Source organism: Cynocephalus volans, chromosome 15 (assembly GCF_027409185.1).
Source record: "Cynocephalus volans isolate mCynVol1 chromosome 15, mCynVol1.pri, whole genome shotgun sequence".
Taxonomy (NCBI): domain Eukaryota; kingdom Metazoa; phylum Chordata; class Mammalia; order Dermoptera; family Cynocephalidae; genus Cynocephalus; species Cynocephalus volans.
The window spans coordinates 37,976,137-38,048,225 of NC_084474.1; the positions used below are offsets into that span (position 1 = coordinate 37,976,137).

The window sequence follows — 72,089 nt, forward strand, 5'->3', positions numbered from 1 at the left end:
TCATGTGTCTGTTGGCCATTCGTATATCTTCCTTTGAGAAATGCCTATTTAGTTCTTTTGCCCATTTTTTAATTGGGTTGCTTGTTTTTTTGTTTTAAAGTTGTTTGAGTTCCTTATATATTCTAGATATTAATCCTTTGTCAGATGTATATTTTGCAAATATTTTCTCCCACTCTGTTGGTTGTCTTTTGCTAGGAATACAAACATGTTCTAAAATAATCCCAAAACTACTATATTCATGTAAGTAATAAGATCCACTTCAAAAGCAGATGAATTAATTTTAGACTTAAGGCCACTGTTCCCTTCTAATATCACAGACAGTCGAACAGACTACATAGATGATTCATCTGAGGAACATGGTTTTCTAAATAAATGTTACTTTAAATGGCTCTCAGTGTAGTAGACCGAAAAAATACATTTTAAAATGGTAAGTTTTATGGTTATACTACCTATACACGAACTTAATTTTTAAAAGGTTATCTTAAAAGACTATCCACAAAAATGCTTTCTGTTACTCATTTTATTTTTTATTATTAATATTGGTTATATTTGAAATGCATTGCACCTATTCACAATGACTTTTAAAAAATAATCAGTAATATAAAGTGTAAACTTAAAAAAAATTACAGACTCATTCCACATCTGTGAAATGCGGCACTTAAATATCATTCAATTTACAATAATCATAGGGGATAGGGAGAACATAGAAAGTAGAGTGGGAAAATGGTATTCAACATCTGAACAACACAGCTATTACTGTACTAAAAAAATAATTTATTAATTGAATATAATACTTGGAATAAAATGCATTTTATATATATACACATATATATATATAAAGTAAATTCTAAATATAAATAATAGTGGTTTACCTAATTTTTTTTTTTAACCCACCCAGAACTTTAAATACAATCTTCTGAAAAGTCACATTTTAAAAGTGTGTGGTTCATTTTAAAAAGACATGCAGCACTATAATATCTGAAATTTGGCAAAGACTATATCTTGTTTCATTAGAATCAAATGGTATTGATTAATTTAAATGATTGTTGTTTTGTAAAGTGAAATAATAATTTTAAAATAAATTAGCTTACCTGTTTGTTTATTATATTAATTTCTGTCTCTAAGAATAGTAAACACATTTCTAATATACTTTGTGGAAAGTGTGCATTCTGACAAATACTTAAAATTTTTTGGTACTTTGGTAAAAAGTAGTCTCCTTTTTGGATCACAGGTTAGCAACAGCCATTGGATATGATGATCTATGTCAGTAAAATTTTAAACAACCACATCTTAATATGTACATCTAGATACAGATAAACTTTTAGATAGTAAAGAAAAAAAATGGAGATTGTTATGCTATTTCCCCAGTAAGTTTCCCTCAGTTTTTAGAAAGCATATGCAGTTCAATATGGCAACTGGGATTTCCAAATGCTAGAATGATTACAATGCATATTAACAGCAATATGCAAAGCAGTAGAAATAGAAAATAAATAACTTCATACTATAAAAATGAAACAAGGCACTTTCAACAACTGTACACAAAGCTGAAATAAGCATGAACATTTTTTTTTCATAAAGCTGACTCATAGGCCCTAGGAGACTTTTGTAAAAAGTGAAATAGTAAAGGCACTACATAATTCTTTCTCCTCACTCCACTTACTAAAGAAATTCACCAATTAAACTTGGCACAAAAGAGTTTAATTATCATAAAGTGCATCACTTGGCTAAATATATTAACAGGAAAATCAACCATAATACAGTAAAACAACATCTTCACATATACAGAAATAAAAATGCGATTCCAGGAGTCAAACTAGTTAGGAATGTTGCAGTATATATGGCTTTTTATTTGTTTTCTTTTTTTGTATAACTCCCTATTTGCTTAGAATCTGTAGTATATTCAAAAGAATATGCCTTGACTAGCAAAAAAGGTAGTGTTTTGAAAGAGGCAAACTTACTGAATTCCCAGGTAGAGATTTAAGATAAAGATTATGTGAAAAATAAACAAGTATAACGTATTTAATAAACTGGAACACTAATACTATCTTGATATTAACGAATCAGCTTTTAGAATCAAGGCTATTTTCTCACTTTAGCTATAAGACTACGGCTTTTTCAAATAGTTTTCCTTTGGTTCTAGGAAGTCTTCTTTTAAACAGCATTAACATTTCAAATAAGCATTTTTTATTTAGAGATGGTAAACATGTCAACATTTAAAACTTAACTCATCTTTATCTTTACTATGATGTTCATTGATTTAAACCATCAATGAAAATATGTCATGACAGAGATACAAAGAAGTATACATATCACCCAGATAGTAACATGCAAATAATTTCCATTTAATATAACTGGTGATTTAAAATACACACACACGTGCGCGCGCGCACACGCACACACACACACACTCTACACACATGTCTGGAGCAATATATAGGCAAAACATCAATAATTTATGCACAGTATTTAAGAATACAGGCCTTGATAACAGAATTCTAACTAAATTTTTTTAGTGTAATAAATACAAGTTTGTATAAAAGACAAAAAGCAGCAGTGAATATATTTCCTATTCCAATAACTTAAAAAAGCTTTATGTAAACTTTATATATGTGCACTCTTGCTCTTTTCTGTAAATGATTCCCAGTCCTTTTCTCTTATCCTTTTTAAAGAATTAGTATTCTTCAGCATTATATGCTACTTCTGCTACTTCTATCTCTGATACAGCATTTTCAGGTTCACTAAAACTTAAGCATGGCTTATTATCAGCTCTGCAAAAAGAGAGAAACATTTCTGTCAATGAAGGGATTGGATGCATGCTATTTTGCTTCACTGTTACTTTTATAAATATTTTACCTTATGGAAAGAATATATAAATATTTGATCAGAAATTTAATATTTTTAAGTTGTCATTGCCAGGTAACACATCTTTGGGGATATATTTTTTAACTCAGCTCTCCAAATTACCATTTACCAAGAAAAATCTAGTTTGTAACAACCTCTACCCCAACATAAAATTTGTTCTCACATTTATAGCTCAACCCCATTACCACTCCAGTATTAACAATTACCTTTGGATTTATATGAAATAAAAATTGTACATGCTTTCAAATACATTATCTTTTCCTTGTTCCCATTAGGTAGGCAGAGTTGTTACACTGTCCCATTTTTTGAATGGAAAAAGAGTGATATGAGGGAGATGAAAATAATTTGTCAAGATTTACAAAATTAATGAGTTAACTGAATCAGAGCCCAGTTAATTCATACATAGCTTCAAAGTAAGTAATGAGAAAACTTACAGCCAGATGCCAAAGACACATTTTTTGGGAGACCCTAGAATATTTATAGTCCTTCTCTTGTTAGCTCAGTAGATTCATGATACAATAGCACTGAGTTCATAAAAAAATAATGACCTCTACAGCATATTGGAACCACTTCCCTCCAATATTCAAATGATTAGGCTATAATAAACAAAACATTACATACCGAGATTCTTCATCCAAGACATCTTGATCAGTCTCAAGTGCAGAGGACTCCACCTTTAGGATCTGTCCACCTTCTGTTCCTGACACAGACAGTGATTCTTCATGTTCTAAAGACAATGTTCTAAAAGTATGTTACAGCAACAAGTTACTTTCTTTAAACAGGTATGTTTATTGTTGTGAATACATGTAGCTTTAGTAGTCTTCATCTGTTAAGTCTTAATGTAGTCACATGGCTAACAGCTCACTCTGGGTGTTAGCAAAGAAGTGTGTCTAGTTTAAAATGGGTTTTTAGCATTAATTCAATATATGCTGAGGAGAAGGCAAACTAGAGCTTTTATATGTGAAGTCAGCATAAATGCCTTGATTTTGTTAAGATGTGAACAGACATGATGATGTGGGGAGAGGAAGGAAAAGGAGGAATTGTTAAAGGGACATGAAAATTAACTATTGTAGATAAATTAAAATTAAAAAAAGCTGACATTTAAATAGGTGAAACTGAATAATGTTTATCTTGTTGAAGAGCTAGAGGCTTTTATATTCCTCAAGTTTCCCATCTGTCAAATTTTTAGCCTCCTAAATAATCAAAAGACAATTTTCTCAATCTATAAGAATCTACAACTTTCAGAATCAGAAATTTCCTAAATCATATTAAAACATAAAGGGCATTTAACCTAGAATATTAAAAAAGTTAAGTTAGTCAGACTAAAAATCCAAGTATTACAACAAACCTGATTCTGTTCTCTAAAATGTCTATATGAAGTTGCTTCTCATTAAGCAGTTTCTTCAGTGATTCCACCTCTTTTTGTTTTTCAAGTAGTTCTTTCTGTAAATTGTAGTTAGTCTCTTCTAAAGTCTCACAGAAAGCCTTGAATAAACAAAACACATGCAAATAAATAAATAAATAAATAAAATGAATTACTTATGCATTATCTTTCCTAAGAGCATTACTGAAGAGTTAAGCAATACAGACAATCAAAATAATGTATGTAGGGCCGACCCTGTGGCGCACTCGGGAGAGTGCAGCGCTGGGAGCGCAGCGAGGCTCCCGCCGCGGGTTCGGATCCTATATAGGAATGGCCGGTGCGCTCACTGGCTGAGTGCCGGTCATGAAAAAGACAAAAAAAAAAAAAAAGTATGTAAACCAAATGATTGTTCTCTACCCTCATGATTTAGTTCACTGTTATTTTGACTTTTTTGGTCCTGATCCACCAGGGGGACTTATAAGTACAAGTTCCTTTTCTTAATAATTACAGGAGTAAACTAGCATTCTTGAAGTGAGTATGCGATATCCCTCTAGTGCAGAATTTGGAAAAATAACCTGTATCTTCTGCTTTAGTTTTTATTCTCCTTAATCTATTTTTGCCTAGTCCTACATAATTACACCTAAAAAGAAAAACCCCAAACAAACTGGCTATTGATTCCATTTGTTAAACTCAGTAGAGATACTGCTGTAATACAGTATGGACAGCATCTGCAACACTGCTTGCCTCTTGCTTCTTTCACCATATTCACTCAAAACTGACATTCTGTACATTATACCCAGTATGCTAAACACTGCTGAAATAAAGATTAAAACAAATAAACAAAATCATACTACCACAAAGAGTGATGCCATGAAAATATTTTGGTCATTTACCTTGATGAGGCTTTCAGTGTTGCTCATCAAATTCTTTTAATTGCTCCTAGTTATCTGTCTAGTGGTAGTTATCTATCACTCTCTCTGTGACTATTTTAAACCAAACCCTCCTGAAAATCTTCCACACTATGTTACTATTGCTGTTCCCAAGCCGAGCATATGATTTTGATTCCTACACGAGGGGGAAAAAAAATCACTGACTCCCATTATCCTAATTACATTTTCATCCTGTCCTTGTCCTCAAGAACATGTGGCTGTGAAGTTAAGCCCTACCTCCTTTGGAAACTTGCTGTATCACTTATACTCTCTGTCAAGTTTTTAACCTTTCTCCCTTCTTTTGGCCCCAGTACTTATTAAAGTTGGTTAAAGTTTATGAAGTAAACCATAAAAATATCTCTATGTAAAAAACAAAGTCATTTCCATCACTCTCTTGATCACAAGTCTCTCTGGATACTAATTCATCTCCTTCATCTCAAAATGAACTCCATGAGAAGTTTATTTATAAGATCAAATTTAGCTACATTTATGCCACCAACTTCCAATTGTTTTTATTGATCTCCAGCCTAGACCTTTCCCAATTATATGGACAATATTCAAATGCTTACTGGTCCTTTTCAATTGGATGTATCAACAGCAAGTCAAATAAAAAATGTTCCCAAAGAACATCTGCTCAACCATTTAATCATTGAGCTACAGGTAGGAATGTTAGATTACCTTATTTCCCCATTTTCTATGGCTCAAGGGTAACCCATTCTTTTCTACTTTTTCATTTCTCTCCTTCCCCCATACCACATCAATGTCTCTTGTGTTTTTGACAGTACTTTTCTATCCCCATTTCCACTGCTGTTAGTTCTCAACTAAACTATATCACCAGTGAACTAATTGGCTTACTTTTGATGTCTGTGGCACTAGTCCAATACAAATGGTTTTTTACAAAATGGATCTGAGTGTGTTCCCTGAGACTCAACCCTGACTACAGGATCAGGTCAAGTGGCTTAACTTGGCATATGAGGTACTTTATGATGTGGAACATGCCTCATCCTAACTTCACAGCTTGCTCTACTACCTTTGCCTTCCTCTGGTCCTCCACAAACCCAATGTTCCAACCAAACTACTTTCAGTTTTCTCAAATATTTGTTTATATATAGATGAGAATATATAATACCTATTATTCTGTGTCTTGTTTTTTCACTGAACCATTTCAGATGGATATTATAAATATACCTACATTTAAAAATCTGGATATATTCATACCATGATGAAAAAAAATGGATAGTTTTCAACTATCACACAAATAGAAGTTAAGGCCATAGGAAAAAAAAATCAACAAAAAATAGCTTCTATTAATAACACTAGATAAAAGGAAGCCTCTAGCTATAACATACCTAGCTAAACCCCCAATTTTTAAAATAGCTATATGAACAAGAAATACAGGTAAATCTACAGAGGTAATAATGAGGAGAAATGAAAACGAGTGCCATAAATATGTGCATCGACACTATAAGCTGTAGGGAGTGGGAGGAGAAGGGGTGAGGAAAGGCTGCTTTTAGGTAACCTCGACACTTGCTTGGAACACCAGTTGGGTTGGAATGCCAGGATGGGACATGAGATGAGGAACCAGGTACATTTTGGAGTCTTAGTGACAAGAATAAAGCAAGGGCCCCAAAGAGCTAAACCAATAATAAAAGTCACTCATCAACATAGGAATATATTAACAAAGATTTTTTTGTGTCATCCTGGTCTCTAGGTGAGTGAAGCAAAGTCTCCCTTGAAGAATCTAAAACCATGGGCCAATGCTTCATGTGGATTTTGGGAAGAAGAATGCATCTCAAGGAAGACAAATAAATACATACCTAGATACAAGATAAAATTCCAAATACCAAAATCAATTGGAAGATCTCTAAAATGGCAGGAAGAAAAAACTACTATAAAGGGACAATAATGAACTGAGAGTAGACCTCTCACAACAACAGTCTATGTCAAAGGCAGTGGAAAACACTTCACAGAGGCAAGAAAACTATCAAGGTAGAATTCTATAATCAGTTAAATTATACTTCAACAACAGAGTAAGCTTTAAAAAAAATTCAAGCAAAGACCTAAACATTATCAACACAATTCACTGAAAGAACTGTTAGATGCTGTACATAAAGAAAAAGTTAACTGGACCCCAAAGGAAAGAGTGAGATGAAAGAAAACGGTGAAGGAAAACAGTGGTAAATACTCAGGTAAATCTAAAGAAGCTCTAACTGTCTAAAACATAATAATGGCTACCTTTGGGGAGGGCTGTAAACAGCTTGATTTTAAAATATTAGATGAGAACAGCATATGCCATTAAAAGTTGACTACAGAACTTTGAAACCAAAAGTAGAGAAAAAAAGGGAAGAAAGAAAACCCATTAAATAGTATAAAAGGGAAGAAAGAAAAAGCAGTATTACAAAAGCAGTGTAGATGTGGTGTATCACATTTATTGATTTGCGTATGTGGAACTATCCTTGCAATCTGGGGATGAATTCCACTTCATCATGGTGTATAATCTTTTTGATGCGTTGCTGTATTCTGTTTGCTAGTATCTTGTTGAGGATTTCTGCATCTATGTTCATCAAGGATATTGGCCTGTAGCTTTCTTTTTTGTTGTGTCTTTGGTCTTGGTATTAGGGTGATGCTGGCCTCATAGAATGAATTTGGGAGAATGGCCTCTGTTTCAATTTTTTGGAATAGTTTGAGAAGGACTGGTGTTAAATTCCTCTTTAAAGGTTTGATAGAATTCAGCAATGAAGCCATCTGGTCCTGGGCTTTTCTTTGTTAGGAGAATGCTGATAACTGCTTCAATCTTGTTACTTGTTATTGTCTGTTCACGTTTTCTATTTCTTCTTGGTTCAGTCTTGGTAGTTTGTATGTGTCCAGAAATTTATCCATTTCCTCCAGGTTTTTGAGTTTGTTGGTATATAGTTGTTTATCATCTCTAATGATTCCTTGTATTTCTCTAGTATCAGTTGTAATGTCTTCTTTTTCATTTCTAATTTTTGTTATTTGGGTTTTCTCTCTACTTTTTTTTAGTTAGTCTAGCTAATGGTTTGTCTATTCTGTTTATCTTCTCAAAAAATCAACTTTGTTTTTCATTGATCTTTTATATACTTTTTTTGTTCTCTATTCACTTAGTTCTGCACTAATCTTAATTATTTCTTTCCATCTACTGATTTGGCAGTTCGATTGTTCTTCTCTTTCTAGTTCTTTGAGATTTAATGTTACGTTGTTTATTTGAAGTCTTTCCATTCTATTGATGTAAAGCACTTATTGCAATAAACTTCCCTCTTTGTACTGCTAATAGTACTGATTTGATTATCACATACTGTACACAAATACTGATAGGTCAACTCTGCACCCCATAAATATGTATTAAAAAAAAGGGTAAATAAAAAGCACAAAATAAAATGGCAGAAAGAAATACAAATATATTGGTAATTAGTATATGTATTAGAATAAACTCAACTGTTCTAAAACATAGATTTTTTCAGATTGTATCAAAAAAATATATATACCTCTATGATGCTTACAAGAGACACATTTAAAATATAAAAGTAGAAACGCACTTATCAGGCAACAGGCAAATATTTGCCCCTCCATCCCAAATTATAGTTTTATTAATATCTGACCAAATGCATTTCAAGGTGAAAAATATTTTTAGGCATAAAGAGTCATTATCTAATAATAAAAGGAATGCTTCACCAGAAATATTTTGACTACATAATTACAAGGAGAAATTTAACAAATCCACACCATGGGCGAAATCAATATAATACTCTCAGTAATTAATGGATTAAACATAAAAAAAATCAGAGCTTGATCCAACAGACATATATTGAACCCTGAGTATAATAATAGGAAAATACACATTCTTTTCAAGCACATATAAAAAATTTAGAAAATTTATCACATACATGCAGATTGCAAAGACTACAAAGAACTCTCAAAAATAACGAAGAATCAGTGTCATAGAGAACACAGTCTCTGAAAAAAAATATGTAAGTAGAAGAAAAGAGTCAATACAGAAAAAATGCTTGAAACATTTAAAAGCATTCTAAATTTACAGAGCAAAGACGATATAGTATAAGAACATTACAAAATGTGACTGGATAATGAAAATATTATTTATTAATATTGGTAAAATGCAATTTGAGTGTAATTCAAAAGAAATGCATAGTTTAAATGCATGTAATAAAAACAACTTAGAAAGCACCCAACTCAAGTAGTCAAAAAAAGAAGACTAAAACCAAATATAAGAAAGAAATTAATAGGGATAGGAGAAGAAATTAGTCAAGAGAATGAAAACAAAAAATGGTTCTTTGAAAAGACTATTAAAGTATCCAAATCCAAGAAAAAAAGACTGGTAGAAAAATAGTAAGATTAAAAGTGGATATATCATTAAAGACATATTAAGAGATTTTAAAAAACCATGTGAGCATACTAAGAACAGATTTTCATCAATGTATTTTAAAACCTGTACAAAATGGTCAATTTCCAGAAAAATACAAGTTATCAAATTTGATCCTTCCCAAAATAGATAATCTGAATGAACTATAGTCATTAAAAAAATGGAACTGGTTATGAAAAATCTACTTGTAAAACTAACAAACTAAAGAAAATATCAGACCTACGTTACTTTACAGATGTGTTCTAACAATCACCGAAGGAACAAATAATACTAATCTAATTCAAATGGTTCTGGAGAACAGAAAAAGAGAGATTATTCCTCAATTTATAAATTATAAAAAAATTTATAATTTCTCAATTTATAATTTATAAATTATAAAACTGGTATATTTTGATGCCAGATCCAATAACAGCAGTAACACAAAGGAAAATTATAGATGCAAAAATTCTAAATAGAATCATTACAAATCAAATCCAGCAATTAAAAAAATGCTGAATTTATGAGTCAATCCCACAAATAAATAATGGTCTATCATTTGAAAATGTAATTTATCACACTAACAGATTAAAGAAATTAAAAACGCATATGATCATCTTTATAGATGCAAGCAAAAGCACTAATCACATACACCCCTCCCCAACCTTTTAGCAAACTAGGAATAGAAGAGAACTTCCTTAACCTAAAAACAAAAACAAAGACAATAAACAAATAAACATAACCCACAACTATCAACAGCCTACAAAAAACACCATATCCAATGGTGAAATATAGAATCATTTCCTTTAAAGTTAGGAAGAAAACAAAAGGATGATCACCATAATGGCTTTGATCCTAGCTAGCACAATATAAGAAAATGAAATACAAGATGTTAAGGATTAGAAAGGAAAAAATATAACTGTTAATACTGCAGGGGAAATGATTATCTTATACATAAAGGTATCTATAAGGATTCAAAAGGATCTACAGACTAATCAGAGGTTTCAGCAAGGATGTGACAAACAAAATAAATATACAAAAATCAATAATACAACATTAATAATTTAGAATATAATAAAAATACCAATTATGATATCAATAAAATAAGAATGAATCCTATGGCTTTCCTTGGAAGTTTAAGTAAAAAAAATTTAAATCTTTATTAAAGAACTTTTAAAGAAGACCTAAGTGAGCAAAGATATATTAATAGGAAGATTCAATACCATAAAGATAATACTCTTCAAAATTAATCAATAAATGCATTATAATTTCAAACAAAATGCCAACAGTTTTCATAGAACTCACAAGTTGATTCTAAAATTCATATGGAAGAGCGAATAGCCAATTTTGATGAAGAATAAGAAAGGGAACCATGCTCTGCTAGATACTAAGATTATTTATAAAGCTATAGTAATTCACACAGTATAGTACTAGCAGAGGGATAAAGAAAGAGACTAATGAAACAACTGAGTAACCACAAATAGACCCATGCATAATGAACGATTTATGATAAAGGAAGAATTTCTAATTAGTGAGGGAAAGATGAACTTTTCAATAAATGATGTTGGGATGGGATGAGCTTTTCAATAAATGATGTTGGAATGACTGGTCATCTATACAGAAAAAGCTAAGTCAACTAAAGGACCTAAGTGTGAAGAGCAAAAATTTAAACATATTAGAAGGAAATTTAGGAGAACATCTTTTATGTCCTGGGGTATAGGGAAGAACAAAAACCATTGAAAATATGACAAAGGATGTGAATGTGAAGTTTACATAAGAAAAGTCCCAAACAGCTACAAAACATAGAATAAATGCCTAAGCTGACTAGTAATCAAGAAATTAGGCAATAATAACAGTAAGATACTCTTTTATACCCATCAGACTGACAAAAAATTAGAAGTTTGACAACTAAGTATTAGTGATGATATGGAGCAACAGGTGTAAACTGATATAACAAATCTAGGGAGTAACTTAAGCATATGTAGTGAAATTGAAGAGAAGAACATCCAACAACCAAATAATTCCACTCCCAGGAATCTACATTATATAAATCCTTGGGTTTCTTCCAAGATTAAAAACCATCCCAATAAGAAAGTATTATCTTAGAAAAGATGTATATAGGAGTAGCAGACTGTGTCTTTAGAACAGTAATTCGAAGAATATCTTGATGTAACTATTTAGTCCTAGTAATGAGACCATTAAAATAATTTGTATTCCTAGAAAATAAAAAATAAAAAACAAAACTGTATTATGCAATTAATTATAATGTTAAAGGAGAATCTGTGATATATATAATTTCTTCTGTAATAGAGATCAAACTGCTCCATCAGTACTGAAAAAATTTATTTATTTTTGTTAAAAGGGCAAATATAAAAATAAACTAAAAACTACCTTGCAGGAAAAAAAATACTATATTTTAAGGAATAAAAATCGAATCCTTGAGCTAAAAAAGAAGTGATAAGCAATTATCTTTTTTAGCCCAGTGTCCACCTAAAACAGAACTCTAACTTTCAAAATTCTAGATCAAAGCAACAAAACTAAAAGGCTGACTGTATCCCAGAGGATGAATGGAGCCCAAGACATTTTGTTTCATCAGTTTTTATATATAATTTTAATGCCTTTAGAGAGGACATGCATTCTATATTTTGCCACTGTACACACATAGGCTATCATCATGACCTCTAAATGAATTTTTTTATTTCTGATCCTTGTTCTAGATCATTCTAGGGATGAAACTTTATTGAAACAGAATTCCATTATTTGCATTAAATACAGATTCTAAAATATTCATGTCCAAGTTAGAGAAGATACACATTTCTAAATAAAGCTGGATTTTTTAAAGATTGCCATCAATGGCACATAATGGTAATATAATCATACATATGATATATGTGAGTATATAGGCTCACTTAAGAGAACATGTTTATGTGAAACTGATCACTGACAATCTTGAATAATTGATTTCAAATGGAGATAGTTTACTTCAGTCTGCATAGTATAGAGACATGGCAAGACCCATACGTAGGGCATATTACCTATCTGACTACAGTTCAACTAGGGTAGAGCGGGTCATGAAAACCAGCAGCTAATGTCAGAGGGGCTCGTTGATTTGGAGTACTGTTAGTTAAAGTGGCAATCTTTGTGGTAAGTAATCATCTAGCCAGGATTTGATAGGAAGTTCTGGGAAATGACATATCCTGTGTTTACCCAAGGTTGTGTGCATGCACAGCAAAAACCAGAGTGAACCAAAAGCCACCCTCAGTGACAGAGCCTACATGCATGTGCCATCTACAGAGGAGATGGGAGAGGACCCAGCAAAAACTAAAAAAAAGCTGGGCATACTTGAAAATGACCTTCACTTTAAATGTACCCTCCAGCCCATATATAGATACTTTACTAGTGAGTAAAAATCTTACTAGTTTGACATGTTTAAGCAAAACTTCTGACGAATTATTGGCTGAACACTAGGCTATGCAGAAATAGGGATGACCGTAAGAAAGCCATGCTTAAAAAATAAAATGAAAAAAAGCTAGAGTAGAGAAATTAGTGACCACATACTGCTAGGGAGACAAACATGACAAATTTAATCCAGGCGAGCTACTAAACAAACAGACAAAACAACAACCACTATCACTCTAGTGGGGCAAAAATCAGAATCAAGAGTTGCTACAATATAATACCTAAAATATCTAGTATTCAAAAAAACTTATGAGATGTACAAAAAAACAAAGCAAACTAAGCATATTCAGGAAAAACAGCAGTCAGTGGAAGCTGTCTCTGAATGATCCCAAATATTGGGTATATTAGACAATGATTTTTTTTTTAAAGCAGTTATTATTTACACTAATGAGCTAGAATATTGAATTAAAGGTAACGATGATGACAACAGCTCAACCAACAGAGGATCTCAATAAAGAGAAAGATTGACAAAAAATAAGCATATGGAAATTCTGGAGATAAAAAGGACAAAAACTGACACAAAAAATTAACAAGAGGGGCTCAACAGTACATTTGACATGACATAAAAATGAATCCATTAATTTGAAGACATACCAATAGAAATTATCCAATCTGAAAACAGAGAAAGAAATAACTGTAAAGAAAATGAACAGCACTTCAGAGACATGCGGTACAACATGAAGTGTACAAATATATAAGCAAAGGGAGTCCCAGAAGAAGGAACAGAGAAGGAGTTTGAAAAAATATTTGGGAAAATAATGGCTAACAAAGTCCCACATCTGAAATAGAACATTAATCTACCAAGTCCAAGAGGCACAAAGAAGCCAAAGTACGTTAAACACAAAGAAATCCACACCTTGATACATTATAATCAAACTGTTGAAAGTCAAAGAGAAGATCTTTAAAGCAGTAAGTGCAAAAACCTCATCATGTACATGGAAACATCATAAGTAAAGGTTGACTTTTTGTCAGAAACAATGGAAGCCAGAAGGCAGTGGAATGATGCATTAAAAGTGAGAGAAGAAAAAAAACCTATAAGCAAAACTATTTTTCGAAAATAAACATTTCCAGATAAACAAAGACTATGAGGATTATTTGCCAGCAGACTCACCTGACAAATTCTAAAGGAAGCCCTTGAGGCTGAAAAGAAGTGATAACAGATGATAACACCAATCCCAAGAAGAAATAAGAGGGCCAGAAATAGTAAATATGTGGATAAATATAAGAGTCTATATTTTTTTCTCATTAAAAGACAAAAGATTGTATAAAGAAATAATCATTACACTGTATTGTGGGGTTTATAACATACACAAATGTATAATATGTAATAACAACAACACAAAGGATGGAGGGAGGAAAAGGAGATATATAGGAGCCAAGTTTATATTTCACTGAAATTAAGTACTATTCTGAGGTAGACTATGGTAAGACCTATACTCTAATACCTACAGCAACCACTAAAAAATAACTAAGAAAAACTAAAAAATTCTACATAGTAATCAACATGGCATATTAAAAAATATTTATTTCACACAATACAAAGGTACTTCAAAAGGTTCATGGAAAGATTTATACTATCTTTTAATTCTTCTTTCAACAACCTTTTGCAGTATCCTCCTAGTAGGCAATAATGGAGGAAGAGGACTGAAACTGATGAGACAAATAGAAAGCAAACTGCAAAATGGCAGATGTAAAAGACAGAGAAGTCTGAATGAAGAAAAGACCAAGACCCAATTATATACTGTGCACAAGAGATAGAGCTTAGATTGAAAGACACAAAAACATTTAAAGTAAAAATCCAGAAAAAGATTTACTATGCAAACAGTAACCATCAGAGAGCTGCAGTAAACAAGAAAGTATCGTATTGGCATAAGGACAGGCAAATAGATCAATGGACTAGAATTAAGGGTCCAGAAACAAACCCTTCTTTTTATGGTCATGTGATTTCTGTCAAAAGTGCCAACAAAATTCAATAAAAGGTACTGAAAAAATTAAGATATCTATAGGAACTTAAGACCTTTACATCATACCTTTTAAAGAAGTTAACTCAAAATGGATCATACATCTTAATGTAAGTGCTAAAACTATAAAACTTCTAGAAAAAAATATATGAGAAAATCTTTGTGAACTTGGGTTAGACAGAAAGTTCTTATGATACAAAACACCAAAAGCATAAGCCATAAAATAAGTGATAATATGAACTTCATTAAAATTAAAAACTTTTGCATTTCAAAAAACACCATTTAAAAGATGAAAAGACATCATACAGACTAGGAGAAAATATCTGCAAGTCATAGATCAGATAAAGAACTTTTATCCAAAATAAAGAACTCTCATAGCTCAGTAAGATAAACAACCTGGCTTAAAAAATGGGTGAGACTTGAACAAGACATTTCATCAAAGAAAACATAATAATGGCTGAAAAGCACATAAAAAGGTGATCAATATCAAACATCACTAAGAAAATGTACATTAAAACTATAATGAAATGTCACTACATATCCATGAGAATGACTATAATCCAAAAGGCATAATGTTTGTGAGGACATGGAGAAATTGGAACTCTTCTACATCATGAGTAGAAATGTAATACAGTATAGCCACTTTAGAAAAGTTTACCAGTTTCTTTAAAAAGTTAAACATAAACTTCCTATATGACCAAACAATTCCACTCCTAGGGATTTACTCAAGAGAAGTGAAAACGTATGTCCACACAAAGTATTCTATGAAATTGTTTGCAGTACTTCTCAGAACAGCACAAAACTGGAAACAATTCAAATATCCCTCAACTGGTGACTAGATAAACAAAATGGGATATATGCATATAATGGGAAACCATTCAGTAATAAAAAGTAATGAAATAATGATAGAGGCTATAACACAGAATACCCTCAAAAACATGCTTATTGAAAGAAGCCAGATGCAAAAGATTATATATACTGTATATTATTTATGATGCACTCAGTATGCATAAAAGATTATGTATATTGTATACCAATCTCACACACAAACACACACACGCGCGTGCGCACACACACGTGCAATGTACAATTATATTCATATGAAATATCCAGAAAAGACAAATTTGTAGAGACTGAAAGCAGATCAATGGTTGCCTTGGGCTGGGAGTGTGGACTGATTGCAAAATGGTTTTTACAAATTTTTTTCAAGGTAATGGAAATATTCTAAAACTGGATTATGGTGATGGGGGCAAAGCTTTATAAATTTACTAGAAATTATTAGATTGTATGTTTACAATGGAATAGCAAACAGCAAATGGGTAAATTCTACAAATGAAAATGTTACTTCAATAATGCTGTTTTGAAAAAGCTGTGGCACTCACTTTAACACAAAGAACTGACTCAGATGAATTGAGAAACATTACAAACCTATCAATTAAATCTGTTCCATTTAAACACCATTAAACATTTGAGGGAAAACTTGCATAAAATCCTAGCTAATCTATTATTACCAAATCTGTTTTGTGAATCTAGCCTATTGCTTGAAGAAATAGGCCACATGAACACGTCAATTAATGTAATTTGAGTACCATAAGCATGAGCTGAACTGATAACGAGACTATCACTTCTACCTTTGAAGATAAGTTTTAAATTTGATTTTTAACTGTAGGTTCTTTACTTTGACACTCAGACATAAGAAAACTCAGCATACAAATAGTACTATTATATGCAGTAAACATAAATTCCCAAATCATTTTATTTTTTTTTTTGAAACAGTAAAAATAAAGAATGTAGGACTTAATTTCAGAGCTTCATTGAGTATATGACATGTATGATTTTTATTTTTTCATAACTAGGTCCGTGTATTTCAGTAAAAGAAACCTTTGACTCAAACGTTAAAAGCTTTCTGTGCAAAACTACCATAGTCTGAAATTATATTTTGCTGTTTGCTATTCCATTCAAGAAACAATGTAGTTATTGTAATGTATTATTTGTTCCTCTTTTCATGTGATATATAATACAGAACTTACCCTGCTTTCTTCTAGGCTATCAAATGGACCGGGTGGATCATCCAGACAAAGAAATTCTCTCACTGCAAGGCTTTTCAAAAGAAAAAAAAAATTATCTGGGGTAAAATAACTTTACCAAAGATAGCAAAAAGCAAGTTACTTTGAAGCTATAGTGTTTTAAGTATACCAAGCTATACAGTGTTTTATTAATATACCAATAACAAGTTGGTATGTGTTTTCATACAAGGAGCCAAGTACAAATATCAAACTACAGGAGAGACAAAGATTTTAAGTTAATTTCTAAGATCTTATAAATATAAACAGAATGCAAATTTATTGTTACATATGAGTACAAACTACAGGACTTAAAACCTAATATGGAATAACGGTACAAGAGATCAACCTAAATACTGAATACCCTCTTTACGATCTTCAAAGAAACATCAGACTGAACTAGTCTAATAAAGTCATTACCCTATAATAAATAAATACAATTTCTAATTTATACTTCATCTGTTTCTCCTTCAGTGGAGGCTTCTAAAGTAACTTAAAAGCATTAACTCTGAAACAAGTTAAAGACTGACTTTGCAATTACATTTATTGCATTAATTTACTTGAATATTTTCCCCAGGTAGTGCAAGAGAAAATATTGTGACCATCCCATTTCTGCATTGCCACACATTTTAAAATAACAATAAAATAATATGGTATTGTTGGGCTTATACTTTGCAATGATCAGAAACGGGTTAAAATAAACTTCCTTAACAAAAATGTGCCCCTCCTCCCACTTCACAAAAAGCAATTTTGAGCTCAGAGAACTCTGTGTGCATGTCAAAGTATAAATGTGGAGCCTTAAAATTTTTTTCAGTTGTGAAAAAACAAGAATATGATTTCTTGATGTACTACATAAAGGAAGATGTCAACCTATGCTGAAAAGGGAATGGAGTTTTGGGTTCATATTGGAGCAGACAGATTGATGATGACAGGGGGTGTTCATAAGCAAATGAGATTTCTAGTGAAAACTTTCCAAAAGAAAAAAACAATATAAATTAATATAGAGAAGTGGTGTTAAGAAAATAATCAGAAGGTCCCAAAGACAGAACAAAGAAGTTGTTGGTGATGTGTCAATCGAAGAGCAGATTTCTGTATTATAAAATCTTGACAATATAGGTAAAAAAGGACACATTTGGGAAAACCAAGAAAAGGCTTGAATATTCACAATGATGGATAAATACAGATGGAAGGGATCTTAAATGTGATCTTCAGTATGCTTTTTATCCCTTTAACACGTTCAGCCAAGAGTATACCTAAACATTGCCAGAGATAGGGAATATCCTACCTCTTGAAATAAACCATCCCATGTTTGAATAACGCTGAAAATTAGAACGAATTTCTTTCACTGAGCTGAAATTTTTCTCCCTGTAGCTTCTATTTACAAATCTTAGTTCTGCTTTTGTGGGCCATTCAGGGTAAATCTAAGTCCTCTTTCACATGATAACCCTAAACACATATCAAGAATGTTATACTATTTCCTCTAATCTTTTATTCCCAAGAAGCAATGCTAATACAATAACACTTTCATAGTACACTGTACACACAGGGCTTCCACATACCCTATTTTATTTAATTTTCACAACAATCATAAGAGGTTAGGATAGGCATTATATCTCTATTTTACAAATGACACCAAAGTTCAGAGCGGTAGAATGGCGTGCCCAAGATCACAGAGTGCAAGCAGTAGAGCTGGACCTTCAATGTGTCTTCTGAGTATAAATATGTGTCCTTTTCTACCTTTAAATTGTTTTGTCTTATGTTTTGGTTCATTTGGATTCTTTCTCTTTGCTGGTCACTTCTCTGTGAACACATTTAACTTGTCTGTATTCCTCTTTAATTGTAGCCTATGGAATACTAATAGTCTAATAGCACAGAATATAACAGAACTACCACATGGTTGTCTGGTATTGTACTTCCATCCACCTATTATTTATACTGGAGTACCTACAATTAGGTAAAAACGAGCCACAGGTAATAAACTAACCCTGTGATTCATATGACAAAAGCTAAGAGAATAGCATTTAAGATTGCAAGAAAAATGCTAAGAAGCATATGGAAGGGTCTTGTTTAATACTTTCAGTATATGACAATCCAGTGTGAGACATTATTTTCTTACATGTTTATGCCTAGATTTCCACATACTTCATAACATTCTTATGTTCACAAATTATTGGACTGCTGCTGCTAGAAGAGGAAAAGTAGGTAAAGGAGTCTATATATCCCTTTCTATACTTTTGGTTTATAGTAGAAATTTAGCCTAGATGAACAGTGATGTTGACAATGTACCCACCTGAAGAAATCTTTTTCGGAGTGGCTATTCTAATTCATCTTCTTCCCTAAAAATCTTCATGACCTTTAGAATCTTTAAGTAGAGTTCTACTTAAATGAAGTCCACTGGATTTCCTGTGTTTTTTCAATATAGTTCCAAGGTTATAATCCATGCCCTACTTTTTAAAATCTGTAGTATAAGAATGAAATTTCAAACTCACTTTACAATTTTAATTTATATAGCTTTTCAGTGATTCACTACATTTCTTCTGCTTCAACAGGACTCAGTTGGTAGAAGAAGACAGTCAACCAACACCCTCAAACTCTATTCCTATCCCAGGAGAGGACACACTAGAATCTCTGGGAGATGACTGTTTGAGAAAACAACTGCTTTCTTCTCAGAAATTCTGGTACATTTTTTTTCCCTAGGAAAGGAAGCCCTCAGCTCTGCTTGAGAATCACTGACTAGAGAATTTTATTAAGATTCAATAAATATCTATTGACTGCCTATGTGTACCATGATTCTGTGCACTCATTTTTCTATATATTATCAATGCATGGTTTATAAACCAAGTGGATTCAAATAATATGTAAATACCAGAGTCTATATTATTAAATGGTATATGGATTAAATGGAAATTAATTTAGAAAAAAAAGCCTTACTTTTTTTTTTTTACTTGTTCACTGATAAATTCAATATATACAGCCCCCTAATCTCTGTTCTGTGTTCATTCTTTAATACTTTTGCTTCCACTGGACTGTGATAATGAATAGGTAAGAAAAACCTTAGGATAGGAGAGAAACCTATGTAAGAGAAAATCCAACAACCTTGAATTAAAAGGCGAGGAAAGATTCTTTCTATTCCTTTTATTAACTGAAGTACCTTTTTAGTGTGTTTGAGAAAACTCTATTTTAAAATTGGGATCTGCTGTGGACTTATATTGCTTGACGATAAGGAGACCACAGGTGGAATCCTTCAGCATTGCTTTCATTATCGGAGCAAATTTACCTATAACTTCAACTCTGATTCTCTCGCAAAAGTTATCTTTAAAAGAGTTTTACTGTATTTTCTAACTATGCTCTTAATAAACATTCTATCCAGTGAAACTTCACCTTATATTTACTATTACTTTTTCCTCCTTTTTTCTTTCATAGGTAGGTCAATTAAGAATTAAGTAAAAAATGTACTAAAAATACTAGATACCAATTGTGCCCAAACCAAATTGGGCAGTAAGTCTTTGCATAAAAATACTACTGAGGAATTTCACATAGAAATGTTGTATCAGTTAATATTTCTCTTCAGTATTCTCCTCTAGTTAAAAGAAAATGATAAAAAAAATAGATAATAAATAATCCTTGAGGATAAGGACTCAAAGCTAGTGACAGAGAGGTTCATAGTGTATGAAACAGGTGGGCAGGCGTGATGCTGAAGGGCTTGCACTTAGCTTCCTGTGGTAGATGTGAAAGTCTGGCAGTGGGGGCCTTGTTTAGACCTTGGTCCTCTCTCACCTAGATAATTTTAACCCACTTGCATCCCTACTATTGCTTCTAATCCGGAATACTTCAAAAACCTATATCTGTGGCTCCTTTACCAAGAGGAAACAAAACCAATCTCTTGGTGTTGGCATAAAGCACCTGTCTACATTCAAGTGTTAACTTCCTTTCTCATTTGACACTCCAGCAATAGTACATGCTCATACTTAGCGTGCTGTCATGTTTCCATGCCTTTACTCATGCTTGCCGCTATTATCCTGGCCCATCCTTCCCAACTCTACCTGGCTAACTCTTACTTATTCTTTATACTCAGCTCATCTGTTATCTACTCATAATAAAAGCCTTCTCTAACTAAATCCCTCTTCCCTACACTCTACTAGGTTCAGTATTCTTCCATGTATTATCATAGCAGCTTGAAGAGACCCCTTTCATAGGATTAATTATGCTGTATTATTAGTATTGTATGTTTATGAAGCAGTCTGCCCCGCTAAAAGGCAGATGACAAGTTCCCGGACTGTGCAGATCCTATCCAAATCAACTAGCCATAGCACAGAATAAGAATTCAACAAATAATAAATTCATCTGTAAGAGGTATGCAAGTAGAAATAAAATTTATAAAACCATTAAGAATATCAGAACAAATTTCTATTACTGGTATAGATTAAACACTAGTACAATTCTCAAATTTGAGATGGATATTAGTTTTCAACAGATACTCCTGTTTTCACAAGAAAGTAGGCTCAGGAGAGGACCAAGTAAGACCAGAACGTCTTAAAGATTAAAAAGGTTAGAATCTGACTGTTTTACTGATGTTATGACCTCAAGATTTATCAAGAAGCACAACAAAATGAATAGGAAGTGAGAAATTAAGAGTTGAAAGGGGTTTTTAGAAAACTAACTGAAATATCTCATCTTCCAAATGAGGGGACTGATTAAAATCAATTAAGCAATTTGCCTAAAATTATTTTGTCATTAAGCCCAGAAAACAGTATTGTAGCAGGTCTCTAAAACCCAATTTAATCAGGGAAGAGTTTGCATGTATCTGAATACAAATTATTTGGTTTTATTGCATATTTTATAATTATCTGTAATTTAATTTCTACCAAACTAACATATTGTGGCAAAACCAACCAACCAACCGTACCAATAATGTGTTGATTCTCATGAGATGGCATTAGTTGAGTTACTGCATATATAACTGAATTCTTTCATTTTGTAAAAATAAGATTAACCTAACTTCTCTTTGATAATATCTTCATATATGAAAACAACTTAAAATCCCTTTTTTTTGGCAGCTGGCCGGTACAGGGATCGAAACCTGGCTCCTCATGTTATCAGCACCACACTCTAACCAAATGAGTAACCAGCCAGCCCCTAGAGACATTAACAATAATATTCCCTGTAAAAAGACAGTTCAGGGTAAAAATGTAAAAAATAGTTATCTTTAAGTATTTTTGTTCAAGAAGTATAGGGTTATTGAATTTTTATAACTAGAAGAGACCTAAGTCACCATCTAATCAAGTGTATTCCACTTAATAATTCCCTCTTTAATACTATTGACAGTTATGTACTCTCTTCAAATATTTATGGTGAAGAGAAACTCACTTTTCAAAAGGCAGAACATTTTTATATTGGACAGCTTGAAATGATAGGTAACTCTTTTTTATCTGAGTTGATAGTACTTTCTCTAACTTCTCAATATTATTCTTAGTTCTATGTGTTAGCCTTGCAATTCAAAATAAGGTCCCTAGACCAGCAGTATCAGCATTACCTAGTTAGAAATGCTGAATCCAGCCCAGATCTGCTGAATCAGAGTCAGCGTTAACAAGATCCCCAGGTGATTCACAAGCACAACATAGGTGGAGAAGCACTACTCTAAAGCTAAGTATATCTGACTAATCCTTCCTCCCATCACAGTCTTTCAAATATGTGAAAATGGCTATCATATCCCCCAAATACTTTTTCTTTTTAAAGGGTGAATATTCTCATGTCTTTCAATTGTTCCCTCATATAATGTTTGAATACTATTTTTTTTTTTTAACCACAAACTGCTGTTAATCCAAATCCATCTTTAATGTTTTTTAAAAAATAGATATAGAATTTAAAACACTGAGTTTTGGTACTGAAGACCCTATAGATGGATGGTAATATGAGGAAAAATATATCTTTAACTCCTACATTTAAAAAAAAAAAAAAAAAGGAAAAATCTGGTAAATGGGATCTATGTGGAGTACTTCAAAGAATAGTAAAACATTTGCTGTGCTGATGTACTGATTTCAAAGTAGCACAAGACAGCATAAAACAGTAAATAGCTATATTTTAACTATATGAAACTGTTTACATATCTTTCACCTTGACAAACTGAGTTACATGCTGTTTCTGGCACAGGACCTGTACTTTCTTGGTTTTGCATTTTGATTATAATATTCTCTCTCATCTGTAAAGTCCTTCACCTTCTCTTCGCTGGTCCAAATATCACTAATTCTTTAAAGTCCAGCTCAAATGTCACTCTTTGGAGAGCCTTCTCTGTTTCTCCCAGCCAAAAGTTATCTCTTCCTCCTCTAAAGGAGATATAATTCTATTCATCATGGTTTTGGGGAGCAAGTCTTCTTTCTTTCAGTTTCTTTGAAAATAGAATCAGCATCTAATTCACCTTTGTGTAGTCACAACACCTTTTATATTGTAAGCTCTAAATAATTATTAATTGAGCAGATGAAACCTCTAATAAATCTTTTTATTATGAAAACACTAATGTTTTTATCCATTTCCTTATTTTGTATTTTCTACATGCATCTGAAAACAATATTCTCTTGAACCATTCAAACCAACATTTTCTTCTACTTTTGCTTTGCTCAGCTGAAGAAGTTGTAACATTAAGAGCTGCAAGCTCTTAGCCAACATAAAGGTTAAGAAATAACTGTGTTGTAAGGTGCTGAGGATATAACAAAGGAAAATGAAAGAACACTATTGATACATAAACAGTTAATATCAAATGGTTATTTGGACATCTAAAGACTAATTTTTTCTACAGCCATTCCGACTATAACAGGATGCTAAAAGGCATCCCAAGAAGTAATGTACAACTAATTGATGTTTTACACAGTGTCTCTTAAATGCAGTTTCATATTTTCATAAAGAAATGTTGGAATTTTGACTTTCCTCCTTTTCTCTCATAGAAGAATTTTCCATCTTCCTTTTTAATTGTAAAAAATGAAAGAATCTTCTTTCACTTTTCTCCTGTACAATCAGGCTTTTGATTGGTGAACTATCTAACAACTCAACTACTATTTGAGTTCAGATTATAGACAGAGTTCAAATCCTGTGTACAACAGTAACAGTTGTACTATGGCAAAATCACTGTAGTAATTCAGTCCTTGACACACCAAGAATTGGGTATTTATTTCACATAAGGAACAGTATTGAAGGGAGAGAAGATACAATCTCAAAATATGTAGTAAAGTACTATGTTGGTTATAATGGACCAAGCTTCAATTCATGAACAGCTATGTGACAACTTCAGACTTTCTACATATCTTCTAATTATTTGTGTCTAACTCATATCCATCTTCCTACTCTTAATCTAGCCTTTCAGGCTCTCAGATCCTACTTCCAGTATTGCTTGATCATTGAGAAAAACATTGATCTTCCCCTTCTCTGAGTTCCTGTTACTTTTAAAATCTGTATCATAGCAAGTGGCAATTCATAAACTCCCTTATTTTGTTCAAACAGAAGCCTAATTTTTCTAAAAGAATTTTAAGACCAGTGAGTATATCTTCCCTTCTTTTATATCCTTCTTACCATGATACAGGACAAATGCTTAAGATACAGATGAATAACCCTTCCCCCAATCATGTTTTAAACAGTAAGTTATTAAGAAACCTTTTACATTGTGAAATAAAAAATGCTACCCATCACCCATAAGAAACATAGTGGGTACCCAACAGTAAACAAGTACCCTATTGTGAATTCAATTTAAGTTATCTCACTGTATTTCCTAAATGTCTGATGATATGACAAAAGTATGTAGGCAAATAAGTGCAAGGCACACTAGATTCTTTCATGCAAAATTTCTCAAAACCTTTAATACTCTAGAAATATCAGATGAAACCTCTCCCCAACTTATTTGGCCAAGAAACCTCTTTCTTTGAAATGCCTATTTATGAATTGAGCAAGATCACAACCACTGTTCTGAGGTATGCAGTTTTAGAAATGACATGATCTCGAATGTCCCCAGTAATGTTTACCTCAGAGACTGAGATCTATATTAGCAATTTAAAAAAATGTATCTGAATATTTCAACCAAGACACAATTCTGCTATTTTAAAAAATCAAGAAATCACAAATGAAATAATTAATGTGGTTCACATTATTTAATACTTCATTAGATAAAATAGTCATTTACAGAATAAATTTGGTTTTAATTCACCACATTTTCAATACATGAAGGTTTACTGAATAAGGGACAAGAGAAAGGGGATAGGATGTGTTGACTTCTTAGCTGTTAAGAGTCTTTTATAGTATAGTACAAAATATATTTTCTTCAAAGTCTTTCTCTATGATTTTAGTGTGTGTTCGTTTTTATTCCTGCTTGGTTTGTCTGAATGAAAACCAATATTTTTCTTTTTTCTTTTGAGAGATGTAAAATATATAGAAAAGTAGGAAGCACCCATATTCTCACCACCTAGACCACATAATTACTAACTTTGTCATATGTGCTTCAACCTTTTTTTCATATTAATGGTACAGCAGTGAATGTCAACAGTTCTGTCATTCATTCAAGAAGTACTTATTGAGAGCCAACCATGTCAGCACTGTGCTAAGCACTGGACATTGAACGGTCAATAAAATAGCCACATGACCTGTTATGTATCTTACCATCTAGTGGGAGAAACACAGTCAAATCACAGAAATAATAATAAGCTGAAATGCTATAAAAGTAAGGTACCAACCAGCCTTTCTCAACTGGCAGAATTAAACCCTACTGCTATGGTTTGAATGTCCCCTCCAAAACTCATGCTGAAACTTAATCCCCAATGAGGCAGTATTGAGGTTGGGCCTTTAGGAGATGATTAGATCGTAAGGTCTCTGCCCTCATGAATAGATTAATCCACTAGTGGACTAATGGGTTACCATGGGAGTGTATTGGTAGCTTTATGAGAAAGACCTGAGCTAGCATGTTAGCATGCTCAGCTCCCTCTCCATGTGATGCTCTGTAATGCCTCAGGACTCTAGAGAGTCCCCACCAGCAAGAAGGTCCTCACCAGATGTGCCCTTTGACCTTGGACTTCCCAGCCTCCAGAATTGTAAGAAATACATTTCTTTTCTTTATAAATTACCCAATTTCAGGTGTTCTAAGCAATAGAAAACAAACTAAGACACCTCATAATAATGATTTAAGTGATTATTTTCTCAATCTTCTTAAGACCAGTACATACCTAGTATCACTAGAAGCAGAGGAGGGAAGTTAATTCACTACATACAATTGGTGTACTAAAGCATTCAAAGTTGACTCTCAGAACCAGTTAATAAGGGCTGGTACAGATATTGTGAGAAAGAACTGACCTAGTCTGTGGTGGTGGTGGTGGTGCTGGTGGAGGATGAGGGTTCAGTTAGGAAGGCCAGTTAAGGAAATTTGTATTGAAATCTGAAGGATACATAGGAGTTATCTAGGCCAGAGCTGGGTGGGGTAGTAATGTGAAATGTTGCCCTTCAATGGAACAGCATATATGAAAGCCCTAAGGGATAAAGGAGCAAGGTGATTTTGGAAAACTGAAAGAAGACCAATATGGCTGATGAACGGAGAATGGAGGTTGGGGAGGAACTATAAAACCTAAGGTAGGAAAGATAAGCAGGTATGCAGGGAGCAGAAAGAATGACTTAAGCTACATCACAAAAGATCTATGTGGCTCTAATGGATTACAGAAAGAAGAGTGGATAAGGAAGAACAGCAGAAAAGTTTCTACAGCAATTAAGGCAAGAGATAACTGCTTGGACTAGGGTGGTAATGACAAGGATGGAGGAAAGTAGTAGACATATTTGAGTGGTACTTAAAATGTAAAGGAAGGAATAAAGGTAGTGAGGGATGTGTCAAGGATGACTCACAGGTTTTGGGTAGATGATGATGCTGAAAACTCGGGGAAAAAAGATTGAGACCAAGTTTAAGTCTGTTTTAGGTTTGAGGTAACTTTGAGAAATCTGTAGGAGATGTCAAGAAGGCAACTGCATACATTAAATGTGGAGAACAGAGAAAAGATCTGACTTGTAGTTTTTTTTATTAAGAGGAAAATGAGGGAGGATGAGCAGGGATCTTGTGAAGCCATCAAGCTTAGGCAGCACACATTGGAAAGCAAGATGTATGAGTACAGTGTGTATGTGTGTTATAACACAAGAAGGTAATATACATAAAGACCAAGAAAAAGGGGTAGGAAAAGTTAGATAGGATGGTTTTATTGTTTTTCATTCTTATGTGAAAAACTACGAAAGACAGTTCCAGAAATAGACATCTATACAATATGCTATTGCTGTATTATAAATGCTCTCTACTTTTTTCAAAATAATTTTAATCTATCTGATAATGTAGGTTCCAAAATTAGATACCCAGCTTATACTACATCATTCAACAATTTTCTTATCTATTCATTAGCAAAAATCCTTTCTCTGCCTTTTATTTAATGGTTTCTGGTATTTTCATTTCACCTCCTATGTAAATTAACCCAACTTCACAATGTTCATATTTTTGCACTACTTTGGAGAAATATAAAAAATATTATCCTTAAAATTATATAGTATCGTGTTAACCAAAAATTTACCAATATGTAAGCCATTTTGTTTAAGTGATTGCTAAGACTGAAATGGATTGCTAAACACTAAAATCAAGTTTATTGCTGGGTGATTTGAGTAAGTGATATGCTAAATTTTTCACTTTACTCACTTTTTAAAACTTTGATAAAAATGAAATATCAAAGTCCTTACTGAAAGCAAGAAAATTCCATGTAGTAAATTAGAGGACAAGTAATTATACTCCCACCCCTTACTTCTGTGCTTAAATAACTATGGTCCTAGATTTATTCTTTCATTTAAGCCACTTGTTAGAATGCTTTTATAATCTCTTATTTCAGTTTGTTACATACCAGTTAGCAATGTCCTTGTGAGCTATTAAATTTTGAAGAAATGCTTGTAATCCTAATTGTCTATCTTCTAAAAAGTCAGCATCGTAATTATCTTTAAACCAGCGTTTTGGTGGAAGTGCTAATCGAAAGCCTGAAAACATCTCTTTCAACTGAAAAAGAAGAAAAAACACAATGTATAATTCAATTATATCAGTTCTACAAAATCAATCCTGTTGACTATGTGCGATTATTCATAAAATAAGATTAAAATAATAGAATAAAATTCAGCTAAGCTTTTTATGCCTTCATTATTCTCTTAATTTCTACCAGTAATGTATACATAGATGTTCTACTCATTCCACATCCTTGCCAAAATTGGCATTATTCATCTTTTTAATGTTAGGTATTCCAGTGGATGTGTAGTACCATGTCATTGTGGTTGTAATTCATATTCCTCTTTTGATAAATGATGTTGAATATCTTCTCACTTGCTTATTTGCACATTCATATCTTCTTTAGTAAATTATCTATTCAAATCTTTTGAGTCCCCCAACGTTTTTTTTTTAAAAAAATTGGGTTGTGTTTTTATTAAGTTGTAAGAGTACATTATATATTCCAGATACAAGATTTTTTTCAGATATATGCATTACAAATATTTTCTCCTAACAGTGGCCTGACTCTTTAACAATCTTAGCAAAGCAGTTGTTTTTAAATTTTAATGTTATCTAATTCATCCATTTTTGTCTTTAATGGTTTAGGCTTTTTTAGATCAAAAGAAATTTTTACTCACTCCAAGGCTACAAAGATTTTCTTCTGTGTTTTTCCCAGAAGTTTACCGTTTTAACTTTTATACTTTGATTTATAATCTACTTTGCACATTAGGCCTAAAATTCATTTTTTTTAGGGAAGAATTTCCCAACCTTATCAACTAGGTTAAGGCTGTCCAAGTTACTATTACTGTGTAAAAAATTACCTCAAAACTTCATGGTATAAAACAACCATTCATTAGGCTCATGGATTCTTTGGGCCAGTAATTCATACCACATAGAGAGAGGATAGCTTATCATTGTTTTACAGTGAATGGGGGCCTCAGCTGGAAGACTTGAAGGCTGGGAGCTGGAACTGTCTGAAGTTTACTCACTCACATGCATAGTGGATGATGCTGGTTTTGGCTGAGACCTTAGCTGGAGCTGTCCACCACAACCCCCGACACTGGCCTCTCCATGTGTCCTAGACTTTCTCATAGCACAGAGGCTGGATTTCAAAAGGGAGCATCCCAAGAGAGAAAGCCAGGATGTAACTGTATACTTCTTATGATCTAGCCTCGAAACTCACATAGCATCATTTCCACTAAACTCCATTGGTTCAAGTAGTCACAAGCTCATCCAGGTTCAAGGGGAGGGGAAAAAGATTCTACCTTTTGATAGGTGGTGGTAAGATTCTGGAAGAGCATATGGGACTGAAGATATTGCTGTGACCACTTTTAGAAAAGATAACCTGCCACACATTGTCAAATCATTAATTTTTTTTGAGTGACATTTATTACAACATAAATAATGCTAATTAAATTTTGCCTTTTGGTGGGTGGTGGGCCAGCACAGAGAAACGCCAATGAAGGCCTCAGGCTCACTGCGCGAGTTCAAGGTGGCCGAGTGCTGCTTATTCACCCCCAAGTGCCGCAGGCTGCCCCTCTACCGCCTACGAATCTTTCTGCCTTAATCATGCCTTCGCCAAGTTTCACTTCTGATACTTTGCATCTCTGCCAAAGACGATGAAGTCTTTAGAGAAAATTGTCTACTGTGGCCAGATGTTCAAAAAGTCTCCCCTGCAGGTGCAGAACTTCGACATCTGGCTGCGCTACTGACTCCCGCAGAGGAACCCACAACGTGTACCGGGAATACAGGACCTGACCACCGTGGGCGCTGGCACTGCGCCCGCGCCGACTCCATCCAGATCATGAAGGTGGAGGAGATGGCAGCCAGCAAGTGCTGCCAGCCGACAGTCAAGCAGTTGCACAACTCCAAGATGAAGCTCCTGCTGCCCCACCCAGTCCTGTGTTGCAGGCATAAGCCATGATTCACCACCAAGATGACCAACACTTTCTAGGTGCAGGGCCCTCTCACACCAGGTCTGACCAAATAAACTCCTTGAGAATGAACACACACACACAAATTTTGGACTCTCCTACTAGACCAGTGATTTTAAACCTTGGCTGCACACTGGAATCACCCGAGGAGTTTTAAAAGATATTTATGACTGTGTTCTACCTCTGACAGATTAAGATTTAACAATTTGTAGTGTGGCCTAGGTATTGTAATTTGCAAAAGCTTTCCAGGGCAGTCCAAAATGCAGTTAAGATTGAGAACCATTTTACTATACTGCAATTATTATGCTTTATTCATAGTTGCATCCTCAGTGTCTAGCACAGTGCCTGCTACATAACAAGCAGTCAACAATATATGTTAAATAATGGATGAACAGAATGAATCCATGTACATTCACATTTCTATACTTAAAAATAAAACTAAGTATCACAGGTATAAAAAAAGACTAGCAAAAGACAAAAACGGACAGGGTAAAATTAAAATGTTAAGTAAAAATGTAAAATATAACATTTTGTCTATGCTTCTGTAAGTAAGTGAACAGAAAATAAACAAGACAAAAACTAGAAAGTAACTCAGATAAGTGAAAACCCTGACTTGCTTTAAGATATAACTGATATTTGATATTTGTGGCCTTGAGACTTTTTATCTAATGTGTCTGCAATGGAAATAAAAGTCATGAGGAAGAAATATATTGTCTTTTTATTAATTTTAAGCTTTATAATTTAAATATATGTTTAAATATATGACTTTCCTTTAAAAAATTATCCACAGAAAAGACGGAGCTGTCCCACAATTAAGTAATTCAAGAAAGAGGAAGACATTGAATAGAGGAAAACAACATCCAACAAAAGAGAAATATTAAAAAATCCCCAGAAAGACAGAGAAAGGCAATTTCAGAATGCCACTTACGAACCACATGTGAAGGGCAAATCAGTTCAGGACAGAGCAGTGTGACTGAAAAGTCAGACATATCAAGGACTACCACTGAATTTCTTTTTAATGTGAGGGATGAATGCCTGATTGAGCCTTGCCCAAATTTTCATATGAACTTGTTTTTTCTTGACAATGAGCTGCATTGGTAACGGTGCTGCTCCTTCCCCCCCTATGCTGTTCTGCCTGGGACCAACTGAGAACAATCATTTTACAACACAGAAATGTTCAGCTTTGGTCAACTGTAATAGTCATGATCGTGTATGTAGGAAAAATCCCAGAAATGCCATTACTGTGTTAAAATCATGCAAAACGTTATGGTGTCCCCTAGGAAGATGCATACTTCCAACACTGGATAATACCATTTAAATGTCTGTCAACTTGACAGGTGAAAATTAGTTTCTTATTTTTCTTTTCTTGGAATACTCATGATATTAAATGCTTTCCAGATTTATTGGTCACATATATTTCTTCTGTGAATTACAATGTTCATATTATTTGTTATACTTTTTACTTTTGGGTTCACTTTTAAAATTTGTTGTTAAGGATTTTTAATATATTGAAGTTTATTATTATCCTCTCTGCTTCTCATGTGCAGCACAGAATTCTAGATGGCTCCATGACCTTTGTCTCTGGTGTTGCTTCTGTTCTTCTGTTATGTTACATAGCAAAAGGGATTTTACAGCTATAATTAAGGTTACTAATCAACTGACCTTAAGATAGGGAGATTATCTGGGTGAGCCTAATCTTATCGCATGAGCACTTTAGAGTCTTTTCTCCAGCTAGTGGCAGAAAAGAAAGTCAGAGAGATTCAAGGCAGAGAAAGGTCTTGGCCCACTGCTGCTGGCCTTAAAGATGGAGGGGCCATGTGCAAGGACCAGAGAACAGTCTCTGTGAGGTAAGAATGATCTCTGGCTGACAACCAGCAAAGGAACAGGGACCTTGGTCCTACAACTTCAAGAAACTAAGTTCTGCCAATAACCTGAATGAGCTTGGAGGTTGATTCCTCCACAGAGCATTAAGAGACCAACCAACAAGCTTGATTTTGACCTTGCTCGATCCTAAGTAGCAAACCCAGCTGCAACCACCCAAACCACTAAATAAACAGGTGCTATTTTAAGCAACAGAGTTTGTGGTAATTTGTTATGCAGCAATAGAAAACTAATATAATATGTTAAAAAGATTTTTCTGTTCATTCTCTTGCAGTCATGTACAATTTTCTAATAGGTCGAGAATCTTATATACACGTTTTTCAAACTCACAAGAATATATAAACAATCATTTTTCTGTCAGCAATTTTAAATTTTCACATTTTTACACTAAAAATTTTTTTCATAAAAATAGTTTTGTGTAAAGATGGGTTATTAAAGTGAAATGAAACATTTAACTTTCTTACGAACTAGCAAAGATTTGAATCAATTCCAATAATTAACAATGAAGAAAAAAACACAAATAACAGAAGAGCAGAAATTACATAACTCAAAACTGAAAAGTTAGTTTTGAATTTATTAAAGTACTTACTTTGTCATTAAGCCTAGAGAAGTCAGTGTATCTTCTGAAAACTACCCAGCTTTCTTCTGGGGTTTTCTTTACTAGTATTTTATACACCTTTTCAGAGAGAAAGAGAGAGAGAGAGAGAGAGAGAGAGAGAGAGAGAGAGAGAGAGAGAGAGAGAGAGAGAGAGAGAGAGAGAGAGAGAGAAATATACATATATATAAAATTAAAAATAATTAAAAATTCAAATAAATATTTCAAAACTTTTACTTGATAATCCAGACTACAACAATTATTATGTAAAAAATATCTGTATAAGAAATCATTTAGATCATCAAATGCACAAATAATCAATGCAGGCACCAAAAGATTTTTTTCCTTAAGAAATATAATATGACAAATTTGAGACAAAATGCTTTTTTCTGTGCACACTAATAATAATGAACTCATCAGCTTCCAAGATATGTTTTATGCCAACATATTCTAATTGATAAAAATAAAATTGATAAAAGAATCAATCATGCTTGAAGAAGCTGTGAAAAATAGACACTTTTGTCCTATACAATTTATTTATTTATACATTTATTTCTAAATATAAGATGACTGGTAAGGGGATCTTAACCCTTGACTTTGTGTTGTTAGCACCATGCTCTCCCAAGTGAGCCATGGGCCGGCCCTACAATTTAATTTTTAAACTCAACTATGAAGCAAAGTTTTCAAATAAGTTCAATGTTGTTCTAATCTCCAAGGCTGAAATATAAGCCTGAAATACCAAAAATAAACCTGTATTAGATAAAAGTTTACATTTCTGTAATTATGTATAATTATGTAGGCTACTGAAAAGAAAAACTTGGTTGAAGCACACAATAAGAAAAAAGTAGATTATACTGTTAGAATTTATTATGAGAAAGTGTTATTTATGACAGAATCTCAGAGAAACATCTCCTAGTTGTTTTCGGCACAGTACTTTGCGCTAAGCAAAACACATAGCACATATGAGGTACTCAATAAATATCTGTTGAATGAGTGAAACTCTCCTAAAAAGAGTAATTTCTTTTCTTGAAGTCTGCTGTGCAATAATTTTCAAATGTGGCACAGATCTGCACTTTAGCCACGTGTGGCTACTGTGCACTCAAAATGCAACTTGTCCAAATGTGCTGAGTACAAAATACACACTGGATTTCAAAGACTAAGTGTAAATGGTTTTTATTAAAATTATTTTATATTGACTATATGTTGAAATGATAATATTTTGGACATATAAGTTTGAATAAAATATACTATTAAAAATAATTTCAACTGTTTCTTTCTAGTTTTTTAAATGTGGCTACTAAAAATTTAAAATTACAAATGTGATTCACATTTGTGGCTCACATTATAAGAGTGTACTTCAAAAAGTTCATGGAAAACAGAAATAAAAGACAATATGGCAGATGGTTAGAGGATAAGACCAAGATCCCCTTACCAGCCAGCCACCACCAAAAAAAAAAAGAATACAAATATGTCCATGAACTGTTTGAAGTATCCTCATACTTCTATTGAACAGAAAGACAACTCATTATTTAGGGATGTGTAGATTATCCTTACCATCTTATTTTTTCTCAGATAGACTTTTCTTTCAGCTTTTAAGAGGGAGTAAAAAAACATATCAAATAATTTATGTTTGTAACAGAAGAGTGGGGAACAAGATAATTTGGATACCCTTTAAAAGTCTGTAGAAAGTCACAATGGGGATATGAAAGAAACATTCTTTTTAGGAGTCCCTCATTAAAACAAAACAAACTGACTTCAAAACTTTTGAGTATGAATGGCTGTTGCATGATAAAAGTCAACTTCATATAATAATTCAGTTTTTGTACAGATAATCTATATTGACTTTATTTTCCTGTTTTACAAAATAAAACCTTCCTTCCGACTAAGCTACTTTCTAGTGCAGCCCTGGAACACTTCTGTTTCTCTAAAAAAGATATTCAGATCTTTGTATTTTCACTTTTCTAGAAAGTTCTCTATCTTTCCACTTGTTTAAGTATCGCTTTCAATGGAAACTTTATAACAGTACTGATCATTCTCCTCTCTATAACTGTAACAGCAGTTATTGTTCATACTTTTTACTTGAAATTTAGTATATACTACTTTGTACTATCTACCTTTTATGTAGTCATTGGTGATTTTTAAGTGAATTACAACATATGCAGAGGCATATATTGAATTATAAAATATATATAGAAAAGTGCACAAATCATAAATATACAACTTGATGAATTTTTACAAAGTGAACACAGCCATGTAACTAGTACCAAGAACAAGAACCAAAATACTATCAATAGAAGAAGTCCATCTCATGCCTCCTCAGTCCTGTTCACCACCCATCCTAGTTCATGCCTCCTTCCCAGTCCTACTCACCACCCATCCTAGTCACTTCTTGCTTTTAAACACCTTTCCAAAGACTTGACGTTCTTATGAGATCTCGACATTCAGTCCTAATAACTTTCTTCAGTTAAGAGATCAAGTCAAAGAAAATTATCTAGGAGAAATTATTTTACAAACCTAAGACTTCCAAGCTTATTATTTCCAGTTCAGACCTCTCTCCTGAACTCAATTTAGATATTCACACACACACACACAAAATACATATATATGTGTACACATTCACGCACACACAACTTGACATCTCCATTTCAACGTCTAATAGGTATCACAAATCTAGCATGTCCAAAAACAAATCCTGATCTTCCCCTCAAAACCTGCCACCTAATTAAATGGCAACCCTATTCTTCTCAGTGTTTAGGGCAAAATCTTTGAAGTCATCTTTGACTTCTCTTTCTCTCACACCCCACTTACAAATCATTAGGAAATACTGTTGGGTCTACGTTCAAAATAGATTTGGAATCTGATCACTTTTCAGGACCTCCTCTACCACCAAAGTCCATGTGACCATTGTTTCTCCCTTGAATTTGTGCAAGAACCTACTAACTGCTTCTTGCTTCCACATTTTCCCCAGACAATCTAGTCTCCATTTGCCAGCCAGAATGACCCTTTTAAAACATTAAGTGAGATCACATGACCTTTCCTTTAAAAGCTTTTTCAAAGTTTCCCATCTCATGCAGAGTAAAACCCGAAGTCCTTACAATGGCCTACATGCCGTAAGTACTTTGTGTGCCACACTCCCCTCCCTTACCTGTTATCTCATTTCTGACACCTCTCCGCATTGCTTACTTACTCTGTCAGACACAAGGATCTGTAAAAGATGTCCCACCTGTGTGGAAATCCCCAGATACTCTCATGGTTCACTCTCTGTTAGTACTAACATCTTTTCTGTGAGACCATGATTGATAATACTATTTAAATCCCAACCCCAGTTTCAAGGAAACTCCCTGTCTCCCTTCTCTTTTTTATTTCTCTCTACAGCACTTGTCACCATGTGACATACCAGCAGTCTTTCTTATTTACTTATCTATTATTCATTCACTCTTGTAACCATACCACTGTTACCTGGAACAGTGCCTGGTACATAATAGGTAATCAAAACACGTTGAGTTAATGAATACAATAATATGACTAATTTCATATCTGTCATTTACTTGTTCCTTTATAGTGTCCTGAAAGGCTTTCTATATACCACTGCCTTATATTTGACTACAAATTTGCATTTTCACACATATCACCTATCTTAGTTTGTACTGGCTGCTATAACAAACTACTATAAACTGGATAGCTTAGAAAGAACAGAAATTTATTTCTCATAGTTCTAGAGTCTGGGAAATCCAAGATCAAGATGCTAACAGATTCAAGCCCTGGTTCATAGATGGTGGCTCTATATCTATGTCCTCACGTGGAAGAAATAAGGCAGCTCTCTGGGGCCTCTTTTGTAAGGGCACTAATTCTATTCATGAGGGCTCTGCCCCATGATGAAATCACCTTGTAAAGGACCCACCTCTTAATAGCATCACCTTGGAGGTTAAGTTTCAACATACGAATTTTGGGAGGACACAAACATTCAAACCATAGCTTTACCTCAACGAATGCTCATTCCTTCATAAGTAAGGAAGACCAATGTAATGAAATGAGCCATCACTTTATTATAATTTCTAAAATTTTCCACAAAAAAGATACTTCCATGCAGATTACCCATCATATCACCAGTCTTATAAATGAATTTTAAAGACAGTCTCTTCATAAATAATCTTGATAATTTTTTCTTGGTGGTCCTCCAATCCTGTCATAAATTTATAGCATGACATAGTGAAATAAACAACAATTATACTGCAAAAACATCAAAAAGAACAAACTCTTTGAACTAATAAGTGAGTTTAGCAAGGTCTCTGGATAAATAAAAACACAAGGTCAAAATATATAAATAGGTAATGAGCAAATAGAAAACAAAAAAAGATGTCTCTGAAAAGAACATCAAACAACATCCATATCCAGAAATAAATCTAAACAAAAGAGGTAGAACTCTGCACGGAAAACATCAAAACATTTTAGAAGAAATTAAAGACTTAGGTCAATGGATTAGGTTCACAGATTTGAAGACTCAGTATTGTAAAGATGTTAGTTCTCACCAGATTAATCTATAGGTTTAACAAAATCACAATGCAAAGGGTCAAGGATAGCCAAAGCAATCCTGAAGAACAACAACAAAGCTAAGGTATTTAAACTACTAGATATCAAGACCTACTATAAAGCTTTACTAATTAAGACTGTGGAATTGTTAAAAGACAGAAAACTGGAACATAGAAGCAGACACATTATGGTCACATAATTTATGACACAGGCAACACAGATGTGGAGGAGAAAGAAAAGTCTTTTTAAAAAAAGCGTAATTAATTGAAACTCTTATGAGAAAAAAATGGCTTGATCTTTACCTAACACCATGGACAAAAATCAATTATGGATTGTTTACAAATCTAAATGTGAAAGGCCCAACAATAAAAGCTTTTAGAAGAAAACATAGGAAAATACCTTTGTAACATTAGAGTAGGCAAAGATTTCAAAAAGTGCCAACCATAAAAGAAAAAAATTAATTAACAAATTGTACTGTATCAAAATTAAGAACTTTTGTTTATCAAATGTATTATTAAGGAAGTGAAAAGGCAAACTATAGCGTGAGAGGATAGTCACAATACATATGTATCTGAAAAAGGACATATAGACACATATCCAGAATGCACAGATAACCACACATCAAAATGAAGACTTCCTAAAAGAAAAACGAACAAAATCTTGAACAGACATTTCACAAGACAATATCCAAATGGCCAAAAAAAAAAAAATCAATTTAGTCATTAAGAAAAATTCAAATAAAATCACAACGTGATATTACCCTATGCTCACTAAAATATCTAAAATGAAAAAGATGAGAAAATACTACCTGCTGGGAAGTTGGGGAGCAACCAGAACTCTCATACACTGTTTAAAGGAGTATAAATTAGTACAACTCTGAAACATCTTTCATCAAAAGCCTCTAAAGCTGGGGATATGGTCCAGCAATTTTACTCCTAGGTAAATAGCAAACAGAAATGTATACATGTGTTTACTAAGTGAGGAGTACCAAAATGTTCAAAGAAGTAGTATTTGTAAGAACCTCAAAATGTAAATTATTCAAATGCTCTTCAACAATAGAATGAATAAATTGTAGTATATTTGTATAAACGTATACTATCAGTAATAAAAATAAGCTATCTACAATTTATGCAAGATCAAGAATGAATCTTACAAACATAACGCTCAAGAAAAGAGACCAGACCCAAAAGAATACACATTCAATACTTTCATTTATATAAATTACAACAATAAGAAAAAATAATAGAGGCTATCAGAAAAGTATTGGGTGAGTGGGTACTGACAGGCAGAGAGTATGGGGGCTTTTAAGATGCTACTAACCTTTCTTGATCTATGTATTATTTACATAGGTGTGTCTGGTTTGTGAAAATTCATTAAGGTAAAACAAAAGTTTACTACAGCATGACAAAATTTAGTGGTGTAAAAACCATTAGAATTTCTTGTTCAAGAAATTATTAAGTACAAGCCTACATTAATCACTTTAACACTGGTTCAAACACACAGGTTAGCCAATCTCTCACATTCTACTAATTTACAGCAGAAGTCAATACTTACAGTAAATTTAGCTCTTTCTTCCATCACCTCATAACCCAGTATAGTAGGTGTAGATGGTCTATCTTCCCAATTTACTGTTTCAGGATTTTGTTCTTCAGTTTCTCTTGGTCTAGCAGAGTACTCAATGGAAGAATCTGCACCTGTAAATTTAGTCCTAATGAGGGGACTGCTACAGGCAGATGAAGTACTATCCACTTGATCAAGGACACTTGTCTGTTTAAAATTACCCATATTTGAGTCTTCTAACTGGCCTTTGGAAGAGTTTGAACTTGTTGAGATACTGCCAAAAGAAGAACTTCTTTGATTTCTGTTGGTTGAAAAATTGGAAGCAGAGTTTCCTATGGGCATAGGAACTGGGACATAAGGAGTTGCCATCTTCTTTAGGCCTTTGCAACAAACCTGCACACTGTTAAGTCCAAACACTTAGAGAACAATTAATATGCAATCCATTTTCTTCTTCTGAGGAATTCACTATCTAAAAATGAGAAGGACATATTGAAAGATTAGTCTTTAATCTGGTGCATGATCCAAAAGAAAACAAAATGTTCTTTTTAACTTTTGGACACTCTTATTTTATTTGGAATGAAAATGCCTCAAACCCCTTCCTTTAATCCCAATTATCTTTAAGGACTCCCATTTGCAAGGCAAAGAGAGCAAAACTATTCCACATCCTTTCCCTTCACCCACATGTTACATGTTATCCTTTTTTCTCCACTTTATTTTCTTGTGATGAATTTCTGTCATGTTCATTTAAAGCTGATTTCATCTATAAAAAAAGAGATGGTAGGAGAAAAGTGGTAAGGACTCTCCTGAAGATTTATTTTAGCTTATTGTCCTGACAGTATAGGGAGGTAAGGAGAAAAGTGAAGGAAAAAAGGGCGTGATTATTCACATTACCTTCTGATTTATTTAGTGAAAGTCTAAGGACTTATAGAGTAGTAACAGTGAACCAGAAGCTTAGATTCTACCTGGGTAAACGTCAACTGCTATTAAAGTAACATTTTATAGAAGCAGGGATCGACTGTATTTGAAAAATACAGTTGATCAAATTAATCAAATAAAACCCAACGAATATTAAACTTATATGCAACAAAATTAAATAATTAAAAGTCCAACTGCTCTTTAGAGTTTCTAGCTCGTCACTAATTTTGCAAAAGCTCGTTCTGCTTTGCAATAAACCGAGAGTACTTAATAAATCTTTATAACTCATACTCTATAATCTCTTACCAAAAGAACGAGTATGTCTTGTATCGGAATAATTTCATAACATAAAGAAGAAATGGTTTACCATTAAGCTGTTAAATAATAAACTCATAAGAAATTGTATTAACTACAAACCAAAGAAATAACAGGGCTGCATATAACAACGGGTCTGCCTGCCCAACTTCATCTGCATAACTCTACTGGTGAGAAAGGTAGGAAAGGAGTCGCCTGGACTTGGAAAGATGCTGAAATAAGAGTTTTAACTCAGCACGTGGCTCTGGGCAACCTTCCCCATTAAGAAAAATTCAAGAAACTTGAGTTGCTGATTCATCGCTCCTGGGTTCCGCCTGATGGCCTCCCCCAAAAGAAGTAAATAAAAGATCTGTAACCTCAACCTTCTCAAGGCCTGTGGGATCGCCCTGCCCTCTGCCACTCTACCACCTGAGGCTGCCGGCTGGCGGGGGGAGGTCGCATATCAATACGACCAAAGAAGTGAGAGCTACCGAAACGGTAAGAAAACGTATTATGCTCATTAGAAGCGTCTCCACTTTCGCCCTGGAGTGGAGGTGTTCCGAGAACGATCATCTCGGGCTCACCTCTGGCAGGTGAAGTGGGCAGGTGAGCAACCCGGTGGGCGAGAAGATGTTTGGTGGCGAGAGCAAAATGGAGAACCCCCGGCGCAGCTCTACCCTAGAGGTCTGAGCGTGACCTGGATCTTCGGCTCTGTGGGGGTCGAGACCCGCCGCTCTCAGGGCTTCCTGGGGTCCCGAGACCTTCCCGGCTCTGCCGCAGCCAGCGCCTCCCAGACGCAAGGGGAGTCGGCGGTGGCCTGAAGGTGGCCGGGGGCCTCCTGCGTCGCCTCTCCGCCTTCCCGGGGAGTCCTCCGTCGCCCGCCAGCCACCAAGGGTGCAGGTGTCACCCACACGAGAGCCTGGACAGCGCCCGCCGCCCCTCCCGTACCTCAGCCCACTCCTCAGCCAACTCCGCGATCCCGGCGACGGTTAAACCGGACTCTTTAACTGCAGCTTTCCGCCTCCTCCCACAATACCGAGAGGCCTCACGTGACACTCCGCCCCCGAAAGCAGCTGCTTCTCGCCTCTGCCCGCCTCAGCCCGGCCGCGGGACTAGGATCCCGGCAGAGCTGGAGTGAGGGACCGGCCTGGCACGCCTCAGCCGGAAGTGACGTCACGCCAAAGGCGGCCACCCCCGGGGCGCCGACTGGAATTGTCTGGCCTGGGCTTTCTGGTAGGTGGGTTACATTTAGTCCTGCGGCCGGGGGTCGATATTCTTTGCACTAATTTTATTTTTCGAAGGGAACTTTTGAGAAACGGAGGCTGCGATAGCTAGTTTGCCTGACAGATAACTAGAAGACTACAGTTCCCACGAGTAACCACGGCAAACGTTGTGCGGGCTTCTGCTTTGCTTCATGGGACTTGTAGTCGTCACGAGCTTGGGCTGGTTCTAACAGGTTATAGATTGTTTTCCAGAATTAGCAGCGCTTTAAGGGATAACAATCGATCGAAGAGTGGGGAAATAGAGCATTACAGAATAGCGGATCTGACCTACATAATTCAGAAGTCTACATCAGCAGAGAACCCATGGAATTCTTTAGTGTTTTTTTTTTTTTACTCTGGGGAGCAATTTTATCTGAAATGATGAGAGTATGCATAAAGCAAATGTACTTCACAGGGCCTGGTTTTCCAAAGCCTTGCAGTTTCAGATGTTGACCTTGCAAAGGACAGGAAATTTTCCCCAGGCTATAGTATCTGTTGTAAGATATAGAATTGTAACACAGCAAGGTTGCTGACTCAAAGACAGACAGGTTACTGACTGATGTGTAAAGACACTGGGAAATTGCTGTAAGAAGAGAATGTTTGCTAAAATCAAGCTTTTGTTGAAAATTGCATTATAGAAAGTCACCTTGCTTGTCTTACCTAATGTTACCAGCTTCTATTGTTAAACTTGTTAAACTGAACTTAGAAAAAACCCCACCTATGTTCTCTTCCTGTAACTTCCTGGTCTGGAGAATAAATGTGGGAAGAGAACCCCAATTTGGGGTTAATTTCCCAAATGGAAGGAATGTCTCTATCGTGAGGATTCCAGGAGATTAATCACTTTTTGGGGCTTCTCAGTGCTTAGAAGAGATGGGCTTTGAGTAATCTTTGGCGACTCTGTCACCCAGGGGAAAAAGGGTGACAAATCCGTGGGAGGCAAAGCAACATTAAGCTTGTTAGACTTGCGCATCTGAAGACCTATAAGGTTCTTTGACAGCCAAATGCCAATATTCAGACCAGTCTATAGGCCTGTTCAATAGAATTGTGCATTTGATTTAAGGATCATTACATAATTTCTGAGACTTTAGAGCAGTCCCAAGACTGGGAAAAATTGATAGTGGTAATTTCATAATGAACACAGGAAGAGAATCTGGTTTGTGGCACAATGATGATTTTGGTTTGAGAGATGTTGTCCTGTCAGTGTGACTGAACCATAAAAATAGAACTCTGCAGGAAGAGTAGACTAAAAAATAGGCAGTTTTCAAGATATACTTCGCAGTCTTGGTCTTGAGGTGGCAGTTATATCCATGACTTCTGTAACTGAATAAGGGTAAGAGAGAAAAGTGAGCCTTGGAATATTTTCCTCATTTGTGGGCAGGGCTGCAGGTGATAGCAAAAGAGGTCTGTGATGAGGTAAACCTGATAGTTCAATATCTAGGAAGCCAAGGAAAATCAAGCTTTCAAGAAGTAAGGGTGTACAGATATCACAGTTCAGAAATGGATAAAAATCTAGAAAAAAGGTCATTGGAATCGTCCAAGAACATCCTTCACAGATTCTTGAATGGAGCATAACAAAATATACATACTGCATGCTTTCTTTATCTTCCAGAATATCTGATATTGATAAATGTCTAGATGTAATTTTCAAGAAATGAACTTAACATCTTTAGTAATCAGGAAAATATCCTGTGGTTGATCAAAGTAAGAGTTACTGTGTTGTCACAGACCATATCTCATGACTAATTCCTATTTATGGAATATTTTAGTTCAGCTCCAGAATGACTCTATACAGTGCCTACAATTGAATTGAACTGTTTACCTTTTAACTTGTGGAGTAAGATTTTTTTTCCCTGCCCCCTTTATTATTTTAATTTTATATAAATGCATATATATATGTATAATATATACATAAAATATTTATAATATTTATATATATATATAATATATATCCCTAAGGGCATTTTGAGCCCATCAAAGGTATAATTTTATACAATGATATATAGATATTGATAACTGAGGGGGGAGTGGAGGAGAAGATAAAAACCACAGCTGACAAAAGCATGTACGATGGGCAGGCATCTCTTGAGGTGTTTTTCTAGATCCCAACATTTCCTCCTTCTAGGGAATTGGTCTCTTCTACAAGAAGGGTCCCTGGTGGCCAAGTTTGTAATATATCACTCTTTTAACACTTTTTGTCATACTTGATTGTACCTAAGGAGGACATATGGCTCAAGTTGTGTTCAACAGTTGTTATTTCCTAGGAATTAAAATTTGAGGGCAGGGAGAGAGATATATGGTGGAAGTCACAGGACCTAAAGTTAGACTAAAGGAAATTCTGTGGTGAGAAGGTCCGTGAAGTTCCATTGCTAAGGTCTCTGAAATTGATTTGGTCCTTCCCCCTTCTTGACTTTTCCTTGGACTCTATGCGATAATCTAGTTTTCTTTTGATAGATTAGATTTTTGCTTAAATCTAGCCAGAGTTGGTTCTTTTGCTTAAAACCTAAAGTACAACTAATACAGCAACTTGGAATGAGGCAATCTGAAAATGAATGGTAGGTGCTGATAAAATACTTTCCTGATCTTTACAAATAGCTGTCAACAATTCATAATCTAAGATCTCAAACTATGGTATTTCAAATGTGTTGTCTATTTATAACATAAACAACTCCTCAATAGTTTGTAACTAAACTAACATAAAAATAACTCCTTCATTAATTATTTTGGTTTGATTTTATAGATTCCCTAAGTCATGTATGTCATTTTCCACAGGCAGTGTTTCTTTAATCTTAATATTCAGGATCTGTACTTCACCTGCCCTCTATGAGGCTACTTCAAAAAGTTCATGGAAATCTTCATATTATCTTTTAATTCTATTTTCCACAAACTTTCTGAAGTACGCTCGTGTTTTCTCACTGCTATGAAATTGTGAGTCCAGAGAAAGAGCCACAATCTATTCTTAGAGTAATAGGACATGACCAAAGTAGTAACAGGGCAACATGATAGCTGACTTTATCTCAATGAACTTGTGACCTATGCAATTTCCTAAATCCAGGGAAGGAATCATATGATAATGGCATAGAGATGACACTCTTCAATACTGCTACTATTGATTAGTGATTTTCCAATCGTCATATTACAGAAGGAAAATTTTGAAAGAATGTGTGGAAATCCTACCAGAAATATATCAAAGAGATTAAATTCTTCCTCAGACTCACAGAGTCATGATGTTAGAACTGAAAGAAAGCATAATCATCATAAGGGTAAGCTTCTATTTTATAGCTAAGAATACTGAACAAAAAGCAGGATGAACAATTTGCCTGAGATCACAGAGCCAACTAATCTTTGACTCCCAAACTAGTAAACTTCTCACCACACAATATTGTACCCTCTCTAGAGCACTTCTACACTCTGTTGTGTGCTATGTGTCTTTCAACTTTTCAAAATGTCTAGCCACTGTTATGTTCTCAATTAGCGTTTGATGCCTGAGTAGTCTTCAAGAATTTTATGCATGAGGAACATCCGCACTGAGCCTTTGAGGATAGGTAGGAATTAATAAGTAAATGAAGAAGGCAGGGCACACCAAAGTGGAAGAGCTGAGAACATGGCAGAGTGTGAGGTGCTGTGGTACAGTTAGACTAACAAAATTTGGATTGAAGGGAGTAGCTGGAAATAAAGAGATGAGCTCCTGCTCATCCCTCAAGTCTACCTCAAATATAATCTCAGCAGTAATAGCTTCTTACTTCCTTCAGATGGAATTAAGTAAGCCCTATGATCTCATTTTATTTACTACAGGAATAGAGGTAGTCATCACATTATATTGTGAGTACTTACTTATGTGTGCATCCTCAGGGCCAGGATCATGTGTTAGACATCTGTGTGCTCATAGTATCCTTGTTTCGTACCTGAGTAAGCAATAGTCCCCATAATCACTTTTTTTTTTAATACCTGGTCCACTTATTCACATTTCTTACAAGATCCCTGTAGACGTTTGTATTTTCAACGCCTAGTTTAGAGAATAAAATCCAAATTCTTTAAGTAGGCTTATAATCCCCTTCACGAACTGATTTACAGCCCTGTTTCCTTCAAAATAATTATTTAGTTGGTCAATAAATTAACCAGCTGTTTGTTGAGGACATACCATATGCAATGAACCTCAAAATCCAGCCATACCAATCATTTCCCATTTTGAGCTCTCCATTTTTTCTGTTGCTCGTATTTGTAGTTGCTTTGGCTGTAACTCTCATTTTCTTCATCCCATTTACAAGGCTCAGCTCTTGGTCATCTCCTCTCCAAAAGCTTGTCCCAATCCCCCTTCACCCTGTCCTCAAGTCCCTTCTTCAAGCCTCTGCTATGTCCTTCCTCCCATCTGATGTGGTTATCTCTATATATCTGTCTCTCTGACTAGAACACGAGCTCCTTGAGGCATAGACAGTGTCTTTTTCTTCTTCTCCACTGGTTGTCAGAACCTCTGCCACATAGTGGGTTTAAAGCGAACGAATAAATGAATGTAAATGAATAAATAAAGTTGACTTATTAGATTAGTTTGGTGGTTTAATATGAGGGTACTTCAAAAAGTTCATGGAAAGATTAGTATTATCTTTTAATTCTATTTTTCCATGAACTTTTTGAAGTACCCTTGTATACATAAACATACGTACACATTCTCAGTGTAATTTTGTTTGAAGACACATTAATGGAAGTTCAATAAGTAAAATAAATAAAAGTGAAGCAACTCTGGTTGAAGAGAAAGGATTCCTTTAATTACTCAGAGTAATTTGTAAACCACTGGACTAGATAGGTGATTTCTAAGGTCTGCTTCAGATCTTACATTTTCTGAGTTTATGTATATCACTTGAAATCTGAAGTAGATAAAACAAATACCATAGCCTAGTTAGCAGTGCTAAGATCCATAAAAGATACTAGGCAGAGCAAAAATAAAATGAAAAAACAAAAAAGCTAAACTTTTGAAATTAAACAGACCAAATAATCAGACATTATTGTATATTTAAGTCTTTGCCTTAAGTTTTGAAATATATTTAACTCCTGGCATATGTGTGGAGATGAAATCTGTTCTCTGAGTTCCCAGGGCCAAGGGTTTGAACATCATGGTTTGTAAGAGACCCTTCCTAAAAAGAAAAAAAAACAGTTTTCAGGTGGAAAACAGAGGCTTGGAAGGGCAGCAAGTCTCCAATCTGTCAACTCCAGGAATCTTGCTTATTTTCTATGGGAGCTTGATATTTCTTCAGGGAGGACTTGTGCATATGGGTTACCCTGAGTCTTTTGTCTGGGTTTCTTTGAACTTTTTTTTTGTTTGTAATATAGTGCAATAATAGTCCTTCATGGGGTTATTGTGAAAAATAAAGATCATCATGCTTGTTAAGTGTTTAGAATGGTGAAAGGAACCATAACTATTATTATCATTATCTCCTGAGTCAACTAGATAGCTCAATTATTTAAAAAAACGTAAACTATTAATATAGATATTTGTTGAATGAATGAATAGCAATTAACTGAACAAAGAACTATGTTATTGACATTATGTGTATTAATTAATTTTTGACTCATATTTCTCTGAGTTTTTTTCCTACCGACTTTACTTGTTTATTTTCTTCAGCTTTATTGAGATACAATTGACAGAATTGTATAACTTTAAGCTGCACAACATGATGATTTGATATTTGCATGTATCGTGAAATGATTGTCACAATAAAGTTGATTAACACATTTCATTAATGTATTTAATCCTCACAATGATCCCACAATACAGTACTATTATTATAATTATTAATATTTCACATATTGAGTCTCTGAGAGGTTGATTAGCTTGTCCTTTTTATATGGGAAAGTTACTTTGAGAGGTTATTTTGTTTGGCCCAGTTGGGACTCAAGCCCAGTTCTGTCTGTGCCAAAAAATTGTACTCAGATCCCCACCTCACCATACTTCTCTGTCCCTGGATGATGGAGCCCAGACCTTCAAAGAGCCATACTTAGCAAAACACTGCTTGGAAACCAAGTCTCTGGACATAGTTCTAGGAATTCCTGGGTTCCTCATGCCACTTACTACACATGGTATCTAGCCCAAATGATTTCATTTGTTTTTTTCCTTCTCTTTTGCCATCCTAGCTTTGGCTCCTAAAAATATTTGTCTTGATAAACTGATGTTATCCTATACCTGTTCTGTCCCCAGCTTTTCTATTGTGATACTGGCTTACTCCGTGATACTGTTTCTGATGTTTCACTTCTTTCATTTTCCTTGTTGACAGACCAGATGAACCTAAAAGAACGGGAAGGAGTTGATCAGGTGAAGTATGTTTCTGTAGGGAATAGGAGTGGAGTAGTTGGAAGGAGGAGCATCCCTGGCAGAAAGGGGTAAAGGATATTATATAGGAATTGCTTAATAATGACAACCAATGTTGCTGAATTGAAATAAAGACTTGTAGACATAAAGTTTGAATTTTTATGTGGTTTGTATCAAATGGCCTCTGCTCTGTGAGGAGCCAGAACTTAATACTCATTCAACAAATATTTGCTGCGTGCCTACCATATGTGCCAGTCATTGTTCTAAGCCTACAGGAATTTACCAGCAACAAGATATGTAAGGTCATAGATCTCCTGGAGTTCACATTCTAGTGAATGTTTATGCAGGGACAGTAAATATACATAAGAAATAAGTTTTAAGAGTTTAGTTAGATTTATATTCTTTAAACACAATAAAATAAGGTAATAAGAATGGTTGGGGAAAGTGAGGCAATTATAGATTGGGGCATCACATCACATGTCTGTGGGAATGTATCTTGAATGCTGAGATTTTAACGTCTGAAGAAAACCTTGCAAAAATCTGGTAGCTGAACGTTCCAGGAAAGTTGCCTCACGTGTTCTGTAGAAGGAAAAAAACCAGATAGCAAAAGTGCTCTCTTTTCTTTCTCCTGAGAGCTCCAATTCCAGGAAATAAGATGCCGGATGTTTCTCTAATCACATATGTGACCCATATGTCCCTAAGACATTGGGTTTCTAACATTAATAACCAGTTCTTGCTCATTTTCCCTGACTTCCTTGTTAAGGAATTCTAGTCTCCTGTACATTTTCTCTTTCCTAAGTGTTATTGGTGTCCCTAAGGGGTATGCTCTATGCTCAATGCTCCAGGGAATCTGTTCTGGTTATTGCTCCCTGTTTCTTTTGCTAGATGAGCTGCTGTCATTGCCTTTGCCACTGGCTGTGTCACTGCTTGTCTTGACGGGTCTACACTAGCCTGTGCCCTAACAGAGATTAGACAAGCAGTGGTTCTTGACTTAAACTCTGACACCACAGATGCAAGCTGGAGATTGTCCGGTAATGCTACCTGCCTTTGGTGAACTGGAAACCCACAACACAGCAGTCTGCTACCAATTGAAATGGAGGAGCTTCTTTCACTTTAGCTTGAATACTGAAGTGTTATAGAGTTTGGTGAGCCAGCCCTTTTGGTTTTGTTCACGGTCCTCTTCCCCAGGGAGCACCATACCACATGGGTGGTTGAGTTGTCTGGCAGAAGCTTCTGTAACAACTCCGTAGTAGACCTTACTGGCTGCTAGTTCTCTGAATCTTTTTCTTTTTCTAGGAAATTTCTGCCCTGTGAATCTTGGTAGGAGGTCAGGGTTCACTTCCCACTATAAAGTTCTAAGTTGCCATACACTTGCTTTCTCGCCTCCCTTGCAGCTAAGGTATAGATACACGCCCTAGGCATTGCTAATCAGATGAATCCTTTCCCATGCCTGTCATGTTGGTGTGTGAGGTACAGGGTCTAATGTTCACTGGTAGCAGCATACTCATAAGACTAGTTTTGTGATTTGGTTTTAAGCTTTGTTTCTGGCTACATTGTCCCAAGCATCCTAGAATTTCTGTAAGCTAGTCAATTTTAAAATTTAAAAAAAAAAAAATCTTCCTTTTTAATTTTTTGTGTTTAATTATTATTTTTCTTTTTACATTTCGTGATATTGTTGTGGAGCAGTTGGGGGTGAGGGGGAGAATGGAAGGGGGAAGCAAATAGGGTGGGGGAAGGAGGAAGGAGGAGGGGCAGGGTTGAGGCCTGTGGCACCCCTCTCATTCCTGCAGGGGAGACAAGGGGATTTCCAGCAGTGTCTTGGTCATTGCTGGCCTGGGTGCAGATGTTGGAGGGGTGTGACTGAAGCCCTAACCTCCCCATTGCCTCAGCTTGGGAGACCAGGGTGCTTCTTGCAGCAAATTGGTGGTCATTGCTGGGCTGGTTTGTGGGTTGAGGGTGTGGGGAGGAGTGCCTGAGGTTCTCGGCCCCCCACCAACCTAGCTCCAGAGAGCCTGGGCTGCTTGCTGTGGTGGCTTGGTGGTCTTTGCTAGGCTGGTTGTGGGTGTCTGGGGGCATGGCTGAGGCCCCCACCCTCCCTCTCCCTGGCTTGGTAGCCCAGGGGAATTCTGGTCCTTGTAGGTGTTACAGGTGATCTTTGGTGATGTGAGACCTTTAGTAGTTAATATCAAACTTTGTCTCTGGTTGTGGGTATTTTGTTTTTTCTTCCAGTTCTGTGTTGGATTATTTGCTGTTGTTACCACTTAAAGTCTGCACTGGAACTGATTTAATGTCCTTTGCTCACTAAATGAGGGAACTTCCTGTGAGGACCAGCACTCGAGCTCTGTGGTTGTGCTAAATTCTTGCTTTGCTGCTGATTCCCTAGGGAAGGCTTTTTATGCAGTTCAAGTTTTAATGATTGACTTTATAGGTACTTCTGGCTCTCATGAGATCTGGTGCACCTGGGTTGTGTGGAAACTCTGGTCTGGGCCGGAGTCTTTTCATCAAACTACACCCCGTGCAATTCTATATTCCTGACCAGTCTCCACTGAGTGGTCCTGTGCTGATTGGGAGGCAGATCAGCTGTCCATGCTGTGCCCCAGTGTTCCCCCAGTGGGCCCATCTCCCCCACTGCCCACACTCCGAACACTTCCCATGGTGCAGGCCATGTGCTGGTCCCTTGTGATGACTCACCGGCCTCTGAGTGGCTCCTTTTTTTCAGTCGTTGTGGCCCCTCACTCCTATGTGGGTCCACAGGAACCCTATTAGTGGTCTTGCTGGCCTGGGGCTGCCAAGGCCCTCTTCTCCCCTGCAGCCTCCAAACGACTTCATCCAAAGGGCACAACCTGTGGCTTTTGCTAGCTCCTGCTCCGTGTGCTCACCAGCTCCAGCCTTGAAGTGGCTGGGGTTCGAAACAGTCGGAGTCTTCTTTCTTTCTCTTTCTCATCACGGCTTCTCCCACCTTCATGCACTCTGTATGTAGGTCTCTCCTCCTCTTTGCCTGATCTCTAGTGGCCCCAGCTTGGCTGTCATGCTTTTTTATAGTTGTAAATTGGTTGATTTGTGGGAGAGAGTGATGCTGGCGACTGTCTATTCCACCATCTTGACTGGAAGCCTATCTTTCTTTTTAAATTAAATGTATTTTAAAAAATATCTTTTTTCTTAAATTGGACAGAGCCATTAGCAACTGCATCATCTTGCAACTGCAAGGGAATTACTTTGTAATGAAGCCAATATGAGTTTGGCAGAGTGAAGAGGGATGAAGCATCTGGATGATATCTTTGAGCCTTTGATTGTACTGCACCTGGAGTCTACCCTACTTCTGAACTTGAAATTATCAGAGATAATAAATTTTCGATTGATAAGTCGAGATTTTCTCTTGTTACTACCTTTACTACAATAAATACAAATGATAATACCTAGCCTTTACTGAGACCTTAAAATTTTGCAGGGACTTTTTATTCATTCAATAAACATTTATCAAATACCTGCGTATATTAACTCATTTAATCATTATAGTAACTCTAATATTGCAACAATATAGTATTATGTATGCAGCTAGATGTATACACTAATACAAAGACATATGCATATGTATAGATATGTATATATAAATAGATATAGATATAGACATAGGCATCTATATGGATATATGTATAGGGTGGCTATAGCTTTGGGTATAGATATAGGTATATACAGAGAGAAAGACGTGCAACTAGGTGACAAATGCAATTTCCCTGTTGTCCTGAAATCACAGCTAAAACTCAAAGCTGTGGATCAAGTGCTGAGTACTCCATGTCCTAGTATACCAAGGGTATAGTGCACAAGTAGTTGGAGTCAGTAATATTCTCCAAAATTCTTATTGAAGGGTGTCAGTTCAGAGATCTGGCCCACTCACTATCACCTAGGTACTATTAAAGGAAGTCTGAAGAGAGCATGATGTGCCCTTTTGAAGAATGTATTGGTTGTGAAGAGAGGCTGTTTTTTCCCCCACTGTAACAGCGAACAATTTAATCAACAAGTTTTCAACCTCACAATCAGGATGTGGACTCCTCAGCCTGGGATGTTGCCCTGCACCCACTTCCCTCATTCAGCCCATTTCACATTTTAATACAAGGTTCTGAATTAGTATGCTTTGTGGGTATAAGTAATAAAAACTATTGTTCAAACTTACTGAAGCATTAATAAGGAAATTTATTGGCTCAATTACCTGAGAACCCAGAAGTAGAACAGATTTCAGGTTTGGCCAATTGCATGACTTAATGGTTCTGTTCTGCTTTCTGTGGATGTTAGGCTAACAAGCCTCATGGATGTAGGATGGCAGCCAATAGTAATCAAGCATTTGTGTTTCTCTTTTTATTCTAGTGAGCAAAATACCTTCTGTCTGGATATTCCAACCAAGAGTCCTGAGATTCATCCTGAATGAACTGTTTAAGTCACATCCCAACAATACACCAGTGACTGTGGTCTGGGGAATAGAATAAGCTTGGTGTCTTAAGTCAACGAAGGTCTACCCCTGAGTTTGGAGACTTTGAATCAGTTTTACCCAAAGTACACAGGCTGCATGTGGCATGGAGAGGGATATCTGAATTAAAATCTGAAAGCCATTAGAAAGGGACAGTGGAGCATAGATGCTGAAAAACAATCAATAATGCTCTCTCCAAGGAGAGTTAATGACCTAATGAGAGATGAACAGTAATAGGAATATATGGAAATCCTAAATAAGAGGCAGAAGAACTTGGATGGTGTCCCAATTAAAAGGCAAAGATGTGCAGCTTTTAGTGGAAGGTTTGGATAGCTTTGAAGAATTTTTTTCTCAGTAAAGGTCCTCTTACACTTTCACTGGGATCTGCATTCATTTAAAGTCGTGTTAGGTGATGTCTAGAACAGGTTGAGGAAGGCTATCTCTCCCTCTAGCGATCCACTTCATTGTGGCTGCTTAATGCTGAGGAGCATCTGCCCAGTGACAACAGTCCAGATGTAGAAATGGTAGCATCAACCCCTACCCCAGTTTCCACCCCCCTAGAAGTGAAGAGATATACTCGGTGAAAGAGAAAAGGAGGAAGCACACCACCTAGGCTTATTTCCAAAGCTGGGTGAGTGTTTCTACCTGAATGTCCCATCAGGACATTCAGGTAGAAACAAGAACTGTCATCAGTTCTTCAGTGTCTCTCTCCTCTCTACCTTGGGTGGTGATGATATTGCTACCTAATAGGTCACCCAAACCCAAAAACTTGAGAATTGTCCAGATTTCCCCTGCTCCATTTCTCACACCTTGTCAGAAGCAATCCCTGTCAATTGTGTTCCAAACATCTTCTAAAATTGTTTTTTCTTCCATCATCACTGCAAATAATTTTTTTCAGCATTTACGTTTATTGCCTTGGACAAATACAATTAGCCTCAGATTGGTCTCCTTGACACTGGACATCCATTCTCCCCTCTTTGCTACTAGACTGAGCATTCTGGAACACAAATCTACATGTGTTATAATTTACCTGCCAAAATCCTTTATTATTTCAGTCACTTAAGAGACAAAGTTCAAAAGCTTTTAGCCTGACAGCTGGCACCCAAGGACCTTTATGATCTGGCCCCTGCCTCATTCCCAATTTTCTTTTTCTTTCTTAGACCAAGTAGTGGATGAATCTCTTATCACAAATGTGAAATGCCTCTTTTCCTGCATCCATGCTGTTTCTTCCCTCTCCACTGAAAAACTCCATTCATAAAGCACATATTTTAAATCCTCCATGTGGTTTTTCATAAGTTTCTCAAGATTATTTGACATTTCTGCCACTATTCTTCCATGTGTCCTTTGTATAGATTTTGGTCTTTATCACACTGTACTGGAATTGTTTCCATGTTTATCACCCCATTCATTCAGTCAACCACATTTCTTGAGCATCTTGTATGTGTGAAGAATAATTCCAGGTGCTGACCATATAAAAATAAATACTGTATACTTACTGACTTCAGTGAGCAGTTAGGCATTTAAATCAATAAATATGAAAGTATTCTAGATGCTAGGATGGGTCTTTCAACAGGGCATCTGATCAGTGTAAGGAAGAGAGGGGCAATTTTACTTGGAGTTGGGGATTATCTGTCAGATTCAGTGCTAGTCACTTTATATATGTTCATTTATTCTTTTTGCCAACAACAGATATTTACTGAACAGTTATGGCTGCCACACTTTGAACTAAGAGATACAGTGGTTACCAAAATAGAATTGTTACTCTCATGGCGTTTAAAGTATAGTTGGGAGGAGACTGACCAAGTATGCATTAATGAAGTAAGTTAGACACAAAAAGACAAATACTGCATGATCTCACTCATATGTGGAATCTAAAAAAAAAAGTGGTTCTCATAGAAGTAGAGAATAGAATACTGGTTACCAGAGGGTTACCAGGGGTGGTGGGGTGAGGTGGAGGAGAAGTAGTAGACTAATGTGTACAAAACTCTGCTATCTACCCTAAGTGAATCATTGCGCAGTATATGCATATATTGAAACAACACATGGTACCCCACAAATATGTACAAGTAAATGTTAAAATATTTTAGATAAAAACAAAATCCAGTGCAGTAAGCACCATAAGTGGGTAAGGTAGAGGGTGCTCACACAAAAAATGTGCGCCAACCCGGGCTGCAGGGTGCATAGGCAGTGAACACTTCCTGGTATGTTCCTTCCTGAATGTCTAAGTTCAGACCTGAAGGGTGAGTAGGAGTTAGGCAGGTTAAGTGTATGCAGATGGCATGGGGGGAATAGATTGTTATACGCAGAACAGTATTTTCCAAGGTCTGGAAATAAAAAACAGCACAGTAGAATTAAGTGTACTGGGGCAAAACATTACGAATGTGTGAACAGATGCAACTTTCTTTATTCCCCATGACTTCAAGGGGGAGGGGTTAATCTTGCTCATTAGGTCTTTTGCGTAACCTAGTCATGGGCTAATTTTTTTTTTTTGTATGGAAAGCAACAAAGAGAGCAGAAACTATCTTTCCCAGGAAGTTCCATATGTGCTTCTCTTCTGAGGAAATGAGGGAAGTCTAGGGGTGTGAACCTGATGGGTTCTCTGGTTGTCCTAGACCATTCTACAGTGGATTAACTTGGCTGTTGAGCTTGAGTGCAAGCCTGGGGGAGGGGGGTGGTGCATGATGTGGGAACGGGGTAACATGGAGGGAGGAGCTCTCTGACTGTATCAAGAGAGAGATAAAAAGACTTTTAACCAGCTACTCATAATGGGAAACATTCAGGGAAGAAAGAGTTAGGTAAAGGACGTGTTTAGGTATGTTTCTGTGGAATTCTGTGTAAGACTCTTGTGCCACCACTTTAAGAACCCCATAGTTAAGATCAACCCTGTCCTTCATGCTTTCAGAGACAAGGCTCATGTACCTGCAGCTGGAATACCACATAGAGACTGGACACTGTGGGACCCTGGGAATTATATTTCAGAAGTAAACATAAGAAGAGCAATAGAAAAAGTTCATAAAGCCCATTTCACAGAGAGTAGAGCAGGGAAGGCTGAGGATGGAGCAGAGGAGGTAAAAGAGGATCATGCCATAAAAGGCATTGGAAGCAAGGTTGAGGAGTTTAGTAATTAACTGTTGGGAATGGGCAATAGGAAGACAAGGAAAGAAACCCAGGATCAGTTTGGCATGTCAGGCAGATTACTCTCTCTCTGGGGTCCAGAATAAATAGGAGGGAGGCAAGACTGAAGACAGTGAGATGATTTGTGAGGGTATGTAGCAATCCTTAGAGGGCAAATATTATTGCCTTAGATTTCCAGATGCAGCAGCAGAGCTCAGGGAGGTATTTGGCAGTAAACAGAAAGGATTGGGACCCTGGATGCTGGATCCAAAGTCCAACCTTTTCCTTAATAGAAGTATTTCCCTTTGTACTAGGCTGTACTGTTGTTTGAAGGAAGAAACTGAGTCTTTCTATTTTTGGGTTACAGTGCCTGCTCTGGTTATCCATTAATGCTTAACTAACCATGATGAAAGTTAGTGACTTAAAGTCATAGCATTTATTTCACTCCTGTATCTGCTATGTGAGCAGGGTTTGGCAGACAGCTCAGTCCTGATCTCCTCAGCGACACCTCGGGTGGTTTGAAAGCTGGGAACTTGGGATCACCTGTGGGCTTATTTGCACACGTTTGCCAGTTGATGCTCACGTTGCCTGGAACCTCAGATGGGGCTTCGGGCCAGAGCACCTCCACATAGCTTTTCTTTGTGTTCTGTCCTGTTAGCTCCCACGTATATAGCTTAGATTTTTTTCTCCTTTCCCCCAAACTGGCTTTCTTTCAATAGTGTTTACATTAAAAGAACATTTAAGAGACTATATTCTCTATGGAAATTTGTTTTTTTTAGAGCTGCTTACATGATAGTTAATTTAGAGCCACCTTGTGGCAAGAATCGGCATTTCACATTTGTACATTTTTAAAGAAAAAATAAGTAGTTTTAAAAGAAATCCATTGGATAGCAAAATAAAAGGTATTGATGCTGTATACAAACCAGATAATATGGTTTCTGAGATGTATAGTATTAATTTTAACATTAGCAAAAATTATTCTAGGCTTTTTGAGAAGCCTAGATTAAAACTTGCAAAAGATAATACATCCACTAATGAGTTTATATTTAAAATGCTTCATTTCAAGATCCCAGTTGTCCCTGTACTCTTAATTTCAGCACTAATATGGGCCTTAAAAATAAAAATTTAAAAAGTATATTAAATTAGGTTTTTTATTGATTTCTAATTTTAATAAAGCTTAAATTTTATATTTCAATATATTTGCATAACATCAATTATAATCATGTGTCAAGAATCAAGAATATTAAATTTTATTTTTTCGTTCAATCTTTACATTGACATCTTTGCAAATTTTTCTCATTTTCTTTTTTAGACCTTGGCAATTCACTAAACTCTTCTTTCAACTAATTGCCAAATTTCCAAGTTTATCATAAAACCTTCCCCACTTAATTGAATATGGTATTAAACATATAACTCCTGATGAGTAGTCATAATGGACATTCAGGTATGAGAAGCCATACCATGGTAGAGCTTTCATTCTCTTTCCCCTCTCCACTGGCACTTTGAAAAGTCGCTGGGAGCACAGAGGTTAATTCAGCATCTTACTAACTGCCTTTCCCTTCTCCCACCCTTTTTTACTTTCCTTCATTCTTGGTTTCCAAATTTCATCTGACAGTGCCTAACTAGTAGTGGTGGGTCAGAACCGATGGTGATGGTGTAGGTGTTGGCATGAAAAACAGCAGGGAGATCTGGAATCTAAATATCATAGTCAGGAGGGCAAGGAGCAGTTAGCAGAAAAGGCGAGAAAGGGAAAACACTGGACCTTGCTGTTACTCCTCCCTAGCAAAACCCTCTCTTTTTGCCTTCTGCTTCCCTTCTCACTTAGCCGTAGATTTCTGCCTCTCAAACCTTCTCTCATCCAAACTTTAGTCTTGATTATTTTCCTTTCACAAGCTCTCAGTTTACAAATCACTCTTAAAAGAGTGGTTCTCAAGCTTTGGATCTCAGGACTGCTTTATGGTGTCTAAAATTATTGAACCCCAAAGAGAACCCCACAGAGCTTTTGTTTATGTAAGTTATACAGCCTTGAGCTGGAGCAGATTTGTATTGGTTCATGACAGCACTAATTAAAATTTCAGGAATTTGGTTAGGTGGTTGTTTAGCAACCAGTTCACAAGTTGAATTCCATAAAATCGTAACTCAATAAATTCTATTTATTATAAATATAATAAGCCATTCAAAACTCATTACTTTCTAATTATTTTAATATTGTTTGTATTCTGCTATCATTGCATCCATTACATTTATACGGTGGAAATGTGATATAGTGATATGCTATTTGCATAGGTCTTATAGACAACACATAGTAGACTTGAAATGTGCCACAGTACTGCTCTTTACAATTGGCAAACACTGCAAATCAGGGCTTGGTTTATTGTTTTGTTGATTAGCTAGATTTAATAATGTGTTAAAAAAAAATGCCGGACAGGCAGATTAAACTTAAAAATATTTTATATCTAGTAATGAAACTAAAAATTTCAATTTAATGAATACAGTTTTTATAAGACTGAGAAAAAGTCTAACAGTAGATCACCTACAGATTTAATGACAATCAGTGTGTTGAGAAGACTTAGTGGATCAGGATGCAATTCTATCTCTTAAGTAATGGTTGAATTGCAAAAATAGGTTGGCTAGAGATACAAGAGTTAGGCAAAATCAATAAAGGAATGCTATGAGACTCAATTAGCTCTATGGAATTTACAAGACAGAGGATACATATTTTATTATCATTTGTAGACTGTGGGCTATATATCCTTTGGGCTATATATCCTTTGTATCAATAAAATTTATAGTAAACTAATGTATGTGTATATAAACACTTATTTTTCTTCCTGGAAAGCTGGTTGTTATAGATTTACCAGCGCTCCAGTTTTTATACCTATTGCTATTTACCATATTATAAACTAAAACTGAGAAATTTTAAAAAATATTTATTAATGTGTTAAAAATAACAATAAACTCATTTTTTTGAGAAAAATACTGTATTTTATAAAACAAACAAAAAAAATAGTGGAAAGAGTGGCATTGTTTTACATTTTTGCAAATCTCATTAATAGAGGACACCTGGATTCTTCTATATGGTTCAGTATCCTATTTGTTTTATATAAATAAAGAGTATTTTAATAGCCTTTCAGGTGATTTTGAATATTCTTCTTTGATACCACTCCAAAGCTCAAGTGATAGTTTACTGCAAGTCAGTTGTAATGTGGCATATGAAACTATATCAATGAACTGTTCATTTCCTGTTAGAATTTTTTTGAACATTTACTTGTACATATTTGTGGCGTATACTGTGTTGTTTCAATACATGCATGTACTGTACAATGATTCACTTAGAGTAGCTTGTATAGTTTTGTACCCACTAGTCCTCCATTTGTCTACATTGAACCTGTATCATTCTGCCTTCATGTGGGTTACTTGAACATTTATTGTAATTCCATTTTGATTTATGCATAGTGTTGTTGAGTGTATTCCTTATATAGCATTTTTAGTGGTTGCTCTAGGTATGACATTATTTACACATAACTTACCACAGTCACTTTTCCAGTTTGAATCCTTACCTTTTTTGATATCCCTTTACCCTCGCCTGGTGTAACTAATGAATTATTTTAAATAGTTCCTCTACATACGTTTAGAACCACCTCGGTGTTTCTGATTTTACTTCAACCATCAAATATAGTTTATAAAACTCAACAGGAGAAAGAATTGTATTATATTTACCTTTTTTCTTTTTTCTTTTTTTTTTTTTTGCTTACTGTCATGTTTCTTTATTTCTATTTCAAAATTCCTTTTTAAATCATTTCCTTTCTATTTAGAAAACTTCCTTTAGTCATTCTTTAAGGATAATTCTGGCAATAAATTCTCTTAGTTTTCCTTTATCTGAGAATGTCTTGATTTCCTCATCATTATTGAAGAATATTTTCATTGGGTGAATGACTCTAGATTGCTAATGGTTTTCTTTTATCACTTGAAAAATACTGTGACATTTCCTTCTGGCCTCTGTGGTTTCTGATGAGAAAACCATTTCTGTTTTCTGTTGCTATTTGAATTTTTTTCCCCTTATAGGTAAAATGTTCTTTTTCTCTGGCTGCTTTCAAGATTTTTTCTTTGTCATTAGTTTTCAGAAGTTCAAATAAGATGTTTCCTGGTGTGGATTTCTTTGGGTTTATTCGATTTGGGATTCGTTCTGCTTCCTGAATATATAGAGTTCTATCTCTTGTCAATTTGGGAAATTTTTGGTGTGAACTTTTTTAGCACTGCCCTCTCCTTTTGGGACTCCAGTGACACAAATGTTCTATCTTTTGTTTTATTTCCACGGTCTTGAGGTTCTGGTCTTTCCCACCTGCCTTTGTTGTTGTTCAGACTAGGTGATTTATGTTGTTCTGTCCTCCCATTCACTGATTTTTCTTTTGTCTCCTCCATTCAACCTTGAACCCATCCACTGAGGATTTTATTTAATTATAGTATTTTTCTGTTCTAATTTCCATTTAGTTCTTTTTTATATCTTCTATTTTCTTATTGATACTTTCTATCTCTTTGCTAAGGCTTTCTGTTTTTTATTTGTTTCAGGTGTGTTCATAATTACTCACTGAAGCATTTTTTTTTCATAGATGCTTTAGAAATCTTTGTCAGATAATTCTAACATCCCTGTCATGTCAGTGTTGGCATCTATTGATTATTTTCTTTCATTCAGTTTTGAGATCTTCCTGGTTCTTGGTATGGCAAGTGATTTTCAGTGGAAACCTGACTTTCTTTGACACTAGCAGGAAAAATAATGGGGGGGGGTGCTGCCTTATTACTACCAGGTGGGGATGGAAGTCTAGATTCTCAACTCATCCTCCATCGGCACACAATGGTGTGCTTTCATTATCACTGGGTGGGGGTGGGAGTTGGCTTCTCATGTGGTCTCCACTGACACCACAGTGGGGTGTCCTCATTACAGATGGGCAGTGGTGAACACCCTGACTCTTCACAAGGCCTTCTGTGATCCCAATCCAGTGCCCCTTTACTGCTGGCGGGGGAATGAAAATCCCAGCTCCTTTCTTGGCCTTCTCTGACACCATTCTGGTGGGGGTACTGGGGCATAAGCAAGGAAGTCCGGGCTCCCCACTCAGCTTTTGCTGGCTTGGGTGAAGATGGGGGTCACAGTTCTTCTGTGGTATTAGGCTCAGGAGAATGGTTACTGTGTAAAGTTTTTCAGTCTTGCTAGGTTGCTCCTTTCTTGAAACTTTGGCTAGAAAGAGCAGTTGGATTTTTTTTTTTTTTGCCTGTGTCTGTTGGTATTTCTGGATTACCAACTTCTTCAACTCCAAGTCTTGGATTTTTAAAAGAAAACTTTAGACAAATTACATTTAGCAGAATTTATTTGAGCAAAGGATGAATTATGAATTGGGCAGCACTCAGAACCAGAAAGTTCAAAGAGCTCCACTCTGCAGTATGAGCAGAAGCAAAGTAGAGAAATCACCTAACTGCTTACAGGTAGGTGTCTACCTTATTTGGGCACAATGTGATGAGGCGTTTACCTTATTTGGCATGGTCTGATCAGTTGGCTGCTTGTGATTGGCTGAAACCCAGCTGTTTATTTTATTCCTAGTTAGGTTTCAGTTTGTTTACATACTACGTTAGGTTGCAGTTAGTTATGTAGGGACTCAAAGTATGGGGACAGCCTCGGGCTAATGGGCTTCTGCTTATTTAATCTAACAGTATATATAAGCAAAAACAAAACCTGGGGAATTCATTACTATGTTGTTGTTCCTTGGGTCTCCTTGTCCTTAGCTGATCTGTCTTTTTCTCTCCATCTTTGAGGGTTTTTTTTATGTTTTTTCATATATAATGTTCAAGGTTTAAAGTTGTAATTACAGGAGAAATAGGGAAAAGTACATCTACTTATTTTTCATGGAGGTAGAAGTCCTAATTTACTTAATTTTTTTCCAATTTACTTTTAAAAATTCCATTTCATTACTATGTGAATAACAAATTCAGAAAGGGAGGAAATATAGAAGCAGGAGAAGCAGAAGACCAGTTAAAAAGTTGTTTTAATCAATCCATTAGAAGATGATGTTGACCTGTATGAAGGTAGTGGCAGTGGAATGGAGCAAAGTGTATGTTTCTGCTTATATAATGATAAACTATTACTTAAAATTTACTTAGAAGTTTTTTCATTCAACATATATTAACTGAGCACATACCATGTGTTCCTGTACTTTTAGACTGCAAATCTTCAAGGGTGGAGGCAGTGTAGAATACATCATTGAATAATTAGTATTTACACATCATCTGTCATATACAAGGTGCTAAGTAAAAGTCTGTCCAATGGATGAATGAGTGAATGGACAGAAAAATGAAATGCTTAAGCTGATGCTCTGAGTTTCAGAATGGGGCATGACTTTTCTAGCAGGGAGGTGGGGAGAGAAGGCAAAATAATATAGAATGTAGTGGAGAGGATAGTCTTGGAGAAGGAATAACATGGTAATAGTAACTTCCACTTATTTAGTATCTGCCATGTGCCTGGCACTATATTAAGCAGTTTGTGTTGTCCCATTTAATCCTCAAGTAACCCTTCAAATGATGTTCTTATTCTGTTCTTACAGATGAGAAAATGGAGTGTTTCTATTGCTATGTCTTTTTAACAAATGACACCAAAAACCCCATTTATTATGCTCATGGATTTTGTGGGTCAGGAATTCAGACAGAAATGTCTTGTCGCTACTACACAATATCTGTAGCCTCAGCTAGAAGATGTGAAAGGCTGGGTTTGGGATCATCTGAAGACTCATCCACTCACATGTCTATCAGCTGATGCTGACAGATGGATGCTGAAGATCTTTGTGATATTTTCACATGGGTTACTTTGCACTTTCCAAGAGCATGCTGGATGAATTACAAAAGTGAGTGTTGATGTTGACAGTGAAGAGAGAGAGAGAGAGAGAGAGAGAGAGAGGGAGGAAGGGAGAGAGAAGTGTCAATTTTTGGGACTAGACTCAAACATTATGGCAGCATTAACTTCTGCCACATCCTATTCATTGAAGGACTATGAGGAATGCCCACTTTCAAGGGGAGGGGAATTGACTCCTTCTCTTGATTGGTGAGTGGCAAAGTTTGGAAGAGAAACACTGCTGTGGTTACTTTTAGAAATTATAATTTACCACACAGAGGCTCAGAGAGGTAAATCATTCTTCCAGTCAGACAACTACTAAGTAGAGATTCCCTGGTTGGAAATCAGGTCTACTTGTCTTTAACTTTGTGTGCTTATTGCCATTTGACCATATTGCACATTAGAATGTTATAGAATCAGTAATTTCATTATTTATTTATTTATTTTAAAGAAAATGTAATTTTATTAATATAATTTTTTTTACATTCTATGATGTTTTTGAGCAGGTGGGAGGGAGGGGGAGAGTGGAAAGGGGAAGGAAATGGGATGGAAAAAGGAGGAAGGAGGAAGGGCAGGATTGAGGCCTGTGGCACCCCCCTCATTCCCACAAAGGAGACCAGGGGGATTCCAGTGGTGGCTTGTCATTGCCAGGCTGGGTGCAGATGTCAGGAGGGTGTGGCAAAAGCCCTCACCCTCACCACCCCAGTTTGGCAACAAGGGGACCTTCTTGCTGTGGCTTGGTGGTCATTGCTGGGCTGATTGCTCATGTCAGGGGATGTGGCTGAGGCCTGAAGCCCCCCACCGCCCTGTGTCAGGAGAGCTGGGGGTGCTTCCTGAGGTGGCTTGGTGGTTGTCACTGGGGTGGTTGCGCATGTTGGGAGTGTGTGGCCAAGGCCCTTGCCCTCTACCCTCAGGACTTGTTGTGGGTATCAGGGGGCATGGCTGAGGCCCCTGGCCCTCCCCCGTTTCTGGCTTGGTAGCTCAGAGGACTTCTGGTCCTTCTAGGTGTTACAGGTGTTCTTTGGTGAAATGAGACCTTTACTAGTTAATATCAAACTTTGTCTCTGGTTGCAAGTTCTTTGTTTTTTCTTTCAGTTCCGTGTTAGATTATTTGCTGTTCCCACCACTTAAACTCTGTACTGGAACTAATTTGTTGTCCTTTGGTTACTTCTAAAATGGGGGAACTTCCTGTGGGGACCAGTACTTGAAGTCTGTGGTTGAGCTACATTGCTGCTTTGCTGCTGACTCCCTAGGGAAGGCTTTTTGTGCAGCTCAGGTTTTAATGGTTGACTTTGTAGGTACTTCCGGCTCTTGTGTAATCTGGTACACTTAGGTTGTGTAGAAAATATGGTCTGGGCCTGAGTCTTTTAATCAAACTGCACCCCATGCAATTCTATATTCCTGACCAGTCTCCTCCGAGTGGTACTACACTGACTGGGGTGCAGATCACCTGTCCTTGCTGTGCCCCGGTGGGCCTGTCTCCCCCACCACCCATGCTACAAACACTTCCCATGGGATGGGCTGTGTGCCAGTCCCTTGTGATGACTCACGGGCCTCTGAGTGGCTCCTTCTTTTCAGTTGTTGCGGCTCCTCGCTATTATGTGGGTCCATGGCATCCCTATTAGTGGTCTGACTGGACTGGGGGCCACCAAGGCTCACTTCTTCCCTGCTGCCTCCAAGCACTTCCATCCGAAGGGCATCGCTGTGGCTTTTGCTACCTCCTGCTCCATGCACACAGCAGCTCCAGCCTGGAAGCAGCCGGGACTTGAAATGGTCAGAGCGATTCTTTCTTTTTCTCATCATGGCTTCTCCCACCTTCATGCAGTCCATAGGTCTCTCCTCATCTTCTGCTGAGCCCTAGCAGCCCCAGCTTGGTGGCCATTGCTTTTTTATGTTTGTAAATTGGTTGATTTGTGGGACAGAGTGATGCTGGGGACCGTCTATTCCACCGTATTGACCGGAAGTCCCACACTATTTTTTTTAAAAAGAACAATTATTGTGGGAGATAAGCAAGGACAGTTATATGAAGAACTACAGTTCAGAGTTTAGAGTAAATATCACAGAATATTCCCTGAGTTTGAGATTTGCAGATCACTAAAACAAGAGTTTTTACCCAATTTTTGTAACTTCTAATGGTACCTATTCACTTCTTATCTTAAATTATGTCACTTGTACACGTATCTTAATACCACCTCCCCCAAACATACACTCTGGCTGCTTGTTTTATTCAGGGTAGGATCTTTGTCTATTGTGATTCATTTTTCTAGCCTGATACAGTGTATTATGAGAACCTGGTTCATAGTAGACCCTCAACAATGCTTGCCGAATGAGTAGGCATGAGTTTATACTAGCATAAAGTAACAATAACATTGTTACTGTTGATTACATTAGGTAATTATAGTGAAAGTGCTTTAAAACGGTGAATGTCAAACACACTTTGTCATTAATATGGTAATGGTGGATTCAGTTCTGGAGCCTCCATACACCTATGAGGAAGACATGGAGATGTTTAATTCTTGGTCTTTGACCCATGGAACAAATTGATATTTTAAAAACAAAGACAAGTAATGGTCTGCAAATCAAAATAAATGTAGGATTGGGTGATAAGATTTCCCTCTCAGTCTGTCAGTCTGTCTATCTATCATCTATCTATCTTTTATCATCTTTCTATCATCCATTGCCAATTTGTAATTTTAACATAATTATATAAATGAGATCATGTTATGTTTAATATTTCATATGTTGAGATCTTTCCATGTGAGTACATATAGACTTATCGCAATCTATTATATTGCAATATACAATTCTGTGATGTGACATACTATATTATATTTAAATATTTCCCTATTTATGGACATTAGGTTGCTCCTTTTAAAAAATTGTTTCAATTATAAATAATGCTACAATGGCATACTTATGCATAGCAAGAATTTCTATAAGATGGATTCCTAAAAGTGAATTACTGAGTAAAAGGATATGCTTGTCTAAAAGTTTGACAGACACTGGCAAATTACTCTCTAAAATATGCTTCTACTAATATTTACCCACATCCCTGTCAATGCTGACATTGATGTGCTTAAACTAGGAAATTGTGGCATAAGTAGGTCAAAGAGTTTGCATGTCAATAAAGGAAAGATTTTTGGATTGACATCTGGTTTAAAATTCTTACTCTGCCACTAAATAGTTGTGTCATCTAGGGTAAATCACTTGTCCTTTTTAGCCTTGATTTCTTCATCAATAACATATGGGCAATGATAATAACCTTCCTGGATTGTTGAAAAGAGTAAACAATATAGCTACGTTTGTAAGATGCTTGGTGAAATACTTGTAGTTAAGAATTATCATTAAATTATTTTTCCTTTCCTTCATCAAATTTTTATTTAAATATATTACCTCAAAATATAAGCTTCATTTGGCCCTTACACAACTTATTACTAAGTCCAGATTCCTTAGTAAGTTTTCAGAAGAATAGCATTTCTTCTGAAAAAAATATATATTTGGAAGAATGCATTTTGATTTTGTTGACTTTAAAAATCCACACAACCTGGAATATAGTCATTTTTTAAAACTTCCTTTGAGTTGTTCTCTTTGACCATATAACAGTATTATAACAGTAGTCATTATGTTTCCTGATGTATTTAGGTGTTACAAAATGTATTTTAACAGTGCTATATCATAATAATCCTGGAGAAAAACTATAGTTTCCCATATTTGATTTTCATAGCAGATGTATTGCTTTGGAGAGACATTTTTAATAGTGGATGTATTGCCTTGGAGAGACATTTTTATTAATATAAAATTTTCTCAAAAAAAGAGAACAACTTTAAAACTTTGCAATTATATTGTAACCTTTGATTGTGTTGCTTGGGCTGAATAAAATTGTTTGGGTTGTAATGAGTTTTAGAAGAAATGAAGAGAATGGAGGAATTGAAAAATGAAGTATATCTTTTAATTGCAAAGAGACTATGATTGTTTTCTTTCCAATCTAAATCAAATTATTGTGACAGTGGTTTCAGGCAATTGGAAAGAGGAATTACTGTCTGGAAATAATGACCTCATTATATAACCAAAAAGTATAAGTAGAAAAAAACCTTTAATTGTTTTTCTACTGAAATAAATGGTTTAAAAGTAAAAATATTTTTATTGTTTATCTGTAGAATTTATTTATTTTTCTGAAAATAATATATAAGAATTAGAAGACAAGTTGTCTGACTCTTTATTAGAATTTTTATTTGCGCCACCATGAGATATAAACTGGGTAAAGGAAGTGAAACTCTCTCTCTCTCTATATATATATATAAAATATTCCATATATATGTATTTAGGGTAGAAGAAATGTTTATGACTTTAATGAATTTCTTTTCATTCAAACTGTCCATAAATTACTTTTAAACTTTACAATCGAAATGAATATAATTTAAATCTTTATGAGTATAATCTGCATTTTTATATTATACACAGTAATACAAACACAATCTTAGTACACACACGCACAAAAACAAATCAAAAACTACATTGTACATAGGATGTTCAAAATAAAAGGATGCCTTTAAAGGAAGCATATGCCATCATGTGCCATCTGAGAGAAGGAATACTTTCTTTTTTTTTTTTTTAATTTTTTTTTTTTTTTTAAATTTTATTTTGTCGATATACATTGTGGCTGATTATTGCTCCTCATCACCAAAACCTCCCTCCCTTCTCCCTCCCCCCCTCCCCCCCAACAATGTCCTTTCTGTTTGCTTGTCGTATCAACTTCAAATAATTGTGGTTGTTATATCTTCTTCCCCCCCCCCCCCGGTTTGTGTGTGTGTGTGTGTGTGTGTGTGTGTGTGTGAATTTATATATTAATTTTTAGCTCCCACCAATAAGTGAGAACATGTGGTATTTCTCTTTCTGTGCCTGACTTGTTTCACTTAATATAATTCTCTCAAGGTCCATCCATGTTGTTGCAAATGGCAGTATTTCATTCGTTTTTATAGCTGAGTAGTATTCCATTGTGTAGATGTACCACATTTTCCATATCCACTCATCCGATGATGGGCATTTGGGCTGGTTCCAACTCTTGGCTATTGTAAAGAGGGCTGCGATGAACATTGGGAAACAGGTATACCTTCGACTTGATGATTTCCATTCCTCTGGGTATATTCCCAACAGTGGGATAGCTGGGTCGTATGGTAGATCTATCTGCAATTGTTTGAGGAACCGCCATACCATTTTCCATAGAGGCTGCACCATTTTGCAGTCCCACCAACAATGTATGAGAGTTCCTTTTTCTCCGCAGCCTCGCCAGCATTTATCGTTCATAGTCTTTTGGATTTTAGCCATCCTAACTGGGGTTAGATGGTATCTCAATGTGGTTTTGATTTGCATTTCCCGGATGCTGAGTGATGTTGAGCATTTTTTCATATGTCTGTTGGCCATTTGGATATCTTCCTTAGAGAAATGCCTACTTAGCTCTTTTGCCCATTTTTTAATTGGGTTGCTTGTTTTCTTCTTGTACAGTTGTTTGAGTTCCTTATATATTCTGGATATTAATCCTTTGTCAGATATATATTTTGCAAATATTTTCTCCCACTCTGTTGGTTGTCTTTTAACCCTTTTAATTGTTTCTTTTGCTGTGCAGAAGCTTTTTAGTTTGATATAATCCCATTTGTTTATTTTTCCTTTGGTTGCCCGTGCTTTTGGGGTCGTATTCATGAAGTCTGTGCCCAGTCCTATTTCCTGCAGTGTTTCTCCTATGTTTTCTTTAAGAAGTTTTATTGTTTCAGGGTGTATATTTAAATCCTTAATCCATTTTGAGTTGATTTTAGTATACGGCGAGAGGTATGGATCTAGTTTCATTCTCCTGCATATGGATATCCAGTTGTCCCAGCACCATTTGCTGAAGAGGCAGTCCCTTCACCAGTGAATAGGCTTGGTGCCTTTGTCAAAGATCAGCTGACAGTAAGTGTGTGGGTTGATTTCTGGATTCTCTATTCTATTCCATTGGTCATTGTGTCTGTTTTTATGCCAGTACCATACTGTTTTGGTTATTATAGCTTTGTAGTATAGCTTAAAGTCAGGTAGTGTTATGCCTCCAGCTTTATTTTTTTTGCTCAGCATTGCTTTGGCTATGCGTGGTCTTTTATTGTTCCATATAAATGTCTGGATAGTTTTTTCCATTTCTGAGAAAAATGTCTTTGGAATTTTGATGGGGATTGCATTGAATTTGTATATCACTTTGGGTAGTATGGACATTTTCACTATGTTGATTCTTCCAATCCAAGAGCATGAGATATCTTTCCATCTTCTTGTATCCTCTCTAATTTCTCTCAGCAGTGGTTTGTAGTTCTCATTATAGAGATTTTTCACCTCCTTGGTTAACTCAATTCCTAAGTATTTTATTTTTTTGGTGGCTATTGTAAATGGGCAGGCTTTCTTGATTTCTCCTTCTGCATGTTCACTATTGGAGAAAAGAAATGCTACTGATTTTTGTGTGTTGATTTTGTATCCTGCTACTGTGCTGAAATCATTTATCAATTCCAGCAGTTTTTTTGTAGAGGTTTTAGGCTGTTCGATATATAGGATCATGTCATCTGCAAACAGGGACAGTTTGACTTCATCTTTTCCAATCTGGATGCCCTTTATTTCTTTCTCTTCTCTGATTGCTCTGGCTAGTACTTCCAACACTATGTTGAATAGGAGTGGTGAGAGTGGGCATCCTTGTCTAGTTCCTGTTCTTAAAGGAAAAGCTTTCAGCTTTTCCCCATTCAGGATGATATTGGCAGTGGGTTTGGCATATATGGCTTTAATTATGTTGAGATACTTTCCCTCTATACCTAACTTATAGAGGGTCTTTGTCATGAATGAGTGCTGAACTTTATCAAATGCTTTTTCAGCATCTATAGAGATGATCATATGGTCCTTGTGTTTGAGTTTATTAATATGGTGTATCACATTTATTGATTTGCATATGTTGAACCAACCTTGCATCCCTGGGATGAATCCCACTTGATGGTGATGAATAATTTTACATATGTGTTGCTGTATTCTGTTTGCTAGTAATTTAGTGAGGATTTTTGCATCTATATTCATCAAGGATATTGGCCTGTAGTTTTCTTTTTTGGTTATATCTTTACCTGGTTTTGGTATCAGGATGATGTTTGCTTCATAGAATGAGTTTGGGAGATTTGCGTCCGTTTCAATCTTTTGGAATAGTTTGTAAAGAATCGGTGTCAATTCCTGTTTGAATGTTTGGTAAAATTCTGCTGTGAATCCATCTGGTCCTGGGCTTTTCTTTGTTGGGAGCCTTCTGATAACAGCTTCAATCTCCTTTATTGTTATTGGTCTGTTCAAATTTTCTACGTCTTCACGGTTCAGTTTTGGGAGCTTGTGTGTGTCCAGAAATTTATCCATTTCCTCCAGATTTTCAAATTTGTTGGCGTATAGTTGTTTATAGTAGTCTCGAATGATTCCTTGTATTTCAGATGAATCAGTTGTAATATTGCCTTTTTCATTTCTAATTTTTGTTATTTGAGTCTTCTCTCTTCTTTTTTTTGTTAGCCATGCTAATGGTTTGTCAATTTTATTTATCTTTTCAAAAAACCAACTTTTTGATTCGTTGATCTTTTGAATTGTTTTTTGGTTTTCCATTTCATTCAGTTCTGCTCTGATCTTAATGATTTCTTTCCGTCTGCTAACTTTAGGTTTGGATTGTTCTTGTTTTTCTAGTTCTTTAAGGTGAAGTGTTAGTTTGTTCACTTGCCATCTTTCTATTCTTCTGAAGTGAGCATTTAATGCAATAAATTTTCCCCTCAATACTGCTTTTGCAGTATCCCACAGGTTTTGGTATGATGTATCATTGTTTTCATTAGTTTCAATAAATTTTTTGATTTCCTGCTTGATTTCTTCTTGGACCCATATGTCATTAAGTAGAATGCTGTTTAATTTCCATGTGTTTGTATAGTTTCCAGAGGTTCGTTTGTTGTTAATTTCTAGTTTTAATCCATTGTGGTCTGAGAAGATACATGGGATAATTGCAATTTTTTTGAATTTATTGAGACTTAATTTGTGACCTAATATGTGATCTATCCTGGAGAATGATCCATGTGCTGATGAGAAAAATGAATATTCTGAGGTTGTTGGGTGGAATGTTCTGTAGATATCTGCCAATTCCAATTGGTCTAGAGTCTTGTTTAGATCTTGTGTTTCTCTACTGATTCTTTGCCTAGATGATCTGTCTAATATTGACAGTGGGGTGTTCAGGTCCCCTGCTATTATGGTATTAGTGTCTATTTCCTTCTTTAGGTCTAATAGAGTTTGTTTTATAAATCTGGCTGCTCCAACATTGGGTGCATACATATTTATGATTGTTATGTCTTCTTGATGGATCAGTCCTTTTATCATTAAGTAGTGTCCCTCATTGTCTCTTTTTATGGTTTTTAGTTTAAAGTCTATTTTGTCAGATATAAGAATAGCTACTCCAGCTCGTTTTTCTTTTCTGTTTGCATGGTAAATCTTTTTCCATCCTTTCACTCTTAGTCTGTGTGAATCTTTATGGGTGAGGTGGGTCTCTTGTAGGCAGCATATAGTTGGGTCCTGCTTTTTGATCCAGTCAGCCAGTCTGTGTCTTTTAATTGGGGAATTTAAGCCTTTTACATTAAGAGTTGTTATTGAAAGGTGTTGATTTATTCCTAGCATTTTATTGGTTGTTTGGTTGTCTTAGGTGTCTTTTGTTCCTTGCTTTCTGATTTACTGTTTGTTTTCTGTGTTTGTTGGTTCCTTAGGTTGTAGATAGTGTTTTTGTTAGCTTGTTTTCTCTTCATGAATGCCATTTTTATTGTACTAGCGGGTTTAGATTTTTCTTGGGTTTTTATGGCAGTGGTAGTTATTTTTTAGGAACCAAACCCAGTACTCCCTTGAGGATTTCTTGTAAGGGTGGTCTTGTGGTAGTGAACTCCCGCAGTTTTTGTTTGTCTGAGAAATATACTATTTGCCCCTCATTTCGGAAGGATAGCCTTGCAGGGTAGAGTATTCTTGGCTGGCAATCTTTGTCTTTTAGTATTTTGAAAATATCATCCCATTCCTTTCTAGCTTTTAGGGTTTGTGATGAAAAGTCTGATGTTAACCTGATTGGGGCTCCCTTATAGGTGATTTGACACTTCTCTCTCGCAGCTTTTAAGATTCTCTCTTTATCTCTGAGTTTTGCCAATTTGACTATGACATGTCTTGGAGAGGGTCTTTTTGGGTTGAATACATTTGGAGATCGTTGAGCTTCCTGGATCTGAAGATCTGTGATTTTTCCTATACCTGGGAAGTTTTCTGCCACTATTTTGTTGAATATGTTTTCAATGGAATCTCCATTTTCCTCCCCTTCTGGAATACCCATGACTCGGATATTTGATCACTTATGGTTGTCTGATATCTCTCTCAGATTTTCTTCAATGTCCTTGATTCTTTTTTCTTTCTTTTTGTCTGCTTGTGTTATTTCAAACAGCCCATCTTCAAGTTCAGAGGTTCTCTCTTCAACTTTGACAAGCCTGCTGGTTAAACTCTCCGTTGTGTTTTTTATTTCGTTGAATAACTTCTTCAGTTCAGCAAGTTCTGCTACATTTTTTTTCAGGTCATTGATTTCCTTGTATATTTCCTCTTTCAGATCCTGTATACTTTTCCTCATTTCATCATGATGTCTAGCTGAGTTTTCTTGTATCTCATTCAGTTTCCTTAGAATTATCACTCGAAATTCCTTGTCAGTCATTTCAAGGGCTTCTTGTTCTATAGGATCTAGAGTTTGAGATTTATTAACTTTTGGTGGTGTACTTTCTTGATTTTTTGTATTTCTGGTATCTTTTTTTTGGTGTTTATTCATTGTGGCCGGGGGTTTCACAGTCCACCGGTTTGAGACTAATGACTAACTAGGGTGTTGCTGTGGTTGCCAATTTCGTATGGCTCCCTCCGTGACTGCTCAGTTGGCCTCTAGTGCCTTGTGTGTGTGGTTGCCTCGGGTCTTGGGCTTCTCCGCGGAGCCACCTTTCTGGTCAGCTTGGACTCTGCTGGGCTGGTGGATCACGTACCACAGGGTGTGTGATCTCTGTTGAGCTTTCACTTCCTGTGCAGGACTTCTCCCTGTTCCGTGTGCTCTGGCCCAGGCTGTTAGATCTTGCAATAGCGACCCCACCGGGTGTGTGGTTTTTGTCGAGTCTCCGCCTTCCTGGCCGCACGTCTCCCCACTCTGTGCGCACTGTGCTGGGCTGGGGCCTGTCTTCTGCACCCCTCATCTATCAGCTGGGCCTTCAAGACCCTGCTCGGCACCGCCTCGCCCAGGAAGTCTACCAGGTTTCTGCTGGGCACAGACGACCG

The 72,089-nt window shown here is 35.8% G+C and overlaps 1 protein-coding gene and 1 pseudogene across 3 annotated transcripts; one reads left to right on the forward strand and one right to left on the reverse strand.

The window, feature by feature from the left end:
* Positions 1–1,092: 1,092 nt before the first annotated feature.
* Positions 1,093–40,953, reverse strand: SNX16 (sorting nexin 16). 3 transcript variants are annotated; one of them, XM_063079647.1, is made up of 9 exons: positions 40,690–40,953; positions 38,754–39,001; positions 38,527–38,666; positions 32,437–32,523; positions 27,902–28,050; positions 16,977–17,046; positions 4,211–4,347; positions 3,484–3,603; positions 1,093–2,768 (listed from the first exon to the last, which is right to left on the reverse strand). In XM_063079647.1, exons 2-9 carry the CDS (start codon positions 38,899–38,901, stop codon positions 2,672–2,674), a joined length of 948 nt encoding a protein of 315 aa, XP_062935717.1. In that variant the 5' UTR covers positions 38,902–39,001; positions 40,690–40,953; the 3' UTR covers positions 1,093–2,671. The 3 variants fall into 3 exon arrangements, with proteins under 3 accessions (XP_062935717.1, XP_062935715.1, XP_062935716.1); XM_063079645.1 differs by having other exon boundaries at positions 38,527–39,001; XM_063079646.1 differs by lacking the exon at positions 40,690–40,953 and adding an exon at positions 40,326–40,678 and having other exon boundaries at positions 38,527–39,001.
* LOC134364243 (large ribosomal subunit protein eL20-like) lies at positions 29,492–29,986 on the forward strand (annotated as a pseudogene).
* Positions 40,954–72,089: the final 31,136 nt, after the last annotated feature.

What these genes read in the sequence shown, in the direction of transcription:
- SNX16 (XM_063079645.1), bottom strand. Translation starts at nt 38,901, where the DNA reads ATGGCAACTCCTTATGTCCCAGTTCCTATGCCCATAGGAAACTCTGCT. An exon ending in CACAAGGACATTGCTAACTG is followed by an intron (nt 17,047 to 27,901) that starts GTATGTAACAAA and finishes TCTTTTGAAAAG; the next exon opens with CCTTGCAGTGAGAGAATTTC. An exon ending in GTCTTGGATGAAGAATCTCG is followed by an intron (nt 2,769 to 3,483) that starts GTATGTAATGTT and finishes CTCTTTTTGCAG; the next exon opens with AGCTGATAATAAGCCATGCT.